General features: G+C 41.7%; 5 protein-coding genes and 1 long non-coding RNA gene across 8 annotated transcripts in view; 3 read left to right on the top strand and 3 right to left on the bottom strand.

Moving 5' to 3' along the window:
• The first annotated feature begins 16,506 nt into the window (after positions 1 to 16,506).
• Positions 16,507 to 22,336, top strand: LOC121864716. Its single transcript, XR_006088643.1, has 4 exons — positions 16,507 to 16,639; positions 17,004 to 17,143; positions 20,239 to 20,579; positions 21,771 to 22,336. It is a non-coding gene; the product is annotated as an uncharacterized LOC121864716 (long non-coding RNA).
• Positions 22,337 to 25,313: 2,977 nt separating this feature from the next.
• LOC121864639 (P2R1A-PPP2R2A-interacting phosphatase regulator 1-like) lies at positions 25,314 to 38,113 on the top strand. 2 transcript variants are annotated; one of them, XM_042363750.1, is made up of 6 exons: positions 25,314 to 25,420; positions 29,516 to 29,747; positions 32,179 to 32,260; positions 35,412 to 35,573; positions 35,929 to 36,413; positions 37,327 to 38,113. In XM_042363750.1, the coding sequence occupies exons 2-6, from the start codon at positions 29,554 to 29,556 to the stop codon at positions 38,015 to 38,017; spliced, it is 1,614 nt and encodes a 537-aa protein (XP_042219684.1). In that variant the 5' UTR covers positions 25,314 to 25,420; positions 29,516 to 29,553; the 3' UTR covers positions 38,018 to 38,113. The 2 variants fall into 2 exon arrangements, with proteins under 2 accessions (XP_042219684.1, XP_042219685.1); XM_042363751.1 differs by having other exon boundaries at positions 37,341 to 37,548.
• Positions 38,114 to 44,982: 6,869 nt separating this feature from the next.
• On the top strand, positions 44,983 to 47,315 carry LOC121864699 (basic salivary proline-rich protein 2-like). Its single transcript, XM_042363858.1, has 3 exons — positions 44,983 to 44,987; positions 45,879 to 46,127; positions 47,009 to 47,315. Exons 1-3 carry the CDS (start codon positions 44,983 to 44,985, stop codon positions 47,313 to 47,315), a joined length of 561 nt encoding a protein of 186 aa, XP_042219792.1.
• Positions 47,316 to 48,134: 819 nt separating this feature from the next.
• Positions 48,135 to 60,381, bottom strand: LOC121864638. Its single transcript, XM_042363749.1, has 17 exons — positions 60,254 to 60,381; positions 59,781 to 59,851; positions 59,217 to 59,271; positions 58,567 to 58,766; positions 57,683 to 57,756; positions 56,948 to 57,170; positions 56,648 to 56,721; positions 55,096 to 55,315; positions 54,419 to 54,646; positions 54,138 to 54,225; positions 53,830 to 53,859; positions 53,283 to 53,467; positions 50,162 to 50,324; positions 49,671 to 49,758; positions 49,114 to 49,269; positions 48,856 to 48,991; positions 48,135 to 48,496 (listed from the first exon to the last, which is right to left on the bottom strand). The coding sequence occupies exons 2-17, from the start codon at positions 59,812 to 59,814 to the stop codon at positions 48,288 to 48,290; spliced, it is 2,163 nt and encodes a 720-aa protein (XP_042219683.1). The 5' UTR covers positions 59,815 to 59,851; positions 60,254 to 60,381; the 3' UTR covers positions 48,135 to 48,287.
• A 5,302-nt stretch (positions 60,382 to 65,683) lies between these two features.
• On the bottom strand, positions 65,684 to 67,873 carry LOC121864715 (velvet complex subunit B-like). Of its 2 annotated transcripts, XM_042363874.1 has the most exons (4): positions 67,834 to 67,873; positions 66,727 to 66,863; positions 66,421 to 66,624; positions 65,684 to 66,322 (listed from the first exon to the last, which is right to left on the bottom strand). In XM_042363874.1, the coding sequence occupies exons 1-4, from the start codon at positions 67,843 to 67,845 to the stop codon at positions 65,821 to 65,823; spliced, it is 855 nt and encodes a 284-aa protein (XP_042219808.1). In that variant the 5' UTR covers positions 67,846 to 67,873; the 3' UTR covers positions 65,684 to 65,820. The 2 variants fall into 2 exon arrangements, with proteins under 2 accessions (XP_042219808.1, XP_042219807.1); XM_042363873.1 differs by having other exon boundaries at positions 66,421 to 66,863.
• Positions 67,874 to 69,950: 2,077 nt separating this feature from the next.
• The window catches only part of LOC121864698 (calcium-binding protein P-like), an 11,671-nt gene continuing 9,532 nt past the window's right edge, over positions 69,951 to 72,089 (bottom strand). Inside the window, exon 3 of the mRNA XM_042363856.1 lies at positions 69,951 to 70,524. Coding sequence (XP_042219790.1) covers positions 69,951 to 70,524 — 574 coding nt within the window. The remainder of the gene's footprint in view (positions 70,525 to 72,089) is intronic.

Genomic DNA, 72,089 nt, shown 5'->3' with positions numbered 1-72,089 from the left:
ACTTACACTTCTCGATATAAAACCCAATACTCTGTTTGCCTTATTTCGAGCATAAACGCACTGTTTTCTAGGCCGTAGGTCCGGGTTTACAAGTACCCCTAGGTCTCTTTCACAAGTCGAATTCTCGAGGTTGATGTTGTTAAGGCTGTATACATTATAAGTATTTGTTCTTCCAATATTAAGTACGCTGCACTTGCTGGTGTTGAATTTCATTTGTCATTTTTCAGACCACCCCCGCAGTTTATTTAGATCCTCCTGCGTTTGCATCCTGCCCTGAATTAATCTGCCGCCCTATTTTGGTGTCATCCGCAAACTTGCTTATGTCACTGTTGATCCCAGTATCTAGATCGTTTATGTAGATTATGAACCCCACTGGTTACACGGCCCCACTCAGATTTAATACCATCTACGCTGCGTTCTATCGGTGAGCCATGATTTTATCCAATTTAAAACTTGCCCCTCGATACCATGAGCCTTAATTTTTCTCAGAAGCGTCTGATGCGGTACTCTGTCAAATGCTTTGCTAAAGTCTAAGTAAATAACATCGTAATTTTCGTCATTATCTACTACCTCGAAGATTTTCCTAGAAAACGTCAGCAGATTTGTTAGACAAGATTTTCCCTTTGTAAACCCATGTTGAGAGTCGTAGATTAATTAGCTTTTCTCTAAATGCGATCGGATGCTATCAGCTATAATTGATTCAAGAAATTTCCCCACTACTGACGTCAAACTGATCGGCCGGTAATTTGACGCTGATGCTCTGTCACCCTTTTTGAATACTACATTTGTCTGTTTCCACAAGTCTGGCACAACTCCAGTGTCTCATGATTTTGTAAATAAATTTACGAGGGGTCCGCTAATCTGTTCCCTACACTCTTTTAAGACTCGAGGGAAAATTTCATCCGGCCCTGGGGATTTTGTCTTCTTTAGTTTATTTATCCTCTTTAGAACATCCTCTTTTCTGATAGTGATATTCTTTAATTTCTCTTCTTCTTAAACCAAGTAAAGAATGTGTATTTGCTCGAAACAAGGCTAACGAAGTACTTGGGTTCATACATAGGAGTGTTTGTTACAAGACTAGCGAGGTTATCCTAAAACTATATATTGTGTTTGTGAGACCTCACTTGGATTACGCAATTCAGAATGGATATCGAATTCCTACAAAGCATAACAGAGGAGGAAGATGTGACTAATCCTGGGCATTAAGAACCTTGAGTACCGAGACAGGTCAAAGCATCTTATTTCCACTCCCTCGAGAGACGTAGAGTGAGGGGCGATATGATCGAGTTCCACGACAATTTAAATAGTGAGTTACTTAATGCACAAAGGCAGAACATACCATACAAAACCTCAGATCAGACAACAATGACCCTAAATGGATAAATAATTATTTAAAGAACATCATTGGCCAAAGGAAGGCTAAAGGTAGAAGGATAAATCGTGGCGAAATTCACCTCCGGGACTATTATAGGGTATTGGCGAGTAGGGTTAAAACCGAGATAAGGAAAGCAAAGAGGAATAATGAGGTAAGGATAGCAAGGGAGGCGAAGACAAACCCCAAAGGATTCTACCAAATGTATCAAACTAAAACACGAGAAAAGATTGGACCAATACGGTCAGACTTCGGCGAGCTCACTGATAACGACGGAGAAATGAGCAATAATTTGAATAAATATTTTTCAACAGTTTTCACCACCGAAAATTTAAACATGATACCCGAGGCACCAACTCTATTCAGAGATAGTGAAGAAAACAAATTAAGTGAGATAGTAGTGACTAGTAACGATGTTAGTAAGCAAATAGACAAACTAAAGCCTAATAAGTCACCTGGTCCCGATGAGATATTTGCCAGAGTATTAAAGGAATGTAAGGAAGAGCTTAGTATGCCCTTAGCAAAGTTGTTTAACATGTCATTAAAAACAGGTGTAGTACCAGAATCCTGGAGGATAGCGAATGTAATACCGATTTTCAAGAAGGGGGATAGATCACTATCCTCTAACTACTGCCCAATCAGTCTAACATCAATAGTAGGCAAATTACTGGAAGCAATCATTTCAAACTCTATTCGAAATCACCTGGAGAAGCACCGATTGATCAATGATTCCCAGCATGGCTTCACAAGCGGACGTTCTTGCCTAACTAATCTATTAACATTCTTTTCATCAGTTTTCGAATCGGTGGACGAGGGGCACAATTATGATGTGGTATATCTCGACTTTAGCAAAGCCTTCGACAGAGTCCCCCACGAAAGACTAATTAGAAAGGTAGATGCTCATGGCATCAAAGGTGACATACTTAAATGGATTAGGGCATGGTTACAGGACAGGAAACAGCGAGTGAGCATTAACGGCACTAAGTCCCATTGAGCAACGTCACAAGTGGAGTTCCCCAAGGCTCAGTACTTGGACCATTATTATTTATTATATACATAAACGACATAGATATCGGCATTGACAGCAACATAAGTAAATTTGCTGATGACACTAAAATAGGACGTGTTATCAAATCTGACGAGGACTCGCAAAACTACAGGAAGATCTAAACAAATTTTTCGAATGGTCTGAAAAATGGCAGATGAAATTCAACGTCGACAAATGTAAAGTACTCAGTATAGGAGATGTAAACAGGGAAACCAGATACCAGATGAACAACGATAGAGAAATCCGACTGCGAGAGAGATTTAGGAGTAATGATAAGTAGGAACCTTAAGCCAAGTAAACAATGTGTTTTTGCTCGTAACAAGGCTAATAAAGTACTTGGGTTCATACAAAGGAGTGTTAGTTACAAGACTAGCGAGGTCATCCTAAAACTGTATCTTGCTCTTGTGAGACCACACCTGGATTACGCAGTTCAGTTCTGGTCACCGTATTACAGAATGGATATAGAATCCTTGGAAAGAATTCAGAGGAGAATGACAAGACGAATCCCGGGCATTAGGAACCTTGAGTATAGAGACAGGTTAAAGCATCTTAATTTGCACTCCCTTGAGAGACGTAGAGCGAGGGGCGACCTGATAGAGGTGTATAAGTGGAAGGCAGGGCTAAACAAAGGGGACATTACAAAGGCACTCAAACTTTCCAACCAGGAGCGAACTTGTAACAATGGTTTTGAATTAGACAAATTTAGATTTAGGCGTGAAATAGGTAAACACTGGTTTGGAAACAGAGTAGTGGATGAATGGAACAAGTTACCAAATATCATCATTAACTCGAATACGCTGAATTGTTTCAAACATAGGTTGGATGCTCATATGAGCACTAGGGGTTGGGTGTAAACGGGACTGCCCAGTATGGGCCAATAGGCCCGCTGCTGTTTCCTCCATTCTTATGTTCTTATGTGTATAAATGGAAGTCAGGGCTAAGCAAGGGTGACATTACAAAGGTACTCAAACTATTCAACCAGGCGCGGACTCGTAGCAATGGTTTTAAATTAAACGAGTTTAGATTTAGGCGCGAGATAGGTAAACATTGTTTTTAAAATAGAGTAGTGGATGAGTGGAACAAGTTACCAAACATCATCATTAACTCGAACACGTTAGATAGCTTCAAACACAGGTTGGATGGATATACGGTATGAGCGATAGGGGTTGAGTGTAAACGGGACTGCCCAGTATTGGCCAATAGGCTCGCTGCAGTTTCATCCATTCTTATGTTCTTAATATCATCATCATCATGTTATCATAATAGGGAGGTTATCAATGTGTTATAACGGTGCATGTAGATAACACGAGGCTGGGGAGGGAGGAGTGTAGTGTAGGTGGTATTTAGAGTTATCATTAACTCTGACACATTATGGTTATCTAAGGCAGCTGGGCCACTCACTCACCCTGTCACTCTCTCATCCAGTCTCACACTGTCACTCACTGGCCAAGTTACTCTTATTCAGTCACCCACGCAGCTACTCGACCATCTAATACTATATTCATTCTCACTCATCCAGTCAGTCAATAACATATTCATTCGTTAATTCATTCATTTACCCAGTCAGCCAGTCGTTCATTCATTGAGCCAGTCACACTCAAGATCTTAATATATTCAGTGATCGGCTGTATTAATCAACACACACACACAGGATAGACTGACGCAGATCTAAAAATTTCTCCTACTTGTTTCCGGTGACATAATCGGAAGTAGTGTGTTGTTTTACCAACACGTACCTAACCTAACTTAACATAACCCTTACCTAACCTCCGGGCCGTATTCTCAGTCGTCATGCTCGATGGTGTGCTCGGTCATCGGGCATCATACGTTTTTTTGGGTCGAGGTCATTCAAGAACGAGCTTCGGGCAATACGATGTGGTCGGGATCGCTATGTACTGGGCAGTGTTATCAATATTTCCAAATCGGCTGTTTGGCCCATTGTTACCACAACCCAGGCGTCGAGTACACCCAATATTATTTCCCTCAAATTTAACCAAAACTAAAAAAAAAGGGGACCTTACAAACAAAAGTGTTAAGAGAATATCTAAGGGATACAGAAATTTATGTTCTCTGGTGTTTGTGAGGTTTGTTTTGAAGGTTATATTTCACTGGGTGTTGGCCACATTGGGACGGCCTACTGTTGGCGTACAGTGAGTCAGCTGACACCACATGCTGATTAATCAACCGGAAATATTTGACACCAGTAAATAACTGACATCTTTGAATGTACGTATATGGAAACAAAAGTTATTCACTTTTTATCAGCTTTGAATATATTTTATCTCAATATAAAATAAAATGAAGGGTGAAAAAGGTTCTCGTATTCATCGGGCGGGTACCCCATCCCGATGAAATGTTTCAACGATCCCGATAGCAAACTCGATCCACTGGGACTGTGGCGTCTCTGAATGACCACACTCGACGCTGTTCCCGATCAATCGGGTGGTGTAACGACTAACCTAACCTAACCTTGTAACTCTTTATAGATAAAACAAAACGGAACATCTGACTGTTCGACCCCAAGTTTTTTCACCTTAACACCATTTTTTTCATACTACTACTACTACTACTACTACTACTACTAATAATAATAATGTCAGTTATAAGGGAGAAAATTACAATGAGTATCCATGGTCTTTATTAAAATTTGTATTCCCTTATATAATTCATTCATTATATTTCTTCTTTCCTTCTCGTATTATTCTTTTGTTCATTGTTAATCTTGTCGCTGCCAGTTTTGCTCCTTGATACATGCGTGTTCGTTATCCCGCTTTTGACAAATTACAGTAAACTAGTTATTTCTGCCTCGTTTTTCTGTATTTTTCTCATCTTCCCTTTTTTCATTTTTTATTCTTTTCTTTCTTCTTATTATTATTTTTCTTCGGTACTTTGTTTACTTCTGTATATATCACATTTTACCTTATAAACACATTTTGCTATTTACGTTTTTTTCGCCATTTCCTTCCATCATTTTCATTTTGTCTTCTTTATACTCTTTCCTTACCCTCTGCCTCCTTCTCCTCCTTGTTTTTTCTTTTCTTCCCTACACGCTTCGTTCTCTATCACTTTCTGTCTTCGTTCCCCCTCTGTGGCTTACCAGTCGGCCCCCTCCCTCTCTCTCTCTCTCTCTCTCTCTCTCTCTCTCTCTCTCTCTCATATATTAATTTTTTACTTACATTTATTCACTCGCTGCCTCTCCTTAATTCACCAGGACCCCGACACCGACCAACAGTCATCCACAAATGGGGACTGGCGCACCACAGTCAAAGGCAGCGTCAAGAACATCGGTCGAGTCATCTGTCGCGGGATGAGGTTTACACACCTGATGAGGTAAACTACATCTTCACACGTCTGATGAGGTAAACCACACCTTCACACACCTGCTGAGGTAAACCACACCTTTACACACCTGCTGAGGTAAACCACACCTTTACACATCTAAATGACGTAATGGTGAAATGTTCATTTTGAGGTCTTGTCTCAGTTATGTTCCGAAACACTTCCATTTAATGTATATTTCAGTGTTATTGTAATCATCAGTCAGTGACTTGTTTCATATGCCTTGCTTCTACCCAACACGAGACGCGCATTAATATAGCTAAATGGATTTCTTGTTATATTCAAGTATCTAGTGTGCCATAGAACGACGACCCCCCCCCTGTCAACCGTTCTAGATCAGGTGAATACTTCAGAGTCACGAGTCGATACTCCTAGGGTTCATACCTAACGGAGAGTTTGGAGTGACAACGATAACTGTAACAATTGAAAAAGTCCCCAACTGTACCTGTTTGAACTGAGCGTCCATCCGGTCATTTGTATGACATCTACTATGTGACCAGATGTAACATGTTAATATATCATAAACACTGCACATGTTATTACATTGGGTAATGCTACTTATATAAACTCAACAAGTAAATAAGTAACATTTATACAACCGTTACTGTCCATATTTTTAGAGGCTATTACATCAATAAAGCTTGGGCTCCTATACACCCTGGGCTCCTATACACCCTGGGCTCCTATACACCCTGGGCTCCTATACACCCTGGGCTCCTATACACCCTGGGCTCCTATACACCCTGGGTCTCCTATACATCCCGGGCTCCTATACCACTCTCCCTCCCTCTTCTGCAGGGTGTACAGAGTAAAGAAGGGGGGGGTGGCGGAAACCAACAAGCTGAAGTTCACCTGTATGGGATACGAGCCTATTATCCAGCACTGTGTCCACGCCGAACAAGAGAATGATACCTGCGACGATCTGCTGGGTCTACAGTGTGGCCAGTGCTCGAGGGTGAGTGTGTGGTGCACCTGATGGGTCTACAGTGTGGCTAGTGCTTAAGGGTGAGTTTGTGGTGCACCTGATGGGTCTACAGTGTGGCCAGTGCTCGAGGGTGAGTGTGTGGTGCACCTGATGGGTCTACAGTGTGGCCAGTGCTTGGTGCAGTGCACCTGATGGGTCTACAGTGTGGCCAGTGCTCGAGGGTGAGTGTGTGGTGCACCTGATGGGTCTACAGTGTGGCCAGTGCTCGAGGGTGAGTGTGTGGTGCACCTGATGGGTCTACAGTGTGGCTAGTGCTTAAGGGTGAGTTTGTGGTGCACCTGATGGGTCTACAGTGTGGCCAGTGCTCGAGGGTGAGTGTGTGGTGCACCTGATGGGTCTGTGTGGCTAGTGAGGGTGAGTTTGTGGTGCACCTGATGGGTCTACAGTGTGGCCAGTGCTCGAGGGTGAGTGTGTGGTGCACCTGGTGGGTCTACAGTGTGGCCAGTGCTCGAGGGTGAGTGTGTGGTGCACCTGATGGGTCTACAGTGTGGCTAGTGCTTAAGGGTGAGTTTGTGGTGCACCTGATGGGTCTACTGTGTGGCCAGTGCTTGAGGGTGAGTGTGTGGTGCACCTGATGGGTCTACAGTGTGGCCAGTGCTTGAGGGTGAGTGTGTGGTGCACCTGATGGGTCTACAGTGTGGCCAATGCTTGAGGGTTAGTGTGTGGTGCACCTGATGGGTCTACAGTGTGGCCAGTGCTTGAGGGTTAGACTCATTACCAAGTTAAAAGAATTCTTGAATCTCATAATTAAATATTCTAATACCTTCTGGGATCTACCTAAATGTTCCACTGTCATTTTGCTCCTGGTCACTGCTGCTGGTGGCTCTGCAGATGATTAAGTTGACGGAGGGAGTTGCACAAGAGCTTACCAACCCAGAGTTCCCGGACTATAGTGACAATGTAATGTGCGTGTGGAGGCTTCTGGCGCCCACCCTCGCTACCATCACCATCGACTTCACTGAATTTAGACTCCCTAACCACAACCGTGAAGGTAAGGCAAGGGCGTGTGGTGTAGAAGGGAGTAAGGAGGGAGTGGGTAGTGAGGTAGGGATTAGGGAGGGTACGGGTAAGATAGGGAGGATGTTGGGGTGGGTGGTGAGGTAGGGAGGGTGTTGGGGTGGGTGGTGAGGTAGGGAGGGTGTGGGGGGGGGTGGTGAGGTAGGGAGGGTGGAGTGGGTGGTGAGGGCGGGAGGATGTGGGTAAGAGATGGAGCAAGGAGGGTGAGGGAGGGAGTGGGTGGTGAGGGCGGGTGTGGGGGGTGGTGAGGGTGTGGTGAGGGCGGTGTGGGAGGGGTGGTGAGGGCGGGTGTGGGAGTGGGTGGTGAGGGCGGGTGTTGGAGTGGTTGGTGAGGACATTGAAATTCACTTTGAATTTTGCAACGTACAGCAGCTAGTTTATTGTGCACCCCATACTAATCCTGTGAACGGTAACGCAAATAATTTACAGAGTAAAGGATCACAAAGGGAGTGCATAATAGACCCCAGTGGTCAGGATATTATAGCATTGATTGTTACAAGAGGATTTCCAGTACATTATTTGTTTTGTTCTGTACTGTAGTTAGTTGGTTAATTAGTTTTATTGGCAGAAAACAACAGTACACGTTAAAAAAATTACAAAATATAACTTTGCAATCTGTCCAGCAAAAAAATTCAATTACAGCTCTTTAATTTCAAGCAGTGAGGCACCATAAATTAAAAACTTATAAACTCTATTTTATCCATATCCAGCAATATACAATTTAAATATATCCAAAACATCTAGTCATAGTGGGAGATCTGTGTTACATGATGAGTTCATTTATATCAGTTAAGTTGAGAGAATTATATCTGCCGCAACAGTAATACAGGTTCCTGCATTTCACTTTACATTTTGCTCCGCTTTCACGAACATGCTCTTAACTCAACAAGCGTAACTCAACAAGCGTCCGACTCGACCTGCCTGTCTTTATTCTTAAGTTATGATATAATTTGGCTGATGCATTAACTCCATAATATTCACTGAGGCCTGTGTGGGAGAAGATCCAAAACAGTTGCTCCTGACATCCGCATCAGAGATAACTTAAGAGTGTGAAGGACAAGTAGTGGGGACTGTTTACGGTAGTGACTATAGTAAGTTTCATGTTGCGAGTATGGCAACTAGTGTGGTGGACAATGGTGAAAGAGGAGGGTATGGTAGTGGTGATGAAGAGGAAGGTAAGGATGGTGTGGCAGCAGTATTGAGGTCATAAAAAAACAGCTACATGATGTCACTATATCCACCTGCCCTCCTCCCGTAACAGGTCCCTATACTCACCTAACCTCCTCCCGTAACAGGTCACTATACCCACCTGCCCTCCTCCCGTAACAGGTCACTATACCCACCTGCCCTCCTCCCGTAACAGGTCCCTATACTCACCTAACCTCCTCCCGCAACAGGTCCCTATACCCACCTGCTCCTCCTCCCGTAACAAGTCCCTATACCCACCTGCCCTCCTCCCGTAACAGGTCCCTACCTAACCTCCTCCCGTAACAGGTCACTATACCCACCTGCCTCCTCCCGCAACAGGTCCCTATACCCACCTGCCCTCCTCCCGTAACAGGTCACTATACCCACCTGCCCTCCCCGTAACAGGTCCCTATACTCACCTGCCTCCTCCTGCCAGGTCACTATACCCACCTGCCCTCCCGTAACAGGTCCCTATACCCACCTGCCCTCCTCCCGTAACAGGTCCCTATACCCACCTGCCCTACTCCTGCAACAGGTCACTATACCCACCTGCCCTCCTCCCGTAACAGGTCCCTATACTCACCTAACCTCCTCCCACAGGTCACTATACCCACCTGCCTCCTGCAACAGGTCCCTATACCCACCTGCCCTCCTCCGTAACAGGTCCCCATACCCACCTGCCCTACTCCCGTAACAGGTCACTATACCCACCTGCCCTCCTCCCGTAACAGGTCCCTATACTCACCTAACCTCCTCCCGCAACAGGTCAGTGCTCAAGAGGACTGCTGGGGTTGGCGAAGGTGGTAAAGGAAGAGAGGGAAGAGGTGACCAAGAATGTGGTAACCCTGTGTGGCAGTGCAGTTCCTCACCAACAGTCCATCCAAGCGAACGGCATCGTCTTGAAGTAAGTGTGTGTGTGTGTGTGTGTGTGTGTGTGTGTGTGTGTCCCTTTCTTTTAATTACTGGATTAAGTTACGTTAGATTAGGTCGCGCTAGGGTATGTTTGTTAAGAGTAGGTTAGGCTATGTGTAAGTTAAATTAGTTTAGGTCAGTTTAAATTAGGCTACGTTAAGTTAGCTTAAATTTGGCTGTTAGCTAGGTTAGGTTAGGTTAGGGTAGGGTAGGTTAGGGTAGGTTAGGTTAGGTTAGGTTAGGGTAGGGTAGGTTAGGTTAGGTTAGGTTAGGGTAGGGTAGGTTAGGTTAGGTTATATAATTTTTATTTGTAAGTTTAGTATTTGTTCTTTGTGTCCCAGGGTGTTGTTGGTGTTGAGCAGCTCCTCGTCCAATGACCCAAGATTATGTTCCACAGTTAAGAACATAATGGAGGAAACTGCAGCGGGCCTATTGGCCCATACTGGGCAGTCCCATTTACACCCAACCCCTATCGCTCATATATCCAGCCAACCTGTGTTTGAAGCTATCCAGCGTATTCGAGTTAATGATGATGTATGGTAACTTGTTCCACTCGTTCACTACTATTTCCAAATCAACGTTTACCTATCTCGCGCCTAAATCTAAATTTGTCTTATATTAAACCATTGCCACGATTTCGCTCCTGGTTGGATAGTTTGAGTACTTTTGTTATATCACTTTTGTTTAGCCCTGACTTCCATTTAAACAACTCGATCATATCGCCCCTCACTCTACATCTCTCGAGGGAGTGCAAATTAAGATGCTTTAACCTGTCTCTGTACTCAAGGTTCCTAATGCCCAGGATTAGTCTTCTCATTCTCCTCTGAATTCTTTCTAGGGATTCTATATCCATTCTGTAGTACGGTGACCAGAATTGAACTGCGTAATCCAAGTGAGGTCTCACAAGCGCAAGATATAATTTTAGAATAACCTCGCTAGTCTTGTAACTAACACTCCTTTGTAAGAACCCAAGAATTTTGTTAGCCTTGTTTTGAGCAAATACACATTGGTTTAAGGTTCGTACTTATCATTACTCCTAAATCTTTCTCACAGTCGAATTTCTTTATAACATTGTTGTTATTCCATCTGGTTTCTCTGTTTACGTATCCTAAACTAAGCTGGAAACATTTCAATCGTTACAAGCGCCTGCATCCCGTTTTGGTTGCTGCTCTCCAGCTCCCACAATTCAGACAATTCACTGAACTACGTGGAGTTGTGTGTGATGAGCTTGTGGAATTGTTATGAGTTTGCTCCAGATCCCTCTGCGGTCTTCGTTGAATATTATAGAGATAGATGTATAAACAAGCTTATTGGACAGGTATGAACTATACTTTTAGACCACAGGGTGTGGGGACCATGCGGCAGCAGCCATATTTTGGATGGCTTACAGTACATCGGTCTTGTTCACCTCAACCTGCTTTTGGATCATGCTTGAGCAAATGTGTCACTCCTTCATTGCAGCACATCGTCCAAATTATACAAGATATCACATAAGTCTGATGAACAAGGACTATACCCATGAAGGGATCCGTGCCACGGTCGAAGGCAGAATTGTCTTCATACGACGCACTTCCAAGTCATTCTCCAGAAGTGCGGTGGACCCCACTTCAGAGCAAACTGTGAAAATACACGTAGCAACTAGGCAAACAGACATCACTCCGTTTACACAATGTGTGCAAGCAAGAAAGAGATGGCCAATTACGTGATAGGTGGATAGAAATAGGTCTTATTAGATCTCATAATTATTGAATATAAAAGCATTATATCCTGAAAAAAAATCAATTAAAAATAATATAAAAACTAGTATTTAGTCCAAATAGTGTATCGTGAATTAAACCATCGTCCTCAATGGGTTAAAACAGTCCTCAATGGGTTTAACCTCGTCCTCAACAGGTTAAACCATCATCCTCAATGGGTTAAACCATCGTCCTCACCTAACCTAACTTAACCTTACCTCACCTCTAACCTAACCTAACCTCACCTTATCCATCATTTTTCTTTCTCCTTATTAAACACTTTTATTTATATTTTCCATTAATGGTTCTTTAATCAAATTGTCTCGTTTTTCACTAATCATCTTAGCCAATCTTTGTAGTTTGAAATTTAGTTATGTCAAGTCTATGTAAATAAAATCCATAAATAACACTTTTCACTCTGACATTTCTACTTGAGGTGGAAATACCTTAAAAGGTGTTTTAATTTTGGTATTTCTATTTTTAGTATATCAAAAGTATTGAGGGTAAATTTCCCTCCTACGGCTATATTTATTTATTTTTTGGTTACACTAACCTAGGAAATTCTTCTTCTTGTGTTATTCTCTACCTGACCTGACCTAACCTAACCTGGTCTGACCTAACCTAACCTGAACTCGCCAAACTTAACCCAATCTTCATGGACATTATTCTTATTATTATTAATGTTATTGTTGTTATTGTTATCTCTCTCACTTCAGGTATTCTTCAGGTGTGTTTTATCCTCGGCCATTCACCGGTCGTGCAGGGTTCAAGGTCACCGTCACCGCCGCCTCCTTCAGTAAGTGGAATGCCCGTGGGCGTGGCTAGGGGGGGGGGCCGGTGGGCATTTAAGAAAATTTAGGAACATTTAGAGGAATATTTACGAACATTTAAGGAAACATATAGCGACATTATGGGACACAGCTCTCACCAAGGGGACAAAGACGTTTATGGAGTTTAGGAAATATTTTAGGCGAGGCTAGAGGGACGGAAGGGGGGAAGGTCGGGTTAGTGGGAGGGAGGGAACATGGGGTTAATGGGAGGGAGGGAACATGGGGTTAATGGGAGTGTGTGAGTGGTCATGTTATGAATCCTTAAATTTGTCAGACAATATATATATATATATATATATATATATATATATATATATATATATATATATGGATGTCGAGAATGTTGTACAATATAGTCTTAAACACCCTCAGTATGGCACCAACATTTGCTTGACACTATGGAGATCGTGGCCCTGATGCTGGGACTACTGCTGCTGTGTCTACTGTTCACAATCGTCTGTTGTCTGTGAGTTATGGAATGTTATTATTATTAGGAGAAGGGTAGGAGGGAGAGGTTGGGGGAGCCTGGTGTTATTAATGTACTTCACCAACTAAGGTCTTTAAGCGCGTAACAAGGTTTAGTTAGTAATTCCTCTCATCCCCCCATAATAAAGAAACATGTGAGATTATGCACTCTTATGGAAAAGGATGAGAAGGAAGAAGAGGGTGGATAAGTGGAGGAGGGAGGGTAGGAGAGGGGGGTAGGAGAAGGGTGGGGAGTGGGAGTAGAAGGATGGGGAGGGATGGTACGGGGGTGAATAGGGAAGGGGGGATGAATAGGAGAAAAAGGATGGGAAGGGATGGTAGAAGAAGGATGAGGAAAGATGAATAGGAGAAGGATGGGAAGAAACCTCCTTATTTTTATTAATAGAATCCTTGCTCTGTAAAACAGCTACAGACGGCGCAGACTTGGACGGAGTCGCAATAGACAGAGAAGGCAGATGCAGGACCGCTTTGACTGCCAGCGGCCCAGCAGTCATGAAGGTGAGAGAGAGAGAGAGAGAGAGAGAGAGAGAGAGAGAGAGAGAGAGAGAGAGAGAGAGCCACATACATTACCTTCCCAAGTATGATGCCCTCAGTATGATGCCCTCACTATCACTGCTCAGTATGATGCCCTCACTATCACTGCTCAGTATGATGCCCTCACTATCACTGCTCAGTATGATGCTCTCACTATCACTGCTCAGTATGATGCTTTCACTATCACTGCTCAGTATGATGCCCTCACTATCACTGCTCACCACTCGCCCAATGAGCTGCGGTTAACCTTTATTATTCTCACCTGACCGTAGATGGCAAGAATCAAGTTAGGAATGATCAAAGATTCTCCGTTTAAATGTCTCTTACCTGGGTTGTGGCCCACCATTACCTGTCACTTGTTTATCGTAGCTTAAGTGTATTTGTGTAATATAAGCCGAGTACAGTGTATTGATATTGTTGTTAGTAGTGTATTAAGCTCTTAAGTGGATTCTCACATCTAATGGAGGAAAATTGTGATATACGATATTTTGACAATATTGACATTTTTGATAGATTGTGTTAATTTATGTTAAGTTAGGTTATGTTACGTTACGTTTGGTTAGGTTAGCGTTTTTGTGTTTAATCATCAGGCAAAATAAGCTGGGGTGTCTTATCTTCACGTGCCCTTAAATACTTTTCTAAACCACACAGTGGCTCTGACGTCAGTGTTAACCAGTTTGAGGACCCTGACAACAACTGCTGTAGGCACTGGTGGTGTTGATGGTGGTGGTGGTGTGGATACTAATAGTTGTGGTGGTAATGATGCGCGGTGGATGAAAGACGATAATGTCACCCGTACCACCAGCATGCCTCTCCGCGGTTTCTGCCCTCCACCTCCACCCCCTCTCCCCACCTCCGCTCCACCACCTCCCACAAGGCTTCGGAATCTACCTGAAATCAAACATCACCCGGCACAGGTACAGTAAAAGAAAGTATTGTCAAAAGGAATTTATCGGGATTCATAGAGATAAATATGATTTTTTTCTGTAGGTATGAATACGTAAAGGAACAGATGTAGAGACACATGTAAATGCACATTTGACTTCTGTCCCTTCAGATAATCGTAAAGTATATTTTAAGCCAAACTGATTACGACTTTGTTCCCTCTTATTTGGACTATTTCTTCCTGTCTCTCTTGTATCTCTTAACATATCCTTACTGTCTAAACTTCCCCGTCACATCTCTTCCCTCCTTTTTATCTTCTATTCCTTCATGTCCTTATTCTTTGTACTTTACCTCTACTGCACATAACTCTCCTTCCCTACTTCCTTTTCCCACCTTTCTCTTCATGGCCTTGTTATTAGCAATGTACACTCACCAACAAAAGTCTTGCCACCTCACCCGCTTCTTCTTGAACCCAGAGATTCAGAGACAGGTGAGGTGACAGGACTTTTGTTGGTGAGTGTCCATTGCACGTTTCCGTATCATGTGACCCACCTCACTCACTTCCCCAGCAGGAGTGTAGAGAGCAGTACGACCAACCTATATACATGGACTTGGACCAGCTGTCTAAGTGCCACCTAGACTCTTATATGAAGATGGGTGAGTATTTTATCTAGAAATACTCTGGCCAGTGAGTAAGGCATCTGGTATGGCTCTGCTGGGTAAATAAGACTTGTAGTATGGCTGTGGTGGGTGAGTAAGACGTATCTAAGGAAAGCGTTTAGTGTGGCTGGTGGATGAGTAATGCTTCCAGTATGGGTCTCATGGGTGAGTAAGGCATTGAGTATGGCTCTGGTGGGTGAAGAAGGCGTCTAATATGGCTCTGGTGGGTGATTAATGGGTCTAGTATGGCAACTGTACATGCTGATCTAGGGTACAGTACATGCTGGTTGGGGGTACAGTTCATGCTGTAGGGGGGTACAGTACATGCTGCAGTGTCACCTATGTCCTTTTTGTATTTTTTCTTACTGGCAGAAGAGATCCAGGAGAGAGAGACGGGCGAGGAGACAATGACAGCCTGTAGGGACGGCCCTCACCTTCCGCCAACACCCACCACCCAACACACCAACGACCACAACCTCTGCGCCTCCCCTGCCTGCTCACCATATTCCACCATGGTGCCCTCCAATCTGATGAATCTATGGCCAAGCAGCTCCTCTCTCTCTCCCTCCAGTAAAATCGTCCCCTCCAACAGCAACACCCCTTCCAAGGTCTCCAACTGTGTCAACATTTCCGTCAACACTCGGTCTGTGTCATCACGGGCGAGTAGTGTGTCGTCTTGTACTGGTAGTCTCTCCCCTTTCCCTGGAAGCCCTCACCTGAGCCCCTCCAGCACCTGGGGATATTCCAGCGGCAGCACCCGTCCTGCCGCCTACAGCCTATTTTCAAGAAGACATAATATTGTGAGTAGATTTGTTGATGTTACAAATAATGAAGTATGGGACACTGAATCTTACTTTACACACATTGTAAATTTTGTTGCTATCGAAAATGTTTTAGGTTGGGAATGATAAGTACATTTATCCTTATCATTTAATTCATTTGTGTACTGAAAATAATAGACCTGTGTGCCTTGCTCTTTTAATGAAATTTTCTGAGGTATGATAAGTATTGGAAGGTAAGCAGGTCACGCTGATGGATGTACGGCAGACAATGTCATGTGTATCTCCGTGACAAACAACCAGGTGTCTTCACTTAGACTACTTTTCAGTTTATTACAATAGAAATCTATGACGACTTAAAACAACTGAACATCATTGGAAACAATGAGATGAAACTAAAAATCAACGTAACAATACAGTATTTGAGGCAAGCATCATAATAATTGAACAACCTCTAACTGTGGCCATGTGGGTGATGCTTGCACTACTTCATTGCTAAATATGACTCCTTTAGTGTAACACCAAATGTAGCTTGTTGATGTTGACCTTTTGGTCCAGGAGGAAGAACGATGGTTGTAAGTATGTAAAAATAGTTCAAATCAAAGGCGAGACAAAGAAAGTGAAAACTCCGTGATAGATGAAGGTACAGTACAGTATGTGAAACTAAACTAAAATGTTAAATTGTTGTTGAATGAAGAACTGAGGATTATAATATTTGGGTTAAGTATCAGAAGTGTGGTATTTCTGTAACACTTAAGGAATCTTTTGATACAGCAGCAGCAGCAGGACGGCCCACTGACCAAACCTTACCTACAGCGGCTGGCGAGGAAGGCCTCCTTCAGTAGCAGCGAGAGTGTCTTCACCCCCGGTAGGTTATTATTGTCTATCATAAATATATGTGTTGTGAACAGGAAACACATGTTACATGTTTAGGATTACCTGAAGATTAGACACCATAATGCTATCTGGGGGATAAATTTGGTTACGGTAGGTGAGGTTAAGTTTAGCTAGGTTAGGTTATGTTGGGATAGGTTAGGTTAATTGGGTGAGGTTAGGTTAGGATAGATTAGTGTTAGGGTGATTCAATACTTCTCTTAACAGTATGACAGTTATTGAAGTTATTAATAATGTTATTTTTTGTGTACTGTTTGTTGCAATGAATTTACCTGCCATGATTTAGTACAGATAAGAACACCAATTGAGGATGTGATCCAAGAATCGGTACATTTCAGTAGACAACAGCACAGTGAAGGCAACACCGTGTGTGTGTGGCTCCAATCACTTACTCCACACCCGTCGAGGACTCACCAACCCCCAGGACCACCTCTCCAAGTCCTGCGGGGATGTTTCTCCTGCCTCGCCCATCCCACAGGTCAATTCTTATTCCATTTCCTATGTCAATTATTGTACTATCTCAGTGAAATCTAATGGACAAACTTACAAATCTTCACACATATACGAAAAAAACTCCAGAACCCAGTCGATCTCAATACAACTTTCCTGAATGAAAATCAGCAAAGCTCTGCTATAAATTCTATATTATACTCCTATATAAAATATATATAGATATAAAGGTGAGCAAAATGAAGAAATCTATCTAATAGGTTGTGTGGTATACATGATCAAAGAAATATCTGTGCACATTGGGTACGATGACTTTCTGAATGATCAGTGCACCTACGGCGCAACGTAACTACCAACAGGAACCACGCTACACATTATTCACAATATTTATCTATTTTCTTCTGTTATGTGTATATAATAATACAGTACTTACTTTTAATAAGGGAGGAAATGTCACTAGCAAGCGATATGGCATTTTGCAATATCCATCACCTGTGGTGTCAGATTGTTTCGTGCTAAATGTGCCCTGATACTTTTTTGATGGTGTGTACATTAGGGCATGTTTTACTGAGTCACGGGAATTAGTCTCCAAACTTGCTTACCCTGACTGTCATCTGGTGCGGGTGTGCTGTTTTATCTCATTTGGGTTCGATACTTCTTCAGTTTGGGAGGGAGCGAACTTGTAATCCTGACTCTACATTAGAGTGTGGTACAGTTGCAGAAATGTGTTCCTACACCCCTGTGGTAACCCGTGTCTCCAAACGGCTAACCTATATGACCCATACTCCCTATAGCAAACCCATCTACCAATCACGTCATGTCCGTCATTATACACGACCAATACCCATTCATTCATAAAAGGTGATACTACTACTACTGCAACGTTGCTGTTGGAGAAACGGGTTACCACAGGGGATGAAGGAACACATTTCCGCAATGTACAGTCCCGGATATTTCCACGTTAGACTCTCACCCACAAATGTTAACCACGTGAATGTGAGACTAGGAAATTCGAAGCAACATGCAGACACTCATTTATCTGGTGACAATGTGTGTGTCGCGGAGGGAGGGGGAAGGTTGGGGGGTGGAGGTGTGGGCGTCACTGAGTTTTGTGCTGATGTAGTTGTCATGAGTCGTTTCAACATGTGGTCAATAAATGGTGATGGAAGAGAGTGAATAGGATTTAGGAATATGGGTATGCACTTGTATTAAAGATTAATATGAATGGACAATATTTAAATAACCACATGTTTGCAGATGACCTTCTCTTACTAAATGAATCGTGAGAAAAACGAAGGTAGATTACAGAATTGCTACTGAGAGTTTGCATGTGAAACAACCCTTCTTATTTGTGATAAAACAGGGGTGTAATGTCAGGAAAGGTTCTCACCAGAACATCCGCATTTATTGTCAATGTAAGACATATTTTTACATGCAGGTGCACACTGTAACCGGCCACCATGAGACTGCCTATAATCTCCCGAACTACGATATTTATGAATGTTAGTATAAGTCTTAGTTTTCAAATTTGAAGAGAGTTTGAACATGGCAAGCATTAGAGTGTAATGATAAGGGAAGATCGAAATTGCTAGTATTTGCCGTCAGCATAACTGTGACGTATCACTGTTATAATGAGACTAAGATTGGGATACAAATATTACTGGCAGATAAGTGGAGGGGCAGGTCAACTGTGTCGTCTTAGGGATGCACATATAATACAACATTATGTATTAGGATGTGAACAAATCCAACCATACAGGAACAGTGAGATCACTACTTTAAAGAAACAAGTTTGTTGGATGATTAATAATGGAAAAAAAATAAAGTAATTCTTGCAATGTATAAAAATCTGTTCTTTTAATTTAGTACAGTGTTCATGTCAATATTTCATTGCTGTAAAGATTATTCTTGTATTGTTATAACATTTATAACTTTTTGAAAGCCCCAGAAGGTGAGGGTGGGAGTAGTATACTACCCTGCCCTTTTGATGTAATAGTTTTTTTTATTGTCAATAAAGTATTTCAATTTCAAGACAGGGGGTGGACTGACAATGCTGATTGTAACAATTCGAAGTGGAAGTGGCTGTACCCAGAGGTGTCCTGGGACCGGTTCGGTCCGGTTCACCCGAACCGGTCGTTAAATTTGGATTGGATCGCCGAACTGTTTGTTGATTTTTAACAAATATTTACGTCAGAAGAAATTTATCTTGAAATTTGCAAACAAACCCTTATTTTCCTTTGTATTACCTTACTACATGTCACACAAATTAGAGCAAGTTTTTTTTTTTGTAAGAATCACTTAGACAATAACCTAATGCATTTTTTGTTCCGCAAGAACCTTACATTTTAAATACAATTACTGATGTATGGTATTATTATTTCCCGTATTTAGTTTCTATAGGAAAATTCCTCGGTATATACCAGAACTATTCGCTCATGAGGTCTACTTCATTCACCGCCAAGTTGGCCAACTCGTCCCCACCCACTGACTGCCTGACTGGTTCACCAAATACATATCATTGCCATCAAATCAAAATTTGAGATCAATCTTGTTTCACTAAAACATTACGAAATTAATCACTCGCGTATTTAAAATTATAGCAAATGGCAACTGCTCAGACAGCCCATAGACTGCACTATTAACAATTAATCGAATTTGTTACATTGTAAAGACCACACCTCAACCATCCATCTGATCTGAACACTACCAAGATCAGATAATTATGTCATGTGAGTATAAATAATTTCTGCCAAAATGTTACAAAATGCCGTTTGAATAAGCTTAAATGCGCAGGCTTAGGGGCTTCTCCGGACCCTGATGGAGGAGCTCCCAGACCCCCAGCTTCATGGCTCGCACCATTAGCGCTCGCTGATTTACACCACTATCTAAATCAGAAACGGTTGTTAAAAATTGGCGGCACACCCCTGGCTGTACCTGATCTTCCCCACTGAAGAAGGAATGAAATATTAGACGTATAGTAAAAGACTGATGCATGGATAAATATATAGATAAGAAAGACTTAGATCAATAAACAGGCAGATAGGTAGATAGATAGATAAAGATCAAATTAAACAGAAGATGTTTGCTACTGTCACTACTGTGTGATTCTCATATCTCTTTCAGAAGCCAATGCTTGAGGAGCTGGTCAGGTCCGAGCCCAGCCTGCCTAGGGGTCAACAACAATCACCGTCAGGGTTTGTTGGTCCTGTCTTAAGACGAGTTTCCCAGATGTTCCTTGGGTCATCTCCCTTCCTTTGGCCCACCCCAGAGACTAAGAGGAGGCTGGATATTAAGAAAACAGAAAGCAAGTTACCCTTAGAGAGTAAAGGAGCAAGCTGTAAGAGGCCAGTGACCAGAAGTGTAGCAGAAGGTGGGACCTCGTGGGGAGACAGAGCAATCCTCGGTGGTAGTAACTCACCCCGGAGAGCGGCATCTGTCTCATCGACATCATTCCAACCTTTTAAGTACGTTTTTTTCTCTGTTTATATATTTTTCAGTACATTGATTCCTGTATGTATTAATTTACACTTAAATCTTGGAACATACAATGTTCGGTTAAGCAACACAATTCGAACCTTAATTTTACCAATGACGTACTTACGAAACTTTACGACACATTCCTGGTCAAAATTTTCAGGAAAAATATTAAATTAGCAATGAAAAAGATACATTCCCTTCTTTTTCCGAAGTACAGTAGATGCGTCCCCTTCTAGTGGGGTATTTGTGTAAAGCTTGTGGGTTTTGTGGTAAAAGCCTCAACAATGGAACAGATCATGTTTAATATGTACTAAATGATTCCAGATATAGTACCAAGCTGAATATTTCATCTGAAGCCCATAGATGGGAAAAATCCAAGGTGGCCATAGCTGCGTCAGTATTCAGGTATCACATATGAGCATATGCCGAAGATATGAGACTAATAAATTTTCGCAATTTTACCAAAAACCCCATAATTCTTGAAAATTTTGTTATATATCTGCCCCACTATTCTTTTTAGCATTGGAAGGAATCTGTGTAACTTAAATGGTGAACTCGTTTTTATTTCTTCCCTCCTATAGCGGTTTTATAAATCAATATGGAAATGAGCTCCTGGTTATCACATAGTAGCGGTACCACACACACAGCATTTGCATACAGGGTTCACTGTATAGGTAAGGCAAAGCTTGGTGTTGGAATTTATAGAACCTTGAGAGATGAAGACTAGACTCAAAAGCCACGCGACAACTGCCTCATCCAGAACATAAGGTGGATTCGATCAGTTGGTAAAACTGACTTGTGTCTAGCAAGCAAACTGAACACTGTCTGGGTGAGGGAGTCAAATTAAAGGGTACCTCTTCGAAAGGATGATTTCACCCGTTTCTCATTTATAAGCCATAATCCATTTCATCATTATACCATACCGTCCTTCTTCAGTTTATCATCAGGCTCTCCTGATCTTGCTTAATTTTTCCATTTATTTCCTTTTCTCCAGTATTCGTTACCAATATATTTCGTTCTTTTTCAGTCAAGATATCCCGCTTTCTCAATTATTACCCTACCGTTACATTTAAGCTTTTTCATTCACGGCCTTTTCTTTCAATCCAACTTTAAACTTCTAATCTTATCCATTATTCCATATCTACCGTCCTCATTTTTTAACATTATTTATTTCTCAGATATACTCGCCTGCAGAATGACAACAATGGTAAATGGTCTTCGCTAACTGCCTGCCTCAACTCCCAGTGCCCCAGCGAAACCCTTCATACCCCAGAAGTCATCAGTTCCCGTAAGTTCCCACCATAGTAGCCAAAAGGACATCAATGCCCACAATAATAGCCAAGAGGACATCACTGCCCACCATAGTAGCCAAGAGGACATCACTGCCCACATTAATAGCCAAGAGGACATCACTGCCCACAATAATAGCCAAAAGGACATCACTACCCACAATAATAACCAAGAGGACATCACTACCCACAATAATAACCAAGAGGACATCACTACCCACAATAATAGCCAAGAGGACATCACTACCCACAATAATAACCAAGAGGACATCACTACCCACAATAATAGCCTATCACTACCCACAATAATAACCTATCACTACCCACAATAATAACCAAGAGGACATCACTACCCTATCAGTTCACATAATCAGTACTTCTCATCACTAAACACAGTCAACATTTTCCATCGCCACACACACTTCCCATCGCCACACACACTTCCCATCGCCACACACACTTCCCATCACTACACACACTTCCCATCACTACACACACACACTTCCCATCACCACACACACTTCCCATCACCACACACACTTCCCATCACCACACACACTTCCCATCACTACACACACTTCCCATCACTAAACACACTTCCCATCACTACACACACACACACACACTTCCCATCACTACACACACACACACTTCCCATCACTCACACACACACACACACACACACTTCCCATCACTACACACACATCGCATCACTAAACACAGTCAACATGTTCCATCGCCACACACGTCCTATCACTACACACACACTTCCCATCACTACACACACACACTTCCATCACTACACACACACATCACACATCAACATGTTCCATCGCCACACGTCCATCACACACACACACACTTCCCATCACTCACACACACACACACACACACTTCCCATCACTACACACACACACACACTTCCCATCACTACACACACACACACACACACACACACTTCCCATCACTACACACACACACACACTTCCCATCACTACACACACACACTTCCCATCACTACACATTTTCCAGCTGTTAAAGATAACACACTTTAAACTTTTCCAAATTAAATCTGAATCTACCTAAATTAATTCCAAGCCTTCCAGAGATCAATTCCAAACCCCCAAATCAACTCCCAGACCACACCAGAAGACTTGTCTTAACCCACAAGCAGACGTACGACATGCAAATTATAAAACAAAAAAAGATATAGTGTGCCATAAACAAAAGACAAGGTTCATTTATTTTTCAATATTATGTTATATTTAGTATACCAAAAACTATTTTAATAAAAGCTTATCAACTGAATTAGGAATATTTTCTATCCTAACAGTAACATTCTTCAGAAGATCGATACACCCACATGAGAGGGATCATGCCACCGCTCAACTTTTAAATCACACCTAATCTAGTAGTGTCGATCACGGTCACTGTAGAAGGGTGTCGGGCAGGACAACTCTGTAAGCGTGACTTGATAAACCATTTACGGTAGGTTTGAGAGGTCAGCCAGGATTGCTATTGTCGCAACCAGGCATCCACACGTGATTTTTTTCACGGGGATAACAACCTAGGTTAGCACACTTAGTCTCGTGTCACTGACGGTCCACAGGACGGGGAGGCGGTGGAGGACTCTGTGAGGTATCCCATTCCCTTCAGGAGGGAGAGGGTGGGACGACGTCTAACTAACCCATGACCTAGGGGATACTACAAAAAATGTGGTTTTGGGTCGTGAGGCGATGAACAGTACAACACTGTCTCGATGCCCCCCCCCCCCTGTAGACTGGCTAACATACTACTTATGGAAAAAAAAAAACGTCGTAGTCAAGCCTCGCAGAATACGTTTGGATTGTTCAAACATCCACGAAAAGACATATTTACAACAGGAATAGTATCTTAGTAGAGCAAAACAAGGAGATTTAACATTACGTCCATGAGGAAAGGAAACAACTTAGGTAATTCAATAAAAGATTCTTCTCACAACTTGTAATAGAAGCCCTATACACAGCACCAATAGTATATTTTTCCTTTTCATGATATCGCACCATACTGTTTTATCATACAAATGATCATTCAAGAAATTTACATTGTCTACAAGAGAAATAAGAGAATTCCTCACTAATATAACCACACCTCTACCAGGTTCATTCTGCACACCATCGAATTTGCTATTTAACTTTCACAAAAAAAAACAAAAACTGAAGACTTTTATGTTTACCAGTAAATTAAATTTTAAAAACTAAATTAATTAATTGCATTATTAGAGCTTACTAGCCTATTATATCACTTATGCACTGGACTGGTATTTATTTATTTCCCTTTATTATCTATATTTTATAATATTTCTGGTTTCACTGCATTTTCATTTCCAACAACTCAATTAATTAATTTAATTATTATACATCCATATGCATGGAAGTCGAATATTATTATTATTATAATGCTGTCTTCGCCACTCACCAGCTCTGCTCACCACGGAATCTCAGAGCGTTCTGCCGGGAGTGCCGTACGATATGTTGGGCAAACACTTCATTTTCACCTAGACTTCACTTTTAACTGCTACACCGCCACTGCAGTAATAGGTATGGATTAACTCTTGAATTGGGTGCAAGTAATCTTGGGTACGACTATTTCGTGAGTTGGGAACGAGTTAACTTTTCTGGGTCCGATTTATCTTGGGTACGAGATGACCCTAACCCGACATGGATGAGGAGATTTAACATGGGATCAGAGGTGCATCTCAAGCCTTTGGCAGACTCCGTACCCGTGTCTCAGCTGGAGGGAGCTGAAATTATCTACAATGTTGCACGTGTATTGAGCAGTGGTAGCGAGACATGTCACATATGATACAGGTGACTATACGGGACCTCAGCTACCCAGAGAGATCAGAACGCCTGCAGCTGCCTAGCTTATACTACAAACGGGGAAGGAGCGACCTAATCCAAGTGTATAACACACCTAAAGCTGGCGAACGCCCGCCCCACAAGGGGTCACAGCTCAAGGTTAAAGAAGCTACAGGTCCAGAAATCAGTGAGGGCAAACCTTTTCGGAGTGAGAATTATGAACTCTGGTAACAATCTTCCAGAGTGTTGCGGCAGGACCGAGTGTCAGCTCTTTCAAGGCTAGATTTGACCATCACTGGAGCAAGTTCCGATATATTCAGTAGTCAGTTCATGACCAGTACTTGACATGAGGTAACATGACCGACCACCCAAACGGTTAACGATCCAGTAAAATATAGCCGCGTTCGAAAGGAAATATTCTGTCATGTTATCGAAATTAAATAAGAGTTATGAACGATATTTAACAATATTATAGATATCATATATTTTTAAAAATTAAAAGATACAGAAAGTAAACGTTTATAAATCTTCTGCGTATAAACATTTATATTAGTGATCCCTTAAAGCTTCTGCGTCACGTGAGAGCTGAACGATGATTGGCTGGCGGCTTGGCGGCTCGACCAATCAAAAGCTAGAACACATCCAACTTTATGTTTACATTTTGATCTCGTCAATAATGGCAATTTTCGTCATTATTCCGTAAGTCTTCCATTTTCTTCCATTTCTGTGGTTAAAATATGAAAAATCACGTAATTTTACCTCAGTAGACCCTAAAATAACGTACAATTATACCCTAAAATCTATAAAATAAGGTCCACTCATGTCCTATAGGATCTGGCACCAACGATTTCTTGAGAATAATATCGTCTTTTTCTTAATTATTTGCTAAGTTCTTCATTTTTGTCACATGTTAAGGCACTATATGGAAAAACCATGTAAGTATTACCCCGTAAATCAATTAAAATAAGGTAAAATTATCGTTTCGGTCATCCAGCGATTTTTACCTAGGATTTAAGTTTTGGAATCAGTACAGTAGTTTAGACAATTGTAAGACTTCTTCTATGGTATTTCTTCCACTCATGACTACTTTAAGAGAAAATCACAAAAAAAGGAAATTCTAACCCAACAAAACCTAACCTAACCTAGTTAAAATTATCGCTTCGGTTATCCAGCAATTTATAGTATTTTAAGTTTTGGATTCAGTAGTGCTTACCTTAATTAGACTAAGAAGACTCGGAGTATAATAACATTTCCTTTAATAACTCTTCTTAAAGGCAGCCAACCAACCAACAGAAGCATTGAACGATGGTGTAGAGTTAACGCGTTTCTTCTGTGGTACGGTTTTTTCTTTCCACCCACTTGTGAAGGTAATGTTCTGTGATAACAAGCAGTAGGTTTCGTTTTGAAGTATATGCAAACGTCCTGCTACTAGAAAATCTTGAGAATACATTCACAAAAGCAGTTAAGGCTTCCTTGTTCTTCTTAAGGGAACGTATGGTTGATTCAGGGCAGTTGAACCTACGTATGATGTCACAGGTACGAGCACCACTTTTGGTCATTTCCAGCATCTCTCGTTTCATTAGGGGTGTACTGTATATCCTCTTCTTGACCCCCTTACGGTAGTCACACTTGGCTTGGGGTTTTCCTTGTTGACCTTCTCTATGGCCATCATTACCACCAGAACCGCTCCCGACATTTACATTACACACTTTACTCATCGTTAATACACAAGAATCCTTAATACACAAGAATCGTTAATGCACAAGAATTGTTAATACACAAGAATCTCTGAGGCACAAGAATCGTGAATACAAAGAATCTTTAATAGTTAAAGAAGAATCTCGCAAAACGTAAGCACAATGGGTTATATAATCGAAGGTCACTGCTTCGCTTGCTCATTCAAACTAACTGCTGTTGCGCCGTAAACAAAAACACTCGGCGGGTCGATGGATAACAAAAGACCGTGACAGTGCGTGCTTTCCACTCGACAATGACTTGCGAAACTGGTAATGAAAATCACTATTCTTGAGAGGCTGGAAATTTTAAGTGACGTGAAACATATGAATCGCGAATCTAAAACTCGCTAAACTTGAGATTCTATTGTATTGCTTTCTTCAATAATTAGCCAAAAATTGAATATTTTAAGCTTTTCTAGTTAAGTTACTGCTAGTCTCTCTATTGTATAAGGCTTTCAATAATTTGTTAAAATGGAATAAGATTTGAAAATACTTCAAACTTGGTACAATGCTTCCTTATGTAAGTTAATAATAAGGTTACTACTGATTGTACTTTACCTACCTTATGTCTTCGTTTCTTGGTTCTGTAAATGTGGTTTTGAAGACTTATAACTGCTTTTATCTTCAGTCATATAAATTTCAAAGTCCAGAGTTACAAATTTGGCTAATTTGGCTTTAGCTACTTTTATTTAAATGTACTTAAAACTGGAATATTGATACGTAGTTACATAATGAGTTATATCAGAAGCAGAAATTCATACCAAGTCATAAATACTGTAGAAGTTTTGGAACTACAGTAAACCCTCGATAACTCGGCACATACGGGGCTCTGGCCTTGCCGAGTTATCACAAATTCCGTCTTATTGAGGCACTTCTGCCCCCCCCCTTCCCCCCTACAAAAATGCAACAATAAAAAATTATCGACCTATGTATGTGTACAATTACGAAATGTAAAAATGTAACACAAACAAGCACTGCAGGCGAAGAATGAAGCATCATAGTAAGAGACACAGTTGCTTGGTATGTGACACAGAGCCATGGTAGGTGACACAGAGCTATGGTAGGTGATGCAGGTGGTCAGATATGCCGAGATTTTCCCAGATAATTTTACATGTCTCGGCATTTCCCGAGTTATACTAATACATTGCGAGATCACATCCATGCCGAGTTATCAGGAGTTTACTGTACCTGTAGTTTGTTCCTCAATATAGTGGGAAGAATTTTCTATTTTGTGTATTATTCATACCTGTGTGGCGTGGCACCACATGTGTAATTTTTCTTTTCAATTTCAAATTAAATTTGCTAAGGAAATAAAAAAAATACAAATGCTTTTCACTTTCTACAAAGGAGATTCCAGAGTCTTACTGCACACCCTGAGTCCCGAGCAGATGTATATTTTACATTCAGAATAAAATTAAGATTTCTGTTTCATCGGCCGATCTTATCTCATACATATACGAGTACGGTAATATCTCCATTAGTCGGAATCCCTCAAACCCGGAACTCTCTATTAGCCGGAATTGAATATTTCTCGGAAAATCGTTCCCAAAGCCTGTATTTTCCGGAAAATTTCGGCTTTGGGAACGATTTTCTGAGAGGTACATTTTCCGGAAAATCAAGAGAAAAATTTCCTGATACCCGGAAAATTTCGCGGATGGGGGATATTTTTCCTGTTTCAAGAGGTGATGTAATGGGCAATTTCTGGAACTTCCGAGAAAATTTTTCCGTTACCCGGAAATTTCCAGGGATGAGGGATATTTTTCTGGGTTCGAGAGATGATGTAATGGGTAATTTCTTGAACTTCAAAGAACATTTTTCCGTTACCTGGAAAATTTTGGAAAATTTCGGGGATGAGGGATTTTTTCCGGCTTTGAGAGAGTCGTCTCGTTACCCGGAAATCTCTTATTCCCGGAAGTGCTCTGCACCAATTGTTCCGGCTAACAGAGATATCACTACTGTAGTTAGCCATCATTAAGCTTGTTTCTTATGTTTAAATAATTTAAGTTTTCTATTAGTATCGGTATCGGTAAAGTATCAAAGTATCGGCATCGGTAAAGTATCTAAGAATCGGTATCTGCTTAAAAGTGAGTATACAGTGTACTGGTATATCTTTTTACCTATCTGTTTATCTATATATCTTTCTGTTTAACTAATTATCTATCTATCTAGTGTATATCTATCTATATATTTATCTATATATAATCCAGGGTTGTTGATTATTTTTTTAATTGAAAAAGATATTATTTCATTTAATTTTTTTTTTCAATCTGATTTGTAAAAAATTCTAAAAATTCCCCTGTTAACTGACTACTGTTTCCAGTCTTCTCCTACTATGTACTTGTTCATTGGAAACTAAGGAACCACCTTGGTACAGAAAAAGCAGCTAAACTTTTTTTTTTTTTTTTTATAGTATTTGAATGCAGACACTGGTCATGGTGACGAAGATGTTTAATTAAATCACAGCCAGTTGTTTGCAATATGTAATGTAGCAAAGACAAAGAAACGGTAGTGTTTGATTTCTATAAATATTAAATGTTATGTTGTATCCAATAGTGTTGTGATTTAGTTGGTTTTGGTTTATTTTTTATACTGTACAATGTATTTGCAACTGTGAAGTAAACCAAAACAAGTTATCAGTGCCTTTCTTACTTAACCACAACCCCTACATGTTTCAACAGTACTGTATACATGTAAGGTAAGCAAAGTGAAGTTGCATATCTTAAACTTGTATTTGTTGTTTCACATACAAAATAAATATTGTAATTTCTGTTGTGAGAACATGGACTGGTGAACATTATGAAAGTGAAAGTTTTTTTGCATTTAATTATGTAAGCTGCTGTGACATACTAGGCATAAGATAGTTTGTTTCTTTGGCTGGTTAGTTTATAACAATTGTTTAATTTTTACTTCATTCCTTTTACATTTTACATATAAAAACCAAACTGATTTAGATTGATGGTTTTTCTTTTTTTAACCTTTTGACTTAACTCATACAACCCAATATATATATATAGTGTATACAGTACTGTATATATATAATATCTACCATCCCTCATAGGCTAGGGTGGTGAGGGGAACCCCAGGCCAGAACCAACGATGGATGTTGATCTCAGCGGAGCGAGTGTGTCGGACAGCGAGGGTTGTGGTGGCAGTTCGTCATCAACTCATTCCAGCAGTCAAGCTGTTATGTCAAGTGGCAACAAGCTGAAGCGGTCGAGTAGTGCTCCGATGATTAACCAATTGGTGCCACAGGGAGCTGTATCCAACCCACCCTCGACTTCTGCCTCAAGGTGTGGTTAGGTTAGGATGATTTATGTCAAGTTAGGTTAAGTTTGGACTAGTTGGGTTGGGTTAGGTTAAGGGAGGTTAAGTTTATGGTAGGTTAGTGGATATAATCTATTAATCCCTTTTGTATGGGCTTCCCTTGAGCTGAATAAAATTGTCTGGCATTAGCCAAATAAAATATTAAAAGTGGCATCATCATAATGAAGGTTAAATTATAGTAGGTTAGGATGTCTTAAATTAGGCTATGTTATGGTTCAGTTTGGTTAAATCATATTAAGATAAGTTAATCAGGTCATGTTTAAGTTACATTAAGATATGTCAAGTTAGGTTAGGTTAAGCTAAATTTAGTTACTTAAAATTTAATACACAAGGAAATTGCAATATTCAGAGAAACATTGTATTTCCTAATAATAATAATAAAAATAATAATAACAATAATTCAGTTAAATCATCATACAAGTTTACATATACAGGTATAGTATATGGACAATGCAGTTATACACTTTAGCATGTATAGCTATAGATAATACAAGTACCTGTACTGTATATACAGTTCAGTATGTATATGGACAGTGTATACAGTATAGTTCAGCATGTACAGTATTTAGACAATGCAAGTATAGGGGGTCCCCGACTTACGAACGTGGCCATAGTTTTCTTAAAATAGTATATACCGTACCAGGAAATGTGAGGAATAAATAAAAATATTACCAGCAAAAAATATTGTGTTGTCAAATCAGTAAATAAAAGCCAAATGAAAGTTTAACACAGTCGCCATTTGCATACCCTCCCTGTTTCACCATAGTAATGAAGACCATCTGGGATGTCGATTCCTTAGCAAACCCCCCTTACCCCCCCCACACACTCTGTGACCGTTTTCCCCTCCCTCACTGAGCCAGTTAACTTGTGTGTAAAGAAATGTATATTCCCTAAATTTTGGGTTCGGGAACAAATTCCGGGGTTGAAAATCAGGATAATTTTCTGAAAATTCAACAAAAAAAATTGTAAAATCTGTAAATCACCCCAAACATTATGAAAGAATGCACCATGTTTAGCCACATCCTCCCATGGTTGGTGCGTGGGTGGGAAGACCAACTGCTTGGGTATCTCTGGATTTTTCTGCTCTTTGTCTGTTTATCATTACTGTGCAAATATAAATATTTCTTTAAATGTACAGTAAAACCTCGCTAAGGCGGACCCCGCAAGGCGGACCCCTCTTGAGCCGAACAAAATTATCTGGAAAAAAGAAAAAAGACATAATTTCTTGTAAGATGACTCACAAATATGGGCTGAATATGGAATTTCAAAGTGCTCATACTCAGAGTGACTGCAAGCCTCTTGCAGTGAGAGGCATGTCCAGCTTGATCTGTCTTCCATTTTGGGGGGTAAGTGTACAGTGCTTTGTGTGCATTACTTTCTTTTATTAATTTTTATTAAAAAACATGTATTTCTTTCAAAAAAAATGGATACAATGGTGTTGTTCTCGATTTTTGTTTAAAATGGAGGTCATTTTGGAAAAACTTGCCCTAAGCCGGACAACCTCTTATCCAGGACACCCCTCCCCCCAATTAGTCCGCCTTAGCGAGGTTTTACTGTACATACATTACTAAAAAAGTAAAATAATACTGTAATAAATCAATGTAATTCCGAGCTGACGTGACACGCCAAGACACTTAAACAGTACACACATTAACAGCACTACTAAACCATTGACTTATAAAATTTACTTTATAATTTATTTTTTTAAATTAATTGATACGTGATGGCTCGATTTGGCTATTTTTGTGCTTACACAACCGATCATTGAATAAACCAGGGCATATGGAGATGCATTATACACTAGTGATGTCACAAAGCTTTGAAACTGCAACCACAACTGATGAGCAACCTCATAATTTATAACAACTAGTACCCAAATGTACTAAGTTAATTACTGTACTCATTTTTTATGTCTAGTGCAAACTATGGGAAGTTTATACTCAAATTAATCGCTATCTTTCAAGAATTTCAGCAATGCAATTTGTATTCTGCTAAGTCAAGTCAGTGACATTTTATAAGCAAAAAACCTAAACTCCTTGTTTTTTATAATCCTGGAGTCCCTGACAACTTTGTATGCATTAATCTCCCCTCCTGGCTGTCAACACCCTACTTCCCCCTCCCCCTCTACCCAGCCAGCAGGGGAGGCACAACTGGCGGTGGGTGATAACAATTAATGGGAATGAAGGTTGTTTTTGGCTTAAAGTTTTCTCTTAAAAATGTAACAGACTTGACTTAGCAGAATATAACTTGCATTGCTGGATTCCTTGCAATATAGCAATTAATTTGAGTACAATATGAGTATAGTATATGTTTAGTCAAGCATGTACAGGGTATATAGACAATGCAGGTATACAGTTCAGCTTGTACAGACAGTTACTACTACTACTACCATTACAGAGAAGGAGCCTTGGGTGACATCCAGGGAACACAGCCTCGAGTTCGACGATTCAGTGCATCGTTTGGGCCCGTCTCGCCCCTGGTAATTATCGTAAATTGTTAGTAAGTTGCTAATTATCATAATTATTGATTATACATTAAACCCTCAAAAGTCCGGACAATTTTGGAGGAAAGGGGATCAGGACTTGCCAATTGTCTAGACTTTTGCTGCACTAAGCGGCCCCTCATTAGCCCCCCCCCCCCAATGACCCTTAAATTTGTATTTTAAGAGATGCAATCTGCACACACCCCAACACACCACCCACACACCCCAACACACCACCCACACACCCCAACACACCACACACACCCCACACACACACCCCAACACACCACCCACACACCCCAACACACCACCCACACACACCCACCAACACACACACCCCACACACCCCACACACACACCACCCACACACCCCACACACACACACACCCACACACCCCAACACCACCCACACACCCCAACACCACTCACACACCTTCCAACATTACACACACACACACACACACACACACACACACACACACACACACAATCACAATCTACCTTTGAAGCTAAGTAAATAAAAGCATTTTGTTAAAATTATTTATTTTTAAATCATAATAATAAGTATTTTGTCTCAATGAACCACTAAGTGGGTGTGCACCAGCAACGGTAGGCACAACCTATGTTGTCTCAACACACCGACCCCAATGAATTTTGAGGACGTTAGTTAACTTATAAAGTTAAATAATTTCTTTAAATATTGTGTTATCAAATGTTTAACAAGTGTTTCTAAAGTAAATAATTGTTAAAAGATATTATATAAAATGTTTTTGAGTGTCGTGTGCAATGTCATGGTCCCAATTTGACCTATTTCCATTATTTCTTATGGGATTAATTCCCCGCTTTAAATGGACTCGTTATCAGGGGCGTTTTTCTGGTCCCAATTAACCATGGATAACGAGGACCCCCTCTACTGTATAAATAGATAATAATATTAGTTATAATAATAATAATAATAATAATAATACTGGTACATATAAATAAATACATGTAGAGTGCGAGGACTATTGTATAACGGGGAGAAAGTGGTCGTCCATCTGTTTACCTCATAGTTGTCAGTTTAGTGTTGTTTTCACTGTCTACCCTTAATGCCACCTGAGACAGTTTTTGGCATTTAGCCAAGTCATTGTTAACAATTAGTCAATTTAAATAATATCTTAACTCTATATGTACCAGTATTTCTCCAGATTTTTTTTATATATTTAGCAACTTTGTAGCAACTCTAGGGATGAATCTAGTGACATTCACGAACAAGTGCTGGCAACACTGACCGAGCTGCTGCAGGCCAACCAGCCATTCTCAGGCTTCTGCCTTGTTTACATTTTTACACCACATTCATATAAACATTACAAAATCCTGGTGCTCTAGTAATGTTTGTTTGTAAGAAACCGTAGTTAACACTGAATGGTGTTGGTATGTGTAGGAACTCCCATAATATGACAATTGTAAACACTGAGCTTAGGCTGAGTTCAGTAACAGTTACTTTCTGGAAAAGTGCTGCAGTTCAGTAAAACTTTATGAGTGCTGGAAATTAAGTGACTGAGACCTACCAGTAAGGTAAATTAAAGATCTGATGCTAGTGGTGGAGCATACGTAGAGGTTAACATTTTATACTCGTTGTATAAGACGCCCCCTTGTCATTGGAGCTTCAAAGGTCGACTTATAGGCCGCAATATATGGTATATGCAATGCTACAATGACAGTTCATGAAAAATTATTTATTTTTAATAAAATATGTTAAACCTTATTTGTTATTGAAGTACAGTATATGCTGTATTGTCTTTAAATGGGGATACTGTACAGTGGTCTAATCAGATTTGATATAGGCCTAATGAGAGCTAAAAGGTACGAGATGACACTTGATGTGTAAACATGCTGGAGGTGGGGGAGGGTGAGACCGTCCATTGCCACGATTGCAAGTTTGTTTTTATATATTCATAATTATATAGTATTCTTGTATGATCAGCCTATTATGGTGTATGTTTCATCACACGTAATATAACACAAACTATTAAATAATAGAACAAATTACAATATATAATTTAACTTAAAAAAAAAAGACAATCTGAATCAGAGGGTAATCTCTTCTCTGTCGTTAGGGGTGGGTCTATTTGTTGCCGTGTTCGTGTTTGATGATATTTATTCATTATATTCTCATTTGATCCTCTAATGGTGTCTGTCTCATCATTAGTAATATAAATATTAAATAATAAATATAAGCCAGGTGTGTGTGTGCGTGTGACATGCATGACACAATACATGCTATTCTTCCACTCTCTTCCCAGGAGGATTACCGTCACCATTGTTTGAATTATTTTACCTAAAATCTTACCATTTTTCTGTGGATGAATGTGTGTTGAACTTATAGCTAACCAATCATGTGCAGCATTATGGGCGAACCAATTCTAAGAGTGAGGGAATAAACTGCTCTCTTATGGGTCTGTGATGTTGAACGTGAACTGTAAACACTGCATAACCCCTCGCCAAGCGACAATACTGTATACACTTAAACCGTTCGAGTGGAATCGCGTTACAGCCAACACGTGTTCGCGTTTTACAAATATCGTTCTTCTATTCATCAATCGCGTTGCAGACAATTTGCTTTGACAAAACACGCGTTATAGCAGAACTCACTGTATATGTAATTTATATACAGGTACTCATCGACTTACGACCCACTCGACTTATGACCACCTGGACAAACGACCGCCTCAGTCGTACCAAAATTTTGTCAAATTAAGTATTTTCGAGTCCCGACGTTAGTGATTGCGCTGTGTACTGACAAAATTTTCGTTTGTAATTCCCTTTAAAATGACTGGCAAGCTTAAAAGTGAGAGTTTTGTGGTGCTGAGAAGAAAAAGAGACACCCATTTTAGATTTTCTATGTATTATTTAATAATTTTCGACTTGGATTTGGGTCCCTAATCCCGTCATAAGTCGGGGACCGCCTGTATTGATTGAGGAAGACTCTTTCTCTCTCTCTCTCTCTCTCTCTCTCTCTCTCTCTCTCTCTCTCTCTCTCATTAAATATGTCCTGTGTATACGTCTGTCTGTCTTTGTCTCTCTTCCTGTTAACTTGGACCTTTAGAATGTGTTGGTTTTAATCTAATCATTCTCTGTCTCTCAATTAATAAACTGTCTCTTTTAGTCTCCAGGCACTTCAAAAGGCAGTGGGGCCTTACGTGTCTGTCAGCTTCGGGTCGAGGAAGGGATGGATGTGGTCAATCGTGAAGCAGCCCATGAACGGACCGTCCAGTCAACTCTACAGATCACTGATTGTTTATCGCAATCATGGGAGGACCTGACCTTAGTGAGTAACTGTTTTAAAGAGATTTTAGACTGGTTTAGATTTGTTAAAGAATTTTTAAGTTAGGGTAAGTTTAGGTAGCTTAGGTTAACTTTAGGTTAGGTTGGGTTAACTTCGATTAGTTTCGGTTAAGTTTAGTTAGATTAAGGTTAGGTTAAGGTTTTTAAGTTTAGTTAGGTGAAGTTATGGTTAGTTTAGGTTAGGTTAAATTCAGATAGGTTAGGTCAAGTTCAGATAGGTTTAGGTTAGGTTGCATTACATTAGGTTAATTAGAGTTAGGTTTGGTTTGGATAGCTTAGATTGCTTGAGGCTAGGTTAGGATAAGTTAAAATCAACTAAATTGCTTTAACTTCCACAGACGGAAGATGTTGGCCGATCTAAAGCACACATAGCCCCAGGAAGCACCTCAGCGAGTATATCCAGCCCAATTAACGTCTCAATTAATGTAAACACCAACACATCTGGCACGACGTCGACCATGACATCCATCCGACGGGACTTCACTGATCCTCTCCACTTAACGATTGTTCCAACGGTCCTTCCTCTGACTGGCTGCGGTGCATCACCAACTCGGGGTGTTGGTAGACAGTGTTTCTCACCTTCACTTCAACAGCATGTTCGAAATACGTCGTTTTGCCCATCCCCATCGCCGACAAAGAAGACATTCGCTACCCGTAGAAGTCTAAGCCCCATAGCTCTACGGCCGTCACCTCTAGGGGCTGGACTGAAACGGAAGTGGGATGTGGATGATCGATGCGAGCAGTTTCTTACGCCAAATAAGCGGGCGTCCACCTGCGCACCTGACCGATGCATTGGGGGACTCTTGATAACGCAGCCACATAGGTAAGGTGGAAAATTTTTTGTAATGATGATAATAAGATTAACCTAACCTAACCTAACCTAACACAATTTAATTTCTTTTTCCTACAAATATTAATTAAAGAATCTGATTTTTTTGGAGAATGTGTATTATTTCACTAAACACAATTTTAATATATAAAGACAGTGTTGGATGTTTTTCAGAGATTTTATTATAATTTCTGCATCTTGCATGTCTCTTTGCTCTGTTATTTTATAATTTTATTTATTCCACTACTAGAGTAACCTAATGTAATCTTACTTGTAGATGTGTGAAGTTTCATACAATAATAATATTAGTAATAATAATATTTCATTAAAATCATCATACAAGTTTACAGTTGGTTTGCTATGTATATAGACATTGTAGATATACTGTTCAGATGTATATAGTCAATGCATGTATACAGTTCAGCATGTATACAAATAATGCAGGTACCGGTACTGTATACACTTGAGCATGTGTATAGACAATGCTGGTATATAGTGTACAGTCACTCAAAAAAGTATCTGAAAATATTGTTCATGGAAATATGACACATAGGTTGTATGTTTTGGGGAAATGGCAGAAGACCAGGCAACAGTATCCAGACAGCAGGCGTTGGCAATGTTTGTTTTGACATCCATCGGACCCCACTTTTCAGATACTTTTTTGAGCGACTGTACGTAGACCATAGAGGTATGCAGTATACAGTTTTCTGTGTACCTTGACAATGCAGGTCTACAACAATAGCAAGGACTAAGAAGATTTGACCAAGGATAGCTGACAGAGCTGTCAGGTGCTATTTGTACTACAGTACTAACATGATAATGATGATGATAGCTGTAATAATGTTAAAGCTACTATAAAAAAAAATAATAATAATGCAGTAATAAGAGTAATGATAATGATTTTCAGTGTTGGGTCCCTAGACAGTTCGCCTACCCCAGGGGGACCAGGTTCGCTTGGAAGTGTGGGGACTCCCGAATCGGTATGCTCGTCTGAATCACCTGGACTGTCAACGCAAGCATATTCACCCATCGAGGCAGGTGTCCACACACCCGTACTCACGCCCGAAGCTCCACCACACCTGTTCAAACCCGTCTCACCAGCGCTGAGCACCGAACACACATCTGCGTTTGGCAACCAACAAGAAACTGATAGGTTTGTCAGGCAAAATCATTCATCATTTGATAACCGTGAACGAAATCGGTCTTTTGGTGATCCCGATCACTCCGAGGAGTTCCGATCTGGGGTTACCCAAGATCGGTTCATTTCCCGGAATCATAATGACCGATTTTCAGGGCAGGAACGGAGCGGACAATATCGGGACAACTGTAGCACCCGAAATCGATTTTTACCACAGAATGAAAATGAAAATTTTTCAAGCCAAAACCATGGGTCTAGGGGGATCAACCCAGCCCAGAGGGAGCATTACAGTCCTAGAGATGTCACATCATATGACGCCGAAGCCAAGAGCCTTGACACAAGTGACACTAGTAGTTCAAGTGATGCGATGGTGACGGATGATGTCCCATTGAATGACACTAAATCATTTCAAGAAATGGATTTGAGTGACTCCATAACCCAACCTCCTGTTGACATCTGACATCAGCTGTGACTGTCATGTGCTTGTCATGAACTGTCATATGCCAGGGTAATGTAAGGGCTGTGTCATACCAGTACAGGTATGTAACATAATATATCTAAAAATGTGAAAACCTGTTATGTCACATTGTATCTTACATGATCTGTGACTGTCATATACTTATCATGAACTGTCATATGCCAGGGTAATATGTAAGGACTGTGTCATGCCAGTATATATCCAATATCATAGAAGAAAACAATATCCTGTCATATGATGCCATTTAGTATGATCTATGACTTATAACTCATATACCGGTAAACATTTAATGAGTATACAATATACACACACACACATATATATATATATATATATATATATATATATATATATATATATATATATATATATATATATATATATATATATATATATATATATATATATATATATATATATATATATATCAGTAAACATTTAATTTGCATATGTACTCTTTGTCATGTCATATTGTCATGTCATAAAACCTGATGAAATTTAGATGTCGCTTGTGATATGACACTTGTATGCCACTCTAAAACTGTCATATAAGTGATAACAGTTTTGTTAACCCATAACTGTCATAAAGAAGGTGTCACATGTGATATGACAGTATGTACAGTGAGAGAATGAAGTATCCTCCCAGCTTTGGTCAAGATGTAATGAAACCTGACTACCCAGCACAGTGAAAGGTGTCACTGGCGACCCCTTTGCAAGGTTCCACAGATTTGGCAACTGTTTATAGGTTTCACACAAGCATGTGTCGATGGCTCAACTGTTCTGCAATGTACAGGATACTCATCAAAACCCTGGGAAGATACTTCATTCTCTCACTGTAGACTCGTCTGTTATCACATATAACACCTTTGTGTACACATGACTAAATAGTCATGTGTATGAATTGAGGGATGAACCTACACTGAGTGATAAATCCACATGGAACTTATGTGCACTTTAAAACCATGTGTGTACAGTCCCGGACATTTCCATGTTAGACACTCACCCACAAATGGGAATCCTGTGAATGTGAGACCAGGGAATTTAAGGCATCAGACAGAGATTTGTTTATATGGTAACAATATGTGTGTGGCAGTGGAAAGGGGAAGGTATGGAAGGAGGAGGGTTAAGGGTTGGGGAGTGCGGGTGTCACTGAGTTTTGTGGTGATGTAGTTGCCATGTATTGTTTTAGCATATGATGGATAAATGGTGATGGAAGAGGTAGAAGGTAGATTAAGATTTAAGAATATGGGTATGCACTTATATTAAAGATTTATAATTAGTGTGTTTAGTTAAAGCCTGTGTAATGGGTCCACTCTTATCTAGACCACCAGGACAATAGCGGACACATAACCTTGCCCCCTCCCTCCCTCCCTCCCTTGGTAAGATGAGCATGGTGGAAGTGGTGTTAGGCAATGATAGTAGGAGAACCGGTGTTACCTTATATTTCCTCTACCAATTTTGCTTATGGCAGGAATTAGATCATCTGTTGTAAGAGATGGAAACATCCTTATATATTTATTGATATTAATGTAAACATAAATAAGGTATATTGAAGCCGTCTGTGACCACAAACAATAGGAGTGTGGGGATGTGGGAGGGGAGGTATAAGAAATACTAATCGCAGGCATGAGGCGAGGTGTTGAACAACCAAGAGTATACATCCACACATTTTTTGAAATTATTCTTAACATATTTCGAAGACATCTTCAAGGGATCTACCACAGGGATTAATATGAATGGACATTACAGTATTTAAATAACTACATGTTTGCAGATGACATTCTCTTACTGAGTCATGAGAAAAACGAAGGTAGATGACAGAATAGCTACTGAGAGGGTTTGCAAGTGAAGCGGGTCTTCTTGTTTGTGGTAAAACAGGGGTGGCATGTTGGGAAATGTTCTCACCAGAACATCCTCATTTATTGTCAATCTAAGGCATATTTTACATGCAGGTAATTTTACAACTTGAAGTGATTAACAATCTTTATGATAATGTTCAGCCCAAATGAATTTAGATATTAGGTGCACACTGTAACCAGCCACCATGAGATTGATAAGGTCACTTGACGTCAATCTACTCCTTACATTGTCTGGCAACATTGATCCTTTACTGTCATTGTTTACATTTTGCTCTCATTAAATGACTGATCTAGTAGGGTCACCCATGTCACCTCTTCGCCCCGGGTCGTGGTTCCCTCCAGCCACCCACATTTATCCAGGATTACCACTAACTACCATACATGTTGAATTCAGTATTCCAATATGAACATCAGCCAAATGTTTAACTTTTGGAGGAATAGAATGTTTGTCATTAGCATATACAGTACAAGCAGTTAATGTGAATTGGAAACTTCAGTATTTCAGTGTGTACATAGTATTGATATTCAAATTCATTCCATTTTACCTAATACCGAGGATTATGCTTGCGAAATGATTTATACACAAGTTGAGATTTTCAACTGATTGGAATCAATTATTGGTCATTAGTATTTTCATAGTAAAGTCCAGTTGAAGGATAAATAGAGTTCAATACATTGTTTTATTACAGCATAACATAACATGGTAATTCTGGATAAATGTTGTCATGGGTGGCTGGAGGTGTGTGAGGAGTGGAATAAAGGGCAAAGCTGAAATACACATTATAACATTAACATTACAACAACTTTATATCAATGGTGACTAGGCAGGGAGCCGGCAAGGCATAAGAAAGGGGGCCACAGTTATGTGGGGCTATTGTCCTGGTGGTTTACAGGTTTACATGAGACTGGACTTATAATGCAGTTTTAATAAATCACTAATTTCCTTAATCATAATCACCCTTTTCCATCTCCATCTATCCATAATATGCTGAAACAACACACGACAACTGCCTCCACAACACAACTCAGTTACTCCCACACCTACTGCACTCGCCTAACCCTCCTCCCCCCACACACACATACATTGTTACCAGATATATAAATTTCTGTTGCTTCAGATTCCCCAGCCTCACATTCACAGGGTTCACATTTGTGGGTGAGAGCCTCATGTGGAAATGTCCAGGACTGTACATGTGATAATGTAACTTATGTATACTGTACATGTGTGAATATATACCATGTATGTGTCGTATGTACATGTATGTGTATATGATAAAGTTATGCCTACATGTGTGTAGTATATATATGACAATTGTGTATACATGTGGGTCATTCATGTAGGTGTATATGAGTTATGTATACATTGTGTACATATAGCATGTATGTGTCATTAGTACACATCTGTATATATGACAAAGTTGTGTATACATGTGTGTACATATACCATGTACAACATGTGTCATATGTGCAGTTTTGGACATATGAGGACATAAGAATTGAGGGCACCGGTAGTCCACTATCACAGTGGTGGAATGCTGCCTCAATTGATAACAGTTAAGTGTAAGCTAAAGAATGGAAAGTGAAGACCATAATTAAGTTTAGCACCCAACCAATAGATGGTGTTGATGTAAGGAAAATTGTCTTCTACTTTTTACTTTTTATTAAGATTTAGTGAAATAATGAAAGGTGAATAAATATATTTGTTTTTCACGTTCAACATTATGTTTCTTGCATTGGCATGGACATTCCCCGATGGAGGTTCATGTTGCTTAAAAAAGATGAATGAACAGGTTTTGTGTGAAACCATTGGAAACGTGGATTTAGCGATATATATACTGTATATATATATATACAGTATATTTGGGGGGGGGGGGGTTGGGAGCAGATGCCTGACTTCTATATTTATACTTAACCCTTACAGATAGAAAGAGATTGAGTGAAAAAGTTTCTTTATGCCATTTGCCTGACGCAGCAGTAATTGGGAACCAGGATGTTAATCAATTTACGGATTGTGTTCCGAGGTAATGGTTAGCCAGTGCAGTTGACAAGTTGTCCTGTCTTCTCGGATTATTCCTTGACACTGGGTCATGCAACTCGTTAACTTAAGGTGTAGTTGTTGTGTTAGCGACATTTTCTACACCTTAAACAAGTTCTCGCCTAGGTGACCCTAGGGCTGGCCATCCTCGAACATGAGGGAAAACTATTTTAATTGTTTATCTTATATTATTTTGTTCACTTCTTTATGATTTTGTTGTTCTTTGATCTCATGTTCTTGTTATTTTTTACAGTAGAGATTGAGACAACAATAATATACAAAAAGTAAACAATAGATGACAATTTTCCTTACATGAGCGCCATTACTTGCTTGGACACCAAAATTCGGTAAGGCCTTTACTCTCCATTCTTTATCTTATACCTAACTATTACCAATTGTGGTGAGCATTCCACCACTGTGATGATGGACTAGGTGGCCACCACTCAAATGTCCGTAACTGTACATGTGTATAATCTATTCTTATCATAGATATGTAGAAATATACATGTGATTATACATATCGAAGTATGGTGAGGCACCTCTGGTCAACCCAACTGTGAGGTGGCCCACTGTCTGTTGAATACTACTAGTCCATATATTGTTATTATTATTATTATTATTATTATTATTATTATTATTATTATTATTATTATTATTATTATTATTATAAGGTCATGTATAGAGGTCATGTATAGATGTCATGTTTGTTGTGAGAGAGATGGTAGGGGACAGTGGAGAGAGTGATTGATAGAGAGAGACAGAGGGAGGGGGAGAGTGACAGATAAAAAGAGAGAGAGAGAGAGAGAGAGAGAGAGAGGGGAAGAGTGACAGATAGAAAGGGAGGGAAGAGAGAGAAGGAGGGTGGAAAGGGTGACAAAGAGAGAGAGAGAAGGAGGGGGAAATGGTGATAGAAAGAGAGAGAATGACCTGACCTGTCTTCAGAAATATATTGGAAAATAATCATTTAAATTGTTTTCCTAAATATGACCAAACTTGACATAGCTGAGATTTAACTCCTTGTTTTCTATTTCACTATCTATCTATGTCTGTCTGTCTGTTTATCTGTATATCTCTTTGTATATTTATCTGTCTATCGAGCTATCAGTCTATCAGATAAAGAAAGACACAAAGAAAAAAGAAAGAAACGCAATTTGATAGAGAAGCAGATAAACAGAGAGACAGAGAAACACAGAGAGACAAACACAGAAAGAGAGAAGACTGACAGGCAGAAATAACCACAGGAAGAAAGAAAGACAGAGAGATAGACACTCACATAAATAACCAAAGAGAAAGAGACAGACAGATAAAGATGGAAATGACAACAGAAAAAGAAAGATAGATAAAGACAGAAATAACCAAAGACGAAGAAAGAAATAGAGAGAGAAAAATGCAGCGGTAATGCGCACATCTCACCAATATGTCATGGGAGGTTCAAATCCTGCTTGGCCCAGATATACGTGAGAAGGGTGTTATCCAGTGTAACCATACCAAACATAACAGGTTTTCTGGAGTCCGATTTACTCCTGTACAAACACTGGATAGACCATCCGCCTGAATGGCAAGTAAGCTGATAAGACATGAAATGATAGATAATAAAAAAGAATAAACCTAGAGGGAGAGAGACATAAAAGCAAATAACCACAGAGACAGATAAAGACATTACAACTGAGGAAGAAAGAAATTATATACAGTACTGTATATACAGGGTGCACCAAAATAAGGGCCTGATTTCGTGACTATTATGAGGTAATTACACAACTCAAATACAAGATCATATGGGAAACTCGTGAAGGACATCTTGCCATTTGATAATCATTCATTGCAGAATTTTTTGGTAGTTGACATTCTCGACGTGTGAACCATTTCGGTTTGTACAAGCCTTGACACGCACACCAAAGTTCAACACAACCTTCTTGCAAATTGAAGAGGTTGTTGCACATGTGAAGTTGACCACCTCTTGTTCAGGGGAGCCTGAAACTGTGCCCTTATAATCCGATTTTTCCAATAATCTCCTTATGACTTTACCTTTGACTTTTTACTTTTATCCAATTCACCACTGATAGCCTCGTTAACCGCTTGGGCGATCGGTCATGTTTCTGTTATGCATTGTTGGCATGCACTGGCTCCTGAATGTATCTGAACCTGCTCTAGTACTTGTCAAGTCTGGTCTTGAAAGAGCTCACACTCGGTGCCGTCACAACACTTTCTGGCAGATTGTTCCAAGAGTTCACAACTCTCACTCCAAAAAAGTTTGCCCTCACAGTTTTCTGGACTTGCAGCTTCTTCAACCTTGAGCTGTGACCCCTTGTGGAGTGAGTGTCTGCCAGGTCCAAGTAAGGACACTCAACTGAGTAATACCCTTGGATGTTTATGCATCTCAATTAGGTCTCCCCTTGCCCTTCTGTAGTATAAGATAGGCAATTGCAGGTTCTCTAATCTCTCAAGGTAGCTGAGCTGCCGAAGTGCTCGCACCAACCTGGTGGCCTTCCTTTGGACATTTTCAATCAACTGACAGTCCCTAGTATATCTCGGGGACCAGACGGGAAAGTACCTCACTCTTGAAGATCATTACAGAGGACAGACCGTCTAGATATCTGAACAACTTTAGTTGCCTGATTCATCTTCTCGCAATGGCCCGAGAACTACAGCTCATTTTCAACATACACACCTAGGTCCTTTTCAAATTCAATCTCAATTAATGCAGTTTCTTCCTGTTGGGACATATGATACGCTTCCTTATTATTGGTACGTCCCAGGTGCATCCTTTTACACTTCGTGACATTGAATCTTAGCAGCTATTTCTTCGACCATTCTTGAAGCTCACAGAGATCCTTCTGCAGCTCTTCATGGTCTGCTTGGTTCTTAATTTTTCGAAATAACTTGGCATCATCCACAATCATTTGAATGGAGGAGTGTACAGTCTCTTGCAGGTCACTGATGAAGTAAACAAACAACAGTGGGCCAAATACACTACACTGTGGTACCCTGCTTGTAAATGGTACAGATATTGATTTCGTGACATTAATCACCACACGCACACACTGATTGCGGTCATGGAGTAAGTCTCCAATCTGTGCTAGGACACTTCTCCGAATCCCGGGTGGGTGGGCTAGTAGGCGGGTGGGCTAGCGGGTAGGCGATCGGGCTACCTAGAGGCGGCAGCAAACCCTGTGGCCCTCCCAGGGGCGCCGGCGAAACCAGGGGCCTTCCCAAGGGCAGCGGCGACCCCAGGGGCCGTCCCAGGGGCAGCAGCGCCCACAAGGGAACTCTAAGGGGTGATTGTGCTTCCAGGGACTCTCCCAGGAGCCCCAGGGGCTTTCATAAGGGCAGTGGCGACCCAGGGGCTATCGAAGGGGCGGCAGCCCCCCCAGGGACCCTCTAAGGGGCTATTGCACCCCCAAGGGGCTCTCCCAGGGGCTCTCCTAGGGGCGTCGGGGAACTCAGGGGTGTCGGCGAACCCAGGGGCCCTTTCAGATGCGTCGGGTGTCGACGACACTGGGGGCCCTCCTAGAGGTGGCAGCAAACCCTGTGGCCCTCCCAGGGGCGCCGGCGAAACCAGGGGCCTTCCCAAGGGCAGCGGCGACCCCAGGGGCCATCCCAGGGGCGGCAGCGCCCACAAGGGGACTCTAAGGGGCGATTTTGCTTCCAGGGACTCTCCCAGAAGCCCTTCTAGGGACGTCGGGGACCTCAGGGGCTCTACCACGGGCGTCGGCGACCCCAGGGACATACGTCCAGCAATCCCATACTTAACTGTGATTGGTGAACTAAAATGTAAATCCACCAAATTGCAGCCAATAGCAGAACAGAGCAGTCAGTCAGCACATCACCCCCAACTTATGTTTTCCTGTTGGATATTTATTCTCCTTTACATTGTTCATGATGCGATGATACTGGAAATGCGACGGGGTATGTGTTTATTTAATGTCATATCTCCCAATATTCTAAATAGTGCAAAACCAACTGCCCCCAGCGATCCTACCAGGTACGGCTCCTCCAGGGACCCTCCTAGAGGAGGCAGCGATGCCAGGGGGCCTCCTAGATGCAGCGCCTACCCCAGAGATCCTTGTACGGGTGTTGGACCCAGGGGCCTCCAAGGTCCAATTGCGCCCCCAGGGCATCTCCCAGGGGCCCTCCTAAAGGGGTTGTGGACCTTCGATGCCCTTCCAGGGACGTCGGCGACCCCAGGGGCTAACCCAGGGTCAGCAGCGCCCCCAGGGAACCTCTAAGAGGCGATTGCACTCTTAAAGGGCTCTCTCAATGGCCCTCCTATGGGCGTTGGGGAACTCAGGGCTCCTACCAGGGGTGTCGGGGAACCCAGGGGCATCTAAGGGCCAATAATGCCCCCAGGGGATCTCCCAGGGGCCCTCCTAAAGGGGTCGTGGACCTCAGATGCCCTTCCAGGGACGTCGGCGACCCCAGGGGCTTTCATAAGGGCAGTGGCGACCCCAGGGACTATCCAAGGGTTGGCAGCCCCCCCAGGGACCCTCTAAGGGGCGATTGCACTCTTAAAGGGCTCTCCCAATGGCCCTCCTAGGGGCGTCGGGGAACTCAGGGCCCCTACCAGGGGTTCCGGCGAACCCAGGGGCCCTTTCAGATGCGTCGGTGACCCCAGGGGTGTTGGCGAAACTGGGGGCCCTCCTAGAGGCGGCAGCAAACCCCGTGGCCCTCCCAGGGGCGCCGGCGAAACCAGGGGCCTTCCGAAGGGCAGCAGCGACCCCAGGGGCCGTCCCAGGGGCGGCAGCACCTGCAAGGGAACTCTAAGGGGCGATTGCGCTTCCAGAGACTCTCCCAGGAGCCCTTCTAGGGGCGTCGGGGACCTCAGGGGCCCTACCACGGGCGTCGGCGACCCCAGGGACATACGTCCAGCAATTGCATACTTAACTGTGATTGGTGAACTAAAATGTAAATCCACCAAATTACAGCCAATAGGAGAACAGAGCAGTCAGTCAGCACAACACCCCAACTTATGTTTTCCTGTTGGATATGTATTCTCCTTTACATTGTTCATGATGTGGTGATACTGGAAATTGGATGGGGTATGTGTTTATTTAATGTCATATCTCCCAATATTCTAAATAGTGCAAAACCAACTGTCCCCAGCGATCCTACCAGGTACGGCTCCTCCAGGGATCTTCCTAGAGGAGGCAGCGACTCCAGGGGGCCTCCTAGATGCAGTGCTGACCCCAGAGATCCTTCTATGGGCCTCGGACCCCAGGGGCCTCTAAGGGCCAATTGCGCCCCCAGGGGATCTCCCAGGGGCCCTCCTAAAGGGGTCGTGGACCTCAGATGCCCTTCCAGGGACGTCGGCGACCCCAGGGGCTTTCATAAGGGCAGTGGCGACCCAGGGCCTATCGAAGGGGCGGCAGCCCCCTCAGGGACCCTCTAAGGGGCTATTGCACCCCCAAGGGGCTCTCCCAGGGGCCCTTTCAGATGCGTCGGTGACGCCAGGGGCGTCGACGACACCGGGGGCCCTCCTAGAGGTGGCAGCAAACCCCGTGGCCCTCCCAGGGGCGCCGGCGAAAACAGGGGCCTTCCCAAGGGCAGCGGCGACCCCAGGGGCCATCCCAGGGGCGGCAGCGCCCACAAGAGGCAATTATGCTTCCAGGGACTCTCCCAGGAGCCCTCCTATGGGCGTCGGGGAGCTCAGGGGCTCTACCACGGGCGTCAGCGACCCCAGGGACATACGTCCAGTAATCCCTTACTTAACTGTGATTGGTCCAATGTGTGACTGCTAAAAGAAAAGATAATTAAATGTACAATGGAGTATGGTATGTAGTGTTTTCTTCAACCAGTATCTGGAACACAGACATACTATAGCGTACACCATCACAAACACCAATTATTACATGGGCAGTGGAGTCTATACTTAGCTCTGAGTAAGCATGTAGGGGAGGTGCTTCAAGGCTGCTCGCTACTTTCTATGGTATTCTTGGCTCATACGTTAGGAACGTTTTGGTCAGGAGACACACGCGCACACATTGCACAGGGGCGGAAATACCTGCATCCCTATTATATCACACGTAAAATCCTTTTTGCATAGAGTCCTTAAGAGAACTTAATCTAGCCTACCCTAAACCGACCTTAACCCTAACAGAACAATGTGATAATCTTGGCAACATAATCAAACAAAAATACTACATTATAAGGGAGAACTTGTCGTCCCATGTGACACAGGGAAGTTTACAATGGATAAACTAACGACACAGACCAATTAACCTTTAATAAACATCTGTGAAGAGTACATATATGACAAGTTAAGGTCAACCAAAAGTACATTATCTGACCAAATAGTCACACGTGATAAGAGACAATCACCCACAACCATTTACATAATGACAAGTTCACCCTCGACAACACATCAGGAACAGATTCCCTCGTCTACACATTCTGATATCCAGGACCTCATTTCAGCCAGGGAAGAGTAGATGGTGAGGGGCGTGTCACAGGAGTCTCTGCTGTAGGAAGAGGATACCACACCGACCACCGACCACTGCTCCTTACTCGCCTTCCCAACGTTGACCAGGTAAGGCCCACCTGAGGAGCCCTCACTCAGGCGTCTTGTAGATTCTGCCAGTAATCAGAGTTTTATGTTCAATGGTTCTCTAGGGATTAGGGTGTTGTGTTGATGCATACGACAGTTGCCGTAAATGTGTATTGAATGATCCAGGAACACCAGAGTTTGGCGTAAGTAAGAATGTTACTGTTTGATACTGCAGCAAAGGGAAATATACAATAAATAATAAAAACTTAATATAATGATAACGACTTTACTACTACTACTACTACTACTACTACTACTAATATAACCAACAGATTTATAATGTATCAAAATGCCTACATTCTCATTACAATCTCACTCAGGTGCTGAGATACACCTGTGTCAGCATAAAAACACACACACACACACACTGTAGGTATCGCCTCACCTGCGTCAGTAGCACAGAACTGAGTGTCGTGTAGGTTGAGGGACTTGGCACACGCGTCTTGAGGGGAGTGACAGCGAGGGTCGTGTTGTTGAAGTATTAACTCCCATCCATAATGCTGGTTTGAGCGTTTGAAGGTCTGTCGTAAGTAACATGGGTTAGGAGTCGTCAGAAAGATGATGATTACTTAGTTGTGTGAATATCGAAAGCACATATAAGAGAGATTGGTAAGACACACACACAGCTGAAAGAGATACTGACGGCTGCTATGTTCTGAGAAGGAAAGCCTTGGGTGTGGATGCAGGCAGGCTGTACATGATAGGAGAACACTATAGCCTCCTCCACGCTAATCAACCCCACGTCCATTGAGGGTCTTCTGCCTGCCACGAACCCGGGGTATAGGTACCCGCTCTTTACCTGAGATGGAACAAAAGTATACTAGTTCACCAGGGAGGAACAAAAGGGTATGCTATTTTACATGGGAAGGAGCTAAGATATGCTAGTTCATCTTGGAAGGGAATAAGAGTATGCTAGTTCACGAGGTAGTATATGTATCCTGGCTGTGTATGTATTCTGGCTGTGTATGTATCCTGGCTGTATATGTATCCTGGCTGTGTATGTATCCTAGCTGTGTATGTATCCTGGCTGTGTATGTATCCTGGCTGTGTATGTATCCTGGCTGTGTCTGTATCCTAGATGTCTGAATCCTGACTGTGTATGTATCTACTTACATATGTGTCCTGGCTGTCAATACCTGTGTTGTGTCAAGAAACCCTCTAACAACGCCACTGCTCTCATCTAAGAGTCCGTACACTTACATACTTCCTGACGACATAGCCGTTGGTATCAAGATGTTGAACCATTAATTCCCTCAAGTCAACTAACTCCCGAGAGCTTGATTGCGTCCTGGAAATAAAAATATAGTTAAACAGAGAAAAACAAACTAAAACATCGTTAAATTAAAAGAAAAAAAATGTAATAAACAGAAAATTACAGAACTTCAAAAATGTGATAATTATGAATTTCCAAAGTTCCTAATAAATGTAATTATCAGTGAACAATGAAACTTACAACGGAATCCTAAGCTATTCAAACTTAACCTAACCTATCCCAACCGAAACTACTATAACCTACCCGGACCTAACCTAATCTACCACAACTTATCCTAACCTAACCTAACCAAACCTAACTTAAGAGATGCTTGATGTAAAATTAGCTGTGTCCAATTGATTAGATTGAATATGGATGAAAGGCGCTGAACCACAGCCTGGATGACCGGCACACTCTTGTCTCATAGGGAGTTGTTAACCTTGTGAGGCAGTGAGCAGCTGTGAGGAGGTAACGAGGGCTAATGATGGTGGCAGTACAGGCGTAGTTCTCCTTCCGAAACACCCCGACCAGCCATGGCCATTGAGGCTTTGTCGAGAGGATTTGGACTGCATCGTTTTGATAGGGCGGCCTTCGACCACACACTGTGACAGGAGACAAATCGTTAGTCTAGTCAGAGAGAAATGAACGATTTATTTATTTTTTAATAAGGTTATGAGATCACCCGCAGATTAGCCCCTCGCAGTTTATTTCACCCGAAGATTAAACACCTTCTTACGGTAATCTTCAGGTGATCCCGTTTTGATAACACATACCGATCCTAAAGTCTCCTGTAACTGTAATATTAGTTGTACTGCTTTTGTTTTTTAATACAGGAAGTAAATGAATAAATGAAGTAAATGAATAAATGAAGTAAATGAATTGAATGTAGGAAGGAAGTGATGCAGGACGAAGTAATCATAGAGTTTATCAAGGGAGTCAATAAGTCATCCAACACATTTCAAAACTCATTAACATTAAAACAAATATTATATAGATTCAACACTTAGAAAAAAACTTAAAAAGCACACTTAAAAAAACACACATTTTAAAAGACAGACTTTAAAAAACACACACTTCAAAAACACACTTAAAACACTTAAAAACACAATTAAAAAACACACTTAAAACACACTGAAAAAACACACTTTAAAAACTCACTTAAAAACCACTCACAATAATTATTTCTTAATTTAGCAAACTTCCCCTTGACCAGCATGTGTTATTTAAGGTCGAGTGAGATTACAGAATGAAGTCTTAAAATTGGGTCAGATATAATTAATGAATAGTGTATAATCTATTAAGGGAACGACATATGGATGAAAACTACATTACTGGATTGAATTTAATACCATATATTTCGCTTAAGAGTTCTTCATAACCTGATGTAAAATTACAGTCATAATAAATACAAATTATACTCTTATTATCACGAGTAAGAAGTTAAGGACATAATAACACAGACGGCTAGAGAGCGATCGCCAGACAGGATTTGATTGGTTGACACGAGACTCCTACCCTCAGATGCTTACACTGCCTCTCAGGTTGACAACACACAACACGAACCGACCAGACCTTGTGTAATAATCCTACGGTTGGTTAGTTTAGGTTAGGTTAAGTAGGATTCAAATTTGGTTAGGTTAGGTAAGGTTACATTAGGTTAGATAATTTTATGTTAAATGTGTTTGGGTCTTTACTTTACTTTTACTTTTATCCTCTTCACCACTGATCGGCTCGTTAGCCGCCCGGGCGATCGGTCACGTCTCTGTTACGCACTGTTGGCAAGTACTGGGCATACACCGGCTCCTGAATGTACCTGAACCGGCTCCAGTGTTGGTCAAGTCTTGTCTTGAAAGAGCTCACACTCGGTGCCGTCACAACACTCTCTGGTAGATTGTTCCAAGAGTTCACAACTCTCACTCCGAAAAAGTTTGCCCTCACAGTTTTCTGGACTTGCGGCTTCTTCAATCTTGAGCTGTGACCCCTTGTGGGGCGAGCGTCCGCCAGCTCCAAGTAAGGACACTCGACTGAGTAATGCCCCTTGAGATGCTTATACAACTCAATTAGGTCACCCCTTGCCCGTCTGTAGTATAAGCTAGACAAGTTCAGGCGCTCCAATCTCTCAGGGTAGCTGAGGTGCCGAAGGGCAGGCACCAGTCTGGTGGCCCTCCTTTGAACATTTTCAACCAACTGACAGTCCCTAGCATATCTCGGGGACCAGACGGGGTGACAGTACTCCAGATGGGAAAGCATTTCACTCTTGAAGATCGTCACGAGGGACGGATCGTCTAGATATCTGAGCGACCTTCTTATAAGACCCAATAATTTATTTGCCTGATTTACCTTCTTCTCGCAATGGCCCGAGAACTTCAGCTCATTGTCAACATACACACCGAGGTCCTTCTCACATTCAGTCTCAAACAGTGCAGTTTCTTCATCACGTTGGGACATATGATACGCCTCCTTACCGTTGGTACGCCCCAGGTGCATCCTTTTACACTTTGTGACATTGAATCTCAGCAGCCATTTCTTCGACCATTCTTGGAGCCCACAGAGGTCCTTCTGCAGCTCTTCACAGTCCGCTTGGTTCTTGATTTCCAGAAATAACTTGGCGTCATCAGCAAACATTTGTATGGAGGAGTGTACAACGTCAGGCATGTCATTTATGAAACAAACAAACAACAGCGGGCCCAATACACTGCCCTGTGGTACCCCGCTTGTGACAGGTATGGATGATGATTTCGTGCCATTAATCACCACACACTGCTTGCGGTCATGTAGGACATTGGATTGATTATGTTTAATATGCTTGGGTCAGGTTAGATTAGGTTAAATATGCTTGGGTAATGTTAGTTTAGGGTAGGTCAGGTTAAAATAAGATTAATATTGGTTAGGTTAGACTAGGTTATATTAGATCAGGTTAGGTTAAATTGGGAAAGTTAAGTTTAGCTTACATTAAATCCGGTTAGGTTATATTTGGTTTTATCATGTACTCTTCTTTTGAATCAAGACACAAAGTACTTTTTAACCAATCAGAGGCTGGCTTACTGTCGTTCTCTAACCCTATGTCCAGTCACAGTAATTAATTAGACAAGTCACTCCTGTAAATGTTGTTGTGGTTTTCTTTCTCTCGTCAACAGTAGCGGTTGAAGGAGGTTTGAGGTCGATCTGAAATATTAAACATTAATTCCTCTTAATGGTCTTACAACATTCAGGTCTGTTGAAGAGGTAAAGGGTGTTTATGTATTATCTGACAGTCATTTTAATAGTTAATAGCCTCAACATTAATACAGGTATACATAAATCACGCTGGTCTTATTATTGTTGACGAACTTATGTAGCAGACACTTGTAAGTTATGTTTAGAAATGAGGGCCTTATTATTAGTCATGGACACCCTTTCTTTACTTCCAACACATCTGGAATGTTCTGTAGGTTTTTGTTCTGGACCTCAACGTTATTTATGTTAACGGTCACACTATACATGCTTTTGCACACACACACACGCAAAGCAGTATCGTGCCAACTTTTAACCACGGTTATGACCCCTTAAATGAGACTCACCGAGAGAGTTAACGGCGTGAGGCTGACACAGGTGTTGTGAGGACGGTGCCTGAGTCTGGTGGCGGCCGTAAGGATGCCACTTGCCGTCAGCGTGGCACTGTGACAGGTAGGTAGCCGATCTCCAACACTCCGCCATCACCACCGTATCCACAGGCACTCCGGTAGCTGACCCACACAACAGTCCCCTATAAAGCAGTATTGTTGCCTTTTAAAGTACATTGTGGTTCCGTATATTTGACCCTAAATTTCCGTCTTTTGCTTCACTGACAGATGTTTATCTCGACCAAAACAAAATTAAGGAAATGAGGAATAGTGATCTTTTGACCACACAGTAAATGTTTGGCAGTATTAACCACAGGTGTCACCCAGAGAAAACGAGTGAGGTTTATGTTACAGTATGTGCATTAATGACGAGCCAGACTATAGAACCTTCAGTAAAGAATATGAATAATATACAGGGATAACACAAATATTCACCAATCTAAAAACAAAAAGAAAGTGATATAACAAGATAAATCATATTTACGTAAATCAGATGACAACTCACTTATCACTACGTACAAAATCCCTAAGATTCCTGAAAAAAAAATTGAAATTAATAAAAAATAAAAATTAATAGTGAAAATACATCGAATAAAAACTTAGCAACGTATAACTGAAAAAGTCAAAATAAAGTATTGAATAATGAGGGTAAATAATATATTAAGAATAAATAAATAAAGTGAAAAATTAATACACAATGAATAAAGTAATAAAGCGCATATTAAATATATAAAGTAAGAATATAGCAATGAATCTGATAATGAATAGATAATGTATCATGAATAAAGAAGATCAAAAGAGCACGGTACTCACAGCGTCACTTGAGGGCCACACGATAGTACCGTCACTGTCATGTTCACTCCCATGGCTGCTGGCTCGATACTACACACGGATTCATCCTCTGCAAAAACCAGAAAATTAAACCAATAAAGCACGATAATTATTCTTCTGGTAAAAACTAACCCAACGTAGTTAAAATAAAGTTATAATTCATTCAATTGTTATGTATGTATTGGTAAAACTGTTGCGTGTTACCCAGTATAGGATTGTTATATCGCGGCGGACAAGAGACAACTAAACGCCAAGATACTGACCAACTCTTTCACAGAGGCTGAGTCTGTCACACGCGACACAGAAGTGTTGGTTGGGTGCGGGACAGGAACACATGCCGTGGGTACACCCTACAGCTGGAGGCCTAGTATCAGGACGGAGTATTGATGGCGAAGTCGTGGTTTCAGGTGGTTGTGGGCGTGGTATTGGTGGTGGTGGGCTTGGTGGTGGTGTGCGTGGTGGTTGTGGGCGTGGTGTTGGCCGAGGCGTTACTGGAAACAACAAAATATAATCAGAAACAGCTTCATACCTGATTTGGGCATTAACTCACTCACTCACTGATCGAGGAAAATCTCAAAACACTTACTGGTGAAGAAGTTACAACTTTCAGGAAAACGTCGACCGAATCCTTTGACTTTACAATGTGTACTGTACTGTACTGTACTGTACTGTATACAACTAAAAATAAAGCTTTTTTAAGGATAAGAAAATTGACCCAACACACAGAACAGGCATGTTAGATCAGTGTTGGAGGTTCAGAAGAAATAAACATGAAATCAAAAGACCCCGAGGGTAGGGAAGACCTAAGTCACTTTCCATTTCATCCCAGCAACACCGTAACTCTATGCTAACAATATTGTCCTGCTGGCATGTACTGTAAACCTCTCTTTATTGCTGACAATCGTGTAGTTGTTGTTATCATAAGTTTGAGCCAACTTACCTCGAGTAGTGCCGGTGATGGTGGGACTAGAGTCACTGAAGGCGCGGAGGCCACGTGGGAGTGCCTTAAAAGCCTTCACGGAGAAGGTGTAGTCTGTGTCTGGCGTAAGACCGTCCACCGTCACGGACGTTCTACCTTTCACCGGTAAGTCCCTCAACAGCACTCCTCCACTGTAGTATACATTGACCAGGAATTCTACATCGTTTTGGTTTCCGTCATACTGTATGTAGAGGGCAGAGGTGACATCAATCTCTCACAGGAACATCCAACTTCACCTACTGACGAAGATGATCACAGCGGGACCAAAGAGACAGCTGCTAAAAATCTTGTGTTCTATACAAGCGTCAACAAACAAGGCCCTGGTATCTGAACCAAAACTGATATATTATGTCTCACATTAAAGCCAAAACACAGACACACCGTCGACTCAACCTGACCACCACCACACACCGTCGACTCAACCTGACCACCACCACACACCGTCGACTCAACCTGACAATCACCACACACCGTCGACTCAACCTGACCACCACACACCGTCGACTCAACCTGACCACCACCACACACCGTCGACTCAACCTGACCACCACCACACACCATCACCAACCTGACTCACACACCGTCGACAACCTGACACCACCACACACCGTCGACACCTGTCGACTCAACCTGACAACCACCACACACCGTCGACTCAACCTGACCACCACCACACACCGTCGACTCCAACCTGACAACCACACACACCGTCGACTCCAACCTGACCACCTATCACACACCGTCGACTCAACCTGACCACCACCACACACCGTCGACTCAACCTGACCACCACCCACACCGTCGACTCAACCTGACCACCACCACACCGTCGACTCAACCTGACAATCACCACACACCGTTGACTCAACCTGACCACCACCACACACCGTCGACTCAACCTGACCACCACCACCACACACCGTCGACTCATCCACCACCACTACACACCGTCGACTCAACCTGACCACCACCACCACCACACACCGTCGACTCAACCTGACCACCACCACACACCGTCGACTCAACCTGACCACCACCACACACCGTCGACTCAACCTGACCACCACCACACACCGTCGACTCAACCTGACCACCACGCACACCGTCGACCTCAACCTGACCACCACCACACACACCGTCGACTCAACCTGACCACCACCACACACCGTCGACTCAACTCAACCTGACCACCACCACACACCGTCGACTCAATCTGACCACCACCACACACCATCGACTCAATCTGACCACCACCACACACCGTCGACTCAACCTGACCACCACACACACACCGTCGACTCAACCTGACCACCACCACACACCATCGACTCAACCTGACCACCACCACACACCATCGACTCAATCTGACCACCGCCACACCTCCCAGAACAATGGCCACCTTTTCCTGATTTATAAAATGTCGATATAAAACTGATTTTTCAAATATAACAAAATCTGTCACTTTTTTATATAAATCAAATCGTACTCTGTCAGAAGCAACGAGTTTACTCACCTGCCACTCCAGGTTGATTAAGTCGCGAGAAGAGTCCGTCACCCTGAGGTTACTTGGCGGCGACAGCACCAGATCTACGACACAAGGAAAACAATATTAAACACATAAATATATGACATTCAGTTCAGAAAAAATAATGACTCAGTGGTATAATACAAGACAGAGGCGGTACGCAACGATACATTCCAAAGGAGGGAGAGAGAGAGAGAGAGAGAGAGAGAGAGTAGTTTAAGGAATCTTTTCTGATGGTGTTTCAACAGTTTCCTGTCACTTTCATCACTTATCTTGTAGCTGACTGACCTGGAATCTTGGCTGTGATCAATTGGCTGTCAGGACTGGTGGCACGGCGGCCCCTAGGGAGAGCCTTAAAGGCGCTCACGGACATGAGGTACGTTGTACTGGGTGCCAGACCGCCCACTCTCACTGACGTTCCTCGTACTACCTGGTCCTTGGCAAAAACTCGTTCAGCACCACTGTAGTATACTTTGACCAGGAACTCTACACTGCCTTGGTCTCCTTCATACTGTAGAGGACAAGGGTAGGATAAAAAGACAGTGGAACAATCTACCGACCATCACCAGCCTACTGGAAGGATTATACGATACCCGGTGACTCACAGCATCAACCGGGGGAAAGGTTCTAAAATTTATTGTGTGGGAGCGTTAGTAGTGAAGAACCATAGAAGCTAAGAGCAGATCCCACATACACACCATTCTGTTGACATTAGAGGTGTTAATTTTATCATGAACCAAAATATTTTACATCCTCACCCAAACATTTTGAAATGCCATCGATAGGGGTGTTCAGCTTCGACATTTACTCAATCTTTTTCAGTCACATTTTAAGGTCAATACTAATCGTATTATTATAATTATGTATTGTTATTTTCATTTCTCATAATAAAGTTTTATGTTCAATACTATTCCCATCGTACAATTGTTCCTAATATTTCTTCTTCCTAATGTAGGTGATATCTTACAGTATATGTTATTAGTTATCACTGATAATATAGCACAAGGAGACACGAAAACTCACCTTCCACTCGATATCAACGTAGTCGGTACCAGTTGACGTCTTCCTCAAGTCAGTTGGTGTCGGCAGTGTTATCACTGTAGTTGGTGCAGAGGAACAAACAAGTTGTGTAAGATAATATATTCACAGACAACCGGCAGATATACTATCTCGGGTTGCAGGTTTGTGTTGCACAGGTGTGGGGTCAGGTTTGTGTTACACAGGTGTGGGGTCAGGTTTGTGTTACACAGGTGTGGGGTTAGGTTTGTGTATCACAGGTGTGGGGTCAGTTTTGTGTTCCACAGGTGTGGGGTCAGGTTTGTGTTACACAGGTATGGTGTCATAGGTCACGTTTGTGTTACACAGGTGTGGGGTCAGGTTTGTGTTACACAGGTGTGAGGTCAGGTTTGTGTTACACAGGTGTGAGGTCAGGTTTGTGTTACACAGGTGTGGGGTCAGGTTTGTGTTACACAGGTGTGGGGTCAGGTTTGTGTTACACAGGAGTAGGCGTCTTAGGTCAGGTTTGCGTTACACAGGTGTCGGGTGCAGGTTTGTGTTACACAGGTGTGAGGTCAGGTCTGTGTTACACCGGTGTGGGGTCAGGTTTGTGTTACACAGATATGGGAGTCTTAGTTCCTATCACCCTAACACTACCAGGGGCAGGAGACGCAATACTTACCCTGGGCTCACCAATCTTCCTTCTTTACTACACCTTCTTTCCCCGCCATTCCTTCATTTCTCAGCACTCCCTCCTTCCACACCCTTCCCTTGTTCCTTACACGTTCCTCCATCCTCTACTCTCACTCATCCCCTTAACACCCCACTCACCACACCCAACACCTCCCTCTCGCCACTCCAAACTCCTCTTTTATATCAGTCCCCCCACAGGACCAGCAGACAGCACTCACAGTCTTGTCGTTTCACTCGAGTTATGGTGTTGTGGGCAGCTGCTGAGTGTTCTTCCTTCAGAGTGGCCACAGCTGCTGAGTGTTCTTCCTTGAGCGTGGCCACAGCCGGAGTGTTTGAGTCCTCAGCTCCAGCGGCGACGCCTCCCTCCTTCACCTGCCCAACAAGAGGAGGCCACCAGTACCACCTTGAACTCTCCCATCTACAAGTTTAAAGTGCAGAACAGTTAAGATTTAGGCGAATCATAATTTCTCGTGTGTATGAATAATGAAGTTACTTTTTACGACTGTGCAGTAGAGGGATATTGTGTAGTGAACAATACACTATAGCATAGATCAGGGGTGGGCAAAGTGCGGCCCGCGGGCCACATTTGGCCCGCCAAATTATTTCTGTGGCCCGCCACTGCATTTGGCAATCAGAAAAAAAAAATTCTTATTAATTACAGAAAGGACAATTTTGGAAGTTGGGTGGACATAGCAGCAATACTGGCTCGTCGCTGTTAACCTGTGGCCCGCGAAGTGTGCCACCATTCATGAAGTGGCCCTCCATCAAAAATAATTGCCCACCCCTGGCATAGATGAAGGTAAATATATATTATACCTTTTAATACTCACCAATTAAAACTTTCTAGTTCAAGGTAGGAGACACTTACGGTAGTGGTGGGGTATCGTGGAAGTGAAGAGAGGAAGCCACACCCAATGCTACCACTGCAATATAAACAAATCACTGAAACAACAATTTACTCGCTACTATACTGGTAATGTACACAACAATACACATCACCATTACATAAACATGAATTAGAGGCTTGATATTACACACACACACACACATACTGTATATATATATATATATATATATATATATATATATATATATATATATATATATATATATATATATATATATTTCATGTAGACCCACAATGAAAACGTGGATAAGATAAATCTTGATAAAATCACACGGGAAAAGGGAAACAACGGAGTACCTTAGCTTTCGTCTTTATTCAAGACATCTTCAGAGGCATCTTCAGATATATATATATATATATATATATATATATATATATATATATATATATATATATATATATATATATATATATATATATATATATATGAGACGTATTTTAACATAGAAATATTGATAAAAGATAGAGACTTGGTTAGCAGCAGGTGTGAACACGTACAAACAACAGGACAGCATCAACACTCACCTTGGAGGCAGACAAGTAGGAGAGCGTCGACCATCTTGACGACACTGAAGTTCCCACCCTTCACTCAACACCTGCGAAGACAGCATTACAAACATCTGTCTTTGTCATCCATAAGATCATATTTCTGCTCTATCCACAGTACCCTATGTCTACTCTATCCACAGTACACGATGTCTACTCTAACCTAACCTAACCTAACCTACCGTACCCTAACCTAACCTAACGGAATTCACTTAACAGAAAAATGATTGTAGGATTATTAGTTTATGTTAGCTAAGTTAATTAACAACTATATAATGAGAAACTTAGGTTAGGTAAGGCTCATTCTACCTGTCGTCATTATTGGTTTAGTCAGATATGGCCCAGAAACTATGTCACACTTCCCATAACTACCCGGCAGTGAGAGCACACACACACACACACAGCATACAATAAGTAAAAATTTTAAAACTCAAGTGTGTACATCTTCTTACCTCAATAGTAAAGAAGACATGGAGACAACTGCAGGGAGGTACACACGTCAGGTCATAACCACAAGGGACTCGTACACTGGCTGGCTAGTGGCTTCCTGTCTCTACTAACCACGCTGAGCCTCCCTCACCTGTTTGTCGACTACGTCACGAGGTAAGCCACCCCAGAGTGCTTAGGGTCCTGTGTCTCAAAGGTTCATATAATGTATAATCCTTCTAACTGGAGATCTATGAACGGAGGCACTGGTTCACTTACGGTAAAACGCAACAAAAAACGTAGAAATATAAAAAATACACAGGGAGACTCTTAGCATTACCTGTTTCCGTTTAAATTCAATAAATTAAGTTAATTCTTAACATTGTGCGTATTCATTCAACGAGCGAACCTTTGAGAAGCAGGGATGAATGTTTTAATATTTTCCTAGTCTTCTCCCAGCTGGACACAGGCAGGAGAAACAAGCAAATGACTACTTATAACCTTGTTCACGTTAAAGGGTAGTGGGGTGTGGAGGGAGGGAGGCGACAGTCGACGAGAGATAATAGGATAAGCATTGGGCAGAACAAGAAAACAATCGGAAATAAAGATACAAGAAACCCTCATGAAACAACCTTTGGCAGCCGCATCGCAGAGGTAAAAATATCTTATGAGAAGGAGAGAGAGAGAGAGAGAGAGAGATGGGGGGGACTCTTCGTTTAAGTCAATTCTTTATATTGATTGTATACGTGTTTATTGAGTGCAGATTATATAACATTTACATATGCACTATACACACACACACACACACACACACACACACACACACACACACACACACACACACACACACACACTCACACCTAGCTACTTACTAAGATAAGCGAGAGAGGCGACACAGCAGCAGAAGAGGACAGGAGGTTGGGGAAAGCCAAGCAGATAAAGGATGTGACGCGACACTTGGCCACCGACCCACGGTACTCCTAGCAACTTATGATTTAACAACTCTTTCACTTCGGGTAGAGCACAGAGAAATTAAGGAGGGGTGCACACATCTATAAGAAGAAGATGAACATAAGAAAATAAGGAGTCTGCAATAGGCTGGTTGACCTGTGCATGGAAGCTCCTGTCGAGAGTTACTACCACTCTCTATCATCTAGGATGAGGGTGTGTTTGCCAGGAGCTGGGGTGGGGGATATAATTGACAGGATGGACAATATCTTGTCTGGTAATGGGAACAAACCCATTATCTGCCTCAGTGCAAGAGGCCGGTGTGGGAGTGAGGAGCTTCTTGATAAGTTCAAGACAGCTATAGATCGTATTAGAACTAAGGGAGGGATCCCTATCATATGCGGTGTCCTGCCTAAAAGGAGAGTTGGCCGTGAATGGTTGTCAAGGGCAGTTGGTGTCAACGACCGTCTTGACAGATATTGCAAGTCAATATCAGTCCCATTCATTGACAACTGGGACAACTTCTACGGCAGAAGGGACCTTTATGCTAGGGATGGAGTAGCAACCCTGGCTGGGTCTCTAGAGGGGGCAGTTCAAAAGATATCGAAGTCTTTAAACTGCTAGGAGAACATATGCGCACGGGGGTGGAGGAGAATGCAGTGGGAGCGGGTAAACAAAGTGAAAGATTACAGGGAAATAATGTTATGAATGATGACAAAACTAAATTAGACAGGGAGTTTAAATCTAAACGCGGTAAAGGGAGGACTCAGAACACGACTAACTTAAATGTCTATTACCCGAACAGTAGAAGTATGAGAAACAAAATGGATGATATTAAGGCCTTGGTATGTACCGAAAAAATCGGTATAATAGCATTCACTGAAACATGGATCAACCTAGACTCACGTGAGTTACCTGTCGAATAGAAAATTGCAGGTTACAAATTGTTCCATACCGACAGGCAGACCAGGAAAGAAGGCGGAGTAGCAATCTATGTCAGGGATAACCTGAAGTGTGAAATAATTAAGAAAATACAAACTGAGAGGAATACAGAAACAATTTGGATAGAATTAATCGACGGTCGGGAAAAATTAATCACAGGAGTAATATATAGACCCCCCAATCTTGATAGAGTCAATGAGCGACTTATCTGGGATGAAATGCACAGGACTTCCATACACAACAAAGTCTGTATAGTAGGCGATTTTGACCTTGGCCAAATAGATTGGACTGACCTTACGGGTAACTCAGAATCAGAGGATTTTCTCGAGACGATCCAGGACTGTTTCCTAAGTCAACATATAACCGAACCCACACTGGGTAATAATATATTCGATTTAGTTCTGTCAAACAGAGAAAACCTCATTAGCAATATCGAGGTCGGGAACGAACTTGCAAACAGCCATCACAAAGAAATTTGATTCCAGTTAGATTTTCAGGGCAGACGTAAGGAAAATTCCACTAAAGTACCAGATTTCAGAAGGGCAAACTTTGACAGTTTAAAGAGGCAGCTGAGAGAGGGAGTGTGGCTCTTGGCCAGGAACCTGACAAATGACTCGGACCTGATAACGAGATCTGAGATTGCCGAGTTCCACAATTTAAATAATGAGTGACTTCATGCACAAAGGCAGAACATACCATACAAGAAACTCAGATCAGACAACAATGACCCTAAATGGATAAATAATTATTTAAAGAACATCATTGGCCAAAGGAAGGCTATAGGTAGAAGGATAAATCGTGGCGAAACTTACCTCCGGGATTATTATAAGGTATTGGTGAGTAGGGTTAAAACCGAGATAAGGAAAGCCAAGAGGAATAATGAGGTAAGGATAGCAAGGGAGGCGAAGACAAAACCCAAAGGATTCTACCAAATGTATCAAATTAAAACACTAGAAAAGATTGGACCAATACCGTCAGACACCGGCGAGCTCACTGATAACGACGGAGAAATGAGCAATAATTTGAATAAATATTTTTCAACAGTTTTCACCACCGAAAATTTAAACATGATACCCGGGGCACCGACTCTATTCAGAGATAGTGAAGAAAACAAATTAAGCGAGATAGTAGTGACTAGTAACGATGTTAGTAAGCAAATAGACAAACTAAAGCCTAATAAGTCACCTGGTCCCAATGAGATATTTGCCACAGTATTAAAGGAATGTAAGGAAGAGCTTAGTATGCCCTCAGCAAAGTTGTTTAACATGTCCTTAAAAACAGGTTTAGTACCAGAATCCTGGAGGATAGCGAATGTAATACCGATTTTCAAGAAGGGGGATAGATCCCTATCCTCTAACTCCCGTCCAATCAGTCTAACATCAATAGTAGGCAAATTACTGGAAGCAATCATTTCAAACTCTATTCGAAATCATCTGGAGAAGCACCGATTGATCAATGATTCCCAGCATGGCTTCACAAGCGGACGTTCATGTCTAACTAATCTATTAACATTCTTTTCATCAGTTTTCGAATCGGTGGACGAGGGGCACAATTATGATGTGGTATATCTCGACTTTAGCAAAGCCTTCGACAGAGTCCCCCACGAAAGACTAATTAGAAAGGTAGAAGCACATGACATCAAAGGTAATATCCTTAAATGGATTAGGGCGTGGTTACAGGACAGGAAACAGCGAGTGAGCATTAACGGCACTAAGTCCCATTGGAGCAACGTCATAAGTAGAGTTCCCCAAGGCTCAGTACTTGGATCATTATTATTTATTACATACATAAACGACATAGATATCGGCATAGACAGCAACATAAGTAAATTTGCTGATGACACCAAAATAGGACGTGTAATTAAATCTGACGAGGACTCTGCAAAACTACAGGAAGATCTAAACAGAGAAGAAACCTATGTTTTTATAGTATTTTTGACGTTAAAGTCATACGAGTGTGATCTAGTCGCAACTATAATTTGTATATATGTATGTTTGAAGAATTCAGGTAGCTGTATGTTGCATGTGTATGTACAGTATATATACATATTTTCTACCTATAAAATCATGCATATACGTATAAATATTAGTAAACATCAAAATCTATATATGAAGACTTGGCCTATAATAAGTTCCATGTACCAAAACTTCGTAAACAACAATATATTGTAGTTATAAGGATTGAGTAAACAAAAAGCAAGTAATGGAGATTTAGTAAACAATAGTTTTTATGTATTGAGACTAGGTAAAAAATAACCTATGAATGAAGACTTAGCAAACAATAAACTCAATCTATGGAGACTCAACAAACAAAGGCGGGCGACAAAGGGTCTTACCAAATACTTCATGTCCAAGCAGGATAGGACTCGAAGCAACGGATTTAAGTTGTTTAGGATTAGGAGGGAGATAGGAAGGAACTGGTTCACAAATAGGGTGGTGGACGAGTGGAACAAGCTTAGCAACTTTGTAGTAAGTGCTGGAACGCTGGAAAGTTTTAAAAGGAGGCTAGATAGATTCATGGATGATAGAGAGTGGTAGTAACTCTCGACAGAAGCTGCCATGCACAGGCCATCCGGCCTATTGCAGACCACTTATTTTCTTATGTTCTTATGTTCTTATGTTCTTATTGGCATGGCCCAACAGATCATACCAGTGGCACACTATTAGGCACCTCCTCGTGGCAGTGTCCTTCACTAAAAGTGCTTCCAATTCTGACAGTACCATAGTCCTCTCCCAATACTCCCCTCCCCTCCAGCCGTCTCTCCTGAACAGTGAATATAACTTAATAGGAGATCGACCTGACTCGGAGGTGAAATACAAGAGTCTCTGAACACATGTAAGAGTGAGCTACAGGTATCCCGGCACCAGAAGCTAGTACGTACGTCATAAAACAAAAGGTTAACATAAATCTATTTACAGACGACATTAAGATGAACTCGGAGTATTTTTATTGGTTATAATTTAAAGCACGGGAGAGGTTACGGCTTAGCAAAACCCGATGATGATTTTCCCACACAGTAAAGCTGGAAACTGACGCCTGATATTGTACTACTAATTCCAAGAAATACATAAATAGTCAACATCTTAGAGTTATATACAGTGATAATGTTACAGATTATATACTTATTTAATAAAATAAACTTGCTATTTATTTTGGTGTATGTTATGAAACTTTCTCCTTAAAAGTTAACATATGATAATAAAGATGGTTATGAACTTAGTTAGATGTCAAGACTTACAAAAGTATAAACTATACATTAGTTAGTCCTGGTCAGAAAATGTGTTTTTTGTTGTGACTGCTCCTGCCCGTCAAAGCCGCTAATGTTATTAAAGTCTGTCTGTTAAAGACATCTGATCCAGCCACAACCATAAACCTGTCGTGAACTTTACACAATGACCGTGGTGAACTTATGCAGGGTGGCGGTAGCTATGAGGGTGTTTCTCTACTCACCATCTTTGGCATTTTCGCTGGAATGAACGAATTAATTAAAAACAAAATCCGATACCTGGTAGATGCTGAGACGTCAAGGATAATATAGGGTTTTGAAACATAATTAAAAGAACTTATCCCAAAATACGATTTATTTCAAAATTTCGCAAAGAAGAAATAAGGGAATTTAATCTATCATAGAGTATATGAGAATCATGGAGAAGTCTAGGTGGGTCCTGGTGTCTTGCTGGTGGGCGTGGTCATTGTCACGGGCTTAGTGGTAACCATAGTGATGGTTGGGGTGATGGTAAAAGGGCTGGGGGACGTAGCTGGAGCTGTGGTCGGCCTCTGGTTCAGGCTCGGCAGACCTCTTGTGGTAGGGATGGACGTGGTACGGGGGGTAGGAGGAATGATCATATTTAGATTTCTGATGGACCCCGTAGGAAGGTTCTGCCTCAGGGTCGGCAGACCTCTTGTGGTAGGGATGGACGTGGTACGGGGGGTAGGAGGAATGATCATATTTAGATTTCTGATGGACCCCGTAGGAAGGTTCTGCCTCAGGGTCGGCAGACCTCTTGTGGTAGGGATGGACGTGGTACGGGGGGTAGGAGGAATGATCATATTTAGATTTCTGATGGACCCCGTAGGAAGGTTCTGCCTCAGGGTCGGCAGACCTCTTGTGGTAGGGATGGACGTGGTACGGGGGGTAGGAGGAATGATCATATTTAGATTTCTGATGGACCCCGTAGGAAGGTTCTGCCTCAGGGTCGGCAGACCTCTTGTGGTAGGGATGGACGTGGTACGGGGGTAGGAGGAATGATCATATTTAGATTTCTGATGGACCCCGTAGGAAGGTTCTGCCTCATCGGCAGACCTCTTGTGGTAGGGATGGACGTGGTACGGGGGGTAGGAGGAATGATCATATTTAGATTTCTGATGGACCCCGTAGGAAGGTTCTGCCTCAGGGTCGGCAGACCTCTTGTGGTAGGGATGGACGTGGTACGGTGGGTAGGAGGAATGATCATATTTAGATTTCTGATGGACCCCGTAGGAAGGTTCTGCCTCAGGCTCGGCAGACCTCTTGTGGTAGGGATGGACGTGGTACGGTGGGTAGGAGGAATGATCATATTTAGATTTCTGATGGACCCCGTAGGAAGGTTCTGCCTCAGGCTCGGCAGACCTCTTGTGGTAGCTCTTATAGCTACCATGGCTGCCATAGGGGTGGTATAAGTCAGAACTATGGTAACCAGTACTAGGCTCCGCCTCTCGCTTCTCCACTTCAGAAGCGCAAGCGGCAGCCGCCAGAAACACGATCACCTGAGGGACATAACACATTGGTGAGATCCAGAGGGAGGCAACACTCTGGTGAGAACCAGAGGGAGGCAACACTCTAGTGAGAACAGAGGGAGGCAACACTTTGATGCAAACCTGAGGGCGGCAACACTCTAGTGAGAACAGAGGGAGGCAACACTTTGATGCAAACCTGAGGGCGGCAACACTCTAGTGAGAACAGAGGGAGGCAACACTCTGGTGAGATCCTCAAGTCTTGCCATAACACTTACGTATATAATAAGCCACGACTTCTCTGTTTCTCATCTTGCCTAGCGTTGCCTCCAGGTGTATTGATGAATTAAAAGCATTACAATAATATTTGTTAACTGTACAGTTGTAACTCGTTTTCTTGATGAACATAAACAAGTTGTTAAAGATTGACTCTTAAGTCTTGAAGAGTATTTTTTTTAGAGGAACATATATAGGATATATTACAGAGAAAAAAACAATGTTTTTATAGTATTTTGGCGGCCTTTTTCAGCCATCTCAATAAGAGCAGTATTTGACTCGGTTACTCTTAAAATCAGATTTATTGCCAGTGTTATAAACAAATCTCTGCACTGTTCTTAGTTACTCTTGAGTTGGTAAATTCAGAAAGGAGCTTAGGCTAAGAGGAGACTGATAGGGATATACAATGCTAAAGGTGCCGGAAACATTGGCTTACTAGAGGTGATTAAATGCTGCATACTTTGATGCATTAAAACATAAAAGGTTGGCTATTATTTTTTCTGAGCGTCGTCTAGTTAACCTATCTAAGAGGTGAGGCCAACTGCATGCTTGCATGTAAACTTAGTAAGCTATGAGTGTATGTATGTACACATATTTCCTACATATAAACTCATACATACACGTATAAAGATTAGTAAACATCAAAATCTATGTATGAAGACTTGGCCTATAATAAACTCAATCTATGGAGAGTCAACAAATAAGGGCGGGCGACAGAGGGTCTTACCAAATACTTCATCGCTGCTGTCGGGGGGAGAGAGCCGCGTGTTCTGCTGTTCATGCTGGAGGTTCTGTCTTATATAGGAGGCTCGCCGAACCTTGAGGGGGAGGAGGAGTAGGGGAGAGGTGAGGAAGTAGAAGGTGTAATGCGAGGTAGGGGTCCAATTGCCTGTGGTGATGGTGTGGAAGTATTGTAATAGATTCTTTAAGTTCAAACACAGGAATTGTTAGTTTGGAAGGTGACAGAAGATATGGAAAAGATGGGTGGATGATTTGATCACAGTAACCCCGAAGAGTTTAGTGAAATTCATAACCTGTAGGGCGTTGGAGCCCAGTGAGGCAGATGGAGGCGGAACGGAGTAATGTACAGTACATAGTCATCGTCTTGTGATGGTTGATGGTGAAAAGGGTAGCAATGGTCAAGTCCCGAAGTCTACTCAAGGTGTATATGTGTACGTGCTTGTGTGTACAGTATGTGTATATGCGTGTGTGTGTCGTGAATGTACAGTCGGCCACAAGAATAAGTATACACCTACGGTTCGTGTTTGAGACCAAATATCTTGTAACTGTCCTGAACAGAACAGACAAAATTACAAAATGGCCTGTAATTTATGTTTTGTTCCTAAAGATATGTTATAAATACATTTGTTGTGAATGTTTTACTATTGTCTTGTGTTTATATAACAAGTAATATATTGTATCCAATGGTAGTAAACTTGTTGCCCAATGGGATTGCAGTTATAGTACAGCTCCCTCCTCCTCCCCCACTTTCTCTCTTACCCGACTTTTTTTTTACTGATGTTTGGATTAGAAAAGGAAGAAAGAGGAGTAAATAGAAGAATAAAGAAGGGGAAACAGAAAATAGTTAGAGATAACAGGTGGGGGGGAGCTGAGTTTCATCATGCGTCTGGATGGGCAGATTCAACGTTACCAGACCATTTTCGGACCTTACAGCTACAGTGTGTATACTTATTCCTGTGGCCGACTGTACAATGTACATGCATGACGTATACTGAATAGTGTCCATATGTATGTATGTATGTGTCACTGGCAGAGAACACACAAGAGATGATGGGTGTGTCCCAACATCTTGCCTCAGGGTTACAGGTTATTTTCACCTCACACAGAACCTTATCGCCATGGCCGTCACCACCAAAGACTCGAGACTGGATCATCGACTCGAATATTGAGGAGCTTAGCAAGGGCGTCTAGCGTAACCAGCACAACAAACACTCACTTAACCACTCACGGGGCCCCATTTAAAGTACCCAGGGAGAGAAACACCTAACTATCATACTCAGATGCTTACACTGGGTACGTAAGACTCTGTGAAGAGATACAAGGTTAATAGAGCCGTGACCCCCCCCCCCATGTGGTGCCACACTCTGGTCACACGAACCTGCCACACCTCTCTTACCTCCCATATACCAATACACTGTTTATATATACATGTATATTTTCTCTTCCTTTATTTCTGTCTCTCCAGAACTATTTCCAGCTCTCAGTCGTGTCATGTCTCACCCTGAGTAAAGAATACTCTACAAAAAAAACATCAAACTATTTATCATAATTTAGAAACCTTGGTATTTTGTTCCTTTGCATCTCTCAAGTGGCAACACAGTGCAACAGTAGTGCCAATTCCCTCATACCAGCCTCGCCAGTTTGCAACGAAAAACATAAAGTAGTTGAAGCCACACACCTCGTAAACACAAACCACATTATTTTTTTGTAACGCGGGGTAATTATATCTATATGAGTGTAGTTCCCTCACAGTGCCGCCTACACTTGACGACGTACTAATTCTGGGAGTCTGCCTTGGGTGTGGTTTTAGAAAGCGGTGTTACATTTGTCATCCAAGGAGACCACAAGGAAGTTGTCATTTTATTCTATTTTTATCTAGTAACATTTGTTTTTTACTGTCTAGCAATCTATCTCTCTCTCTACCCTTTTTTCTTCTTTCTCTTCCTTCCTCTTTTATCTTTCTTTCCATCTTTCCATCCCCATCTTCCCCACTCTCCCTTGCAGTGGGGGAAAAATACGTAAAAAGGCACAGTACACTTCAAGTCTTGGTTCTGTGGCTCAAGGAACACAGCACCTGGATGAGTGAGACAGCGACCATATCACCTAGAACGATACGTCTTGGTCTCTGATGTGACGCTTCTCCCCCGTTCTCATACTCTCTCGTGAGTGACGGGGAGTGACTGGGACAGAGATATTGTATTTTGTCTCAAAGGGATAATGTACACCCGTCTCTGGGGGATACTGAACATTAATCTCTGGGGGATACTGAACATTAATCTCTGGGGGATACTGAACATTAATCTCTGGGGGATACTGAACAGTAATCTCTGGGGGATACTGAACATTAATCTCTGGGGGATACTGAACAGTAATCTCTGGGGGATACTGAACACTAATCTCTGGGGGATACGGAACACTAATCTCTGGGGGATACGGAACACTAATCTCTGGGGGATACTGAACATTAATCTCTGGGGGATACTGAACATTAATCTCTGGGGGATACTGAACATTAATCTCTGGGGGATACGGAACAGTAATCTCTGGGGGATACTGAACACTAATCTCTGGGGGATACGGAACACTAATCTCTGGGGGATACTGAACACTAATCTCTGGGGGATACGGAACACTAATCTCTGGGGGATACTGCACATTATATCTCACAAGTGGTGTACTGGATAACACGTAACTTTACCTCACTTATCAAAATATTCCCACCATTCAAGCGAGTTGTATATACTGTAGAGTAAAATAATAACACAAAGCTCTAGTACTCAACACTGTCTAGATGATGTATGGTATACTGGTCTGTATAACTACACGGTTTAAGTATGTTGTATATCTGTATTGTGTGTCTATAATAGAACTGTATACCTGCATCGTCTCTTTATATGCTGATTCATTTGTAAACTTGTCTACGGATTTTACAGAATGTTTGTCTATCTGTCTGGGCGTGTTATTCTCTTTTCTCACTCTCTTTTCGCTGAAGCTGTGACCTTTCCTCTAGTGAGGTCAGAACACAACTGTAGTATATATAAAACTTAGAAGAATTATCCATAGAAAGGCAAACAATTTCTGTGATTTTTGGAGGGTGTTTCATTCTCTTAGGATTTAATTGGAAGAATCATTCAAAGAGTAATTTTTCTAGAGTTATTTTATAATATTGAGCCATAATATTTTCATTTATAAACAGAGTTTTCAATGCAATGTATGCTTACAAGTTATAAGTTCCTACTACATTTATTTTTTCTGCAATATATGCATGAAAAATATAAGTTCTAGTACATAATTTTATTTTCTCTATTATTGTTAAGGGCATTGTACTCAATAAAGTCTTTTCAACACCTCTACATTTTCTGCTCCTATATATTTTGTTATATTCTAACATTTGTTTAAAAGTAGGCCAAACTTCTTTCAAGAAAGATATGGCCTATATATGAAAGCAATTAATGTGTAGAACTCGCAATCCAATAATATACTTACAGAGGAACCAGGACAACAAGAAATAATTGATGTTGTAGAAACAAATAATCCAAGATATTTTTGGAGGATTTTATGGTGTGTATTGTAATTTTATTTTTTTTTTGGCTACAAATTGCATTAGTAAGTGGTGAAAAAACACTTTAAAAAATATATTTTCTTTTTCAACAGAAACATCTTAATATTCAAAATAGTGCTGGAGAGTTTGGAATATCCAAACTTTCTGAAGTTGTAATTTTCAGATATAACGGTATTTTAGTTTACCACAGAATTATTATTATAATTCAACAGATATTTTATGTAAAAATATATACATAATCTCTGTAAATTATACAGAAAATGTTTGGCAACAATATAACCAGAGAAGTTACTGTAAATTTAAATTTTTTTAACAGGATAGTGAGTCAGGCGCTACTGGGGTCCACTGAAGGTAGTGGTCAATAAGCCTTCATAGAACAAAACAGATCATTGTGAAGAAATAAACCCTTGAGCGCCAACTGGCTATCGAATTCCATGATATTAGAGGTACTTAGTCCTCTGGAGGCCACTGGGAGGAGCCAGGAAGCGGTCTGCTGCTGAACGAGGACCTACATCACAGAACCATGAGGCCAAAATGAGGATTATACGTTTAAATTCCTTGTACTGAACGAAGATTCTGGATTCAAGATCACATCTCAGGTTTAAAACCCTAGTTGGACGAAGATCCTGAACTCCTGACAAAACCTGTAGGACCCAGTTACCTGCTGCTGAAACAAGGAA

The sequence above is a fragment of the Homarus americanus genome, unplaced genomic scaffold (genome assembly GCF_018991925.1).
Source record: "Homarus americanus isolate GMGI-L3 unplaced genomic scaffold, GMGI_Hamer_2.0 scaffold57965, whole genome shotgun sequence".
Taxonomy (NCBI): domain Eukaryota; kingdom Metazoa; phylum Arthropoda; class Malacostraca; order Decapoda; family Nephropidae; genus Homarus; species Homarus americanus.
The sequence above is the reverse complement of the archived record's forward strand: the minus strand, read 5'-3'. Positions and strand labels throughout refer to the sequence as shown.

Bases quoted from the DNA above. Each gene is read 5' to 3' on its own strand.
- LOC121864699 (XM_042363858.1), top strand. The intron at 46,128-47,008 runs GTCAGCAGCGCC...TATTCTAAATAG, and splicing joins ACCCCAGGGGCTAACCCAGG to TGCAAAACCAACTGTCCCCA.
- LOC121864638 (XM_042363749.1), bottom strand. From the start codon at position 59,814: ATGGTCGACGCTCTCCTACTTGTCTGCCTCCAAG. The intron at 53,860-54,137 runs GTGAGTACCGTG...TTTTTTTTTCAG, and splicing joins TGTGGCCCTCAAGTGACGCT to GAATCTTAGGGATTTTGTAC. The intron at 48,497-48,855 runs GTGAGGCGATAC...GATTACTGGCAG, and splicing joins GTTCTGTGCTACTGACGCAG to AATCTACAAGACGCCTGAGT.
- LOC121864639 (XM_042363750.1), top strand. From the start codon at position 29,554: ATGGATGTTGATCTCAGCGGAGCGAGTGTGTCGGACAGCGAGGGTTGT. The intron at 32,261-35,411 runs GTAATTATCGTA...TGTCTCTTTTAG, and splicing joins TTGGGCCCGTCTCGCCCCTG to TCTCCAGGCACTTCAAAAGG. The intron at 35,574-35,928 runs GTGAGTAACTGT...TAACTTCCACAG, and splicing joins CATGGGAGGACCTGACCTTA to ACGGAAGATGTTGGCCGATC.
- LOC121864715 (XM_042363873.1), bottom strand. The intron at 66,323-66,420 runs GTCTGCCGATGA...CTACCACAAGAG, and splicing joins GTCCATCCCTACCACAAGAG to GTCTGCCGACCCTGAGGCAG.